At 45.9% G+C, this 72,089-nt stretch overlaps 1 protein-coding gene across 1 annotated transcript; it reads right to left on the reverse strand.

Moving 5' to 3' along the window:
* Positions 1–29,693: 29,693 nt before the first annotated feature.
* Positions 29,694–35,569, reverse strand: LOC122925607 (protein kinase C delta type-like). Its single transcript, XM_044276964.1, has 7 exons — positions 35,294–35,569; positions 34,287–34,378; positions 33,568–33,769; positions 32,268–32,387; positions 31,625–31,750; positions 30,662–30,878; positions 29,694–30,291 (listed from the first exon to the last, which is right to left on the reverse strand). The coding sequence occupies exons 1-6, from the start codon at positions 35,399–35,401 to the stop codon at positions 30,750–30,752; spliced, it is 777 nt and encodes a 258-aa protein (XP_044132899.1). The 5' UTR covers positions 35,402–35,569; the 3' UTR covers positions 29,694–30,291; positions 30,662–30,749.
* Positions 35,570–72,089: the final 36,520 nt, after the last annotated feature.

The raw sequence follows: 72,089 nt of genomic DNA on the forward strand, positions 1-72,089 counted from the left end.
TGCCAGGAACACGGCGGTGAACTCTTCCTCTGGGACGTCTCCCTTCATGGCCAATTATGGGTTCCAACCTGCCATGTTACCGGAGGTATTCTCTCCCCAGGATACTCCGGCTGTGGAGGATCACCTTTCCGTCCTACGTGCTTCTTGGGTACAGATCCAGAGGTCCCTTGAGGTCTCTGCGCAGCGCCAGAGACTCCAGGCTGATCGCAGACGAGCGCCCGCTCCTTCCTACCAGGTCGGAGACCGTGTATGGTTGTCCACCCGCAACCTCAACCTTCGAGTGCCCACTCCCAAGCTGGCGCCTCGCTTTGTTGGTCCCTTCCGAGTGCTTCGCAGGGTAAACCCGGTAGCCTATGCCCTTGCGCTTCCTCCTGGCATGCGGATCTCCAACGTGTTTCATGTCTCCCTGTTGAAGCCGTTGGTGTGTAATCGTTTCACTTCCTCGGTTCCTCGGCCCCGTCCGGTCCAAGTGGGCAATCGTGAGGAATATGAGGTGAGCAATATCCTGGACTCACGCCTGGTCCGCGGTCGGTTGCAGTTTTTGGTCCATTGGCGTGGTTATGGTCCAGAGGAGCGTTCCTGGGTTCCCTCCGCAGATGTCCATGCTCCTGCTTTGCTCCGAGCCTTCCACGCACGCTTCCCTCAGAAACCGTTCCTTACTCCGCGGAGGAGGGGCCCTTGAGGGGGAGGTACTGTCATGGTCTTACCTTCGTTTGACATGTGCTGGCGGCCATCTTGGTTTCTGGGTTTCTTGTAGCCTCCCACCCTGCGGCTTCTCCTTCCCACTGGGAGGAGCTGGATGCCCAGCTCATATATATAGAAGGTCTGTGGCTTCAGTTCCTTGCTTGGTCCTCCTGTGTTCACATGCTTCTAAGACTGCTGCTGCTTCTGGTTCCTGATCCTGGCCTCGTCTGACTACCCCGTTGGTTCCTGATCCTGGCTTCGTCTGACTACCCCGTTGGTTCCTGATCCTGGCTTCGTCTGACTACCCCGTTGGTTCCTGATCCTGGCTTCGTCTGACCACCCTCCTGGTTCCTGACCTCTGTCTACAAAAGACCCTGCTTCGGTTTAGCCATCCGTTTGGACTTTTGCTACGGCTTGATTTCCAATAAAGCCTTCTTATTTCCACTCATCTCTGTTGTACGTCTGGTTCATGGTTCCATGACACATTTCCTCTGAAGGGGGCGCATATCTGGCATAACTACTGTGAGGTGCCACATATCTAGTGTAACAATTGTGAGGAGGCACATATCTGGGCATAATTACTATGAAGAGGAACATCTAGGGTAACCACTGTGAGGGGGCACATAGTTGGCCATAACTACTGTGAAGGAGGCATATGTTGGCATAGCCACTGTGAACCACACTCTTTTGACAAAAACTGACTGTATGGCAGTAATGATCCGATTTGGCAGCCTTGGTAGGCAAGGTGTATGGTGGTTCTCACCTCACTATGACACAGTGCCTCCACCCAAATCTTGCTTGGAGTTCTATAGGATATCAGGAGGATCTTCCTCTTCTGCCAGGGGCCGACTTGGGAAACCCCTGCACAGCTCAGTACAGGAAAAGAAGGATAAATCTCAAGCACAGGAAATAAAATCTTGATACTTTATTGAAAAAATGATAAAAAAATCCATCTCCACAACTCCAAATCTCAATCATGGCATGTATGTTGTGTGAAGATGCCAGATATAAAATGTGGAAGTAAGGTGCACTGTGGACGAATCTCAGGCAAACACTAATTGTACATCGGGTGTGTTTATCCCAGAGTTGAACTTCTCTAGCTATGTCCAATTAACCCTCTTGTGGTACTTATAGAAATCCACAAAGGGCTATCATAGCACTATAAAAATCCAAAAAGGCGTCTTCATATAACCACAAAGTAAAAGTGATAATAGTGATAGTGATATCAGAAATACAAAATTTAAAAACAATAATAAACTAAAATGTTTCCATAATGGAAAAGCAAACTGTGACTATGTTATAGGCAAATGGCTATTTGCCGCATTTGTGTGAGGGGAGGCGGCTATTTGCCGCATTTGTGCGTCATTTCCGGGCGCCTGTACGCATGTGAGTATACGGTCTCTGCCTCTCATCAGCATCGATGTCTACATCCCAGCGTTCATGTCTTCCAGCGCTAAGATCGGGGCCTTGCGGCTTCATTCCTGGGCAGGGGGGGGAGGGATTGGCACGACACGCTGCAAGTTGTTACCTGCACGTCTCGGCTTCCATGTGTTCTGAGCCGCGCTCTGCTGCCTTAGGTTGTCCCAGCATGCCATCTGCTGGTCAGCGGTGTTACTACAGCTTACATTTGCCTGTCATGTCTTGATACATTCTGGTTATGGTTGTGTAGTATTACAGTGGTAAAAAAAAAAAAAGGGGAAAAAGGCGTGTTACAGAAAAATAGAGAACAATAATAAATTAAAGGGGTTAAAAATGATGAGGAGTGTTTTATATGTATATCCGGTATTGTTGCATCATAGGAAGGGGCAGTACATAGGCTATATTCAGTCCCATCAGGCTTATGTCTGGCTGCACAGGGACCTTGGTTGCATTGCTTTTCCTGATTCATGAATGTAAGTGACTTACTGTGGTCTTTCGTCTTCTCAGTCTGGCCGGCGGTGTGTCGGCTCCTTTAGGTTAGGGAGCACCACCGCACCGGAACGTTTCTGCCTGGCAGCATTGGCTCCCCACTCAGCAGTCTCTCAGGTTGCAGGAGTCAGCGCGACTCCGCTTTTGACACATTGTAATGTATTGCACGGGCCGCCGTGCTCGTAGTGAGGCAGGGGTGCATGCAAGGCTGTTTTGCTTCTGGTAGGCTCTTGATTCATCTGGTCTGCTGGAGCCTCCAGGCAGCAGGTGATAGTGGTTCAAAGAAAAAAAAGAAAAATTGGGTGTGGGTTGATAAAGAAAAAAAAAAAAGTGGCAGTTTAATATAAAAAAAAAGAAGAAAATAATAAAATCGTCTCCCCACACGGAAGACTCTCAGGTTGCAGGAGTCAGCGTGACTCCGCTCTCCACACATTGTAATGTATTGCATGGGCCGCCGTGCTCGTAGTGAGGCAGGGGCGCATGCAAGGCTGTTTTGCTTCTGGTAGGCTCTTGATTCACCTGGTCTGCTGCAGCCTCCAGGCAGCAGATTATAGTGGTTAAAAAAACAAAAAAAGGGCAGTTAAAAAAAACAAAAAAATTTAAATACAAGGGGTCTCTTTAAGGTTCTGCAGCGTGTGTCGCAAGTTGATTGCCCATAATCTTCTCTAGTGGGGTCATCTCAAGCAGTGCGTTACTTATCAATTATTGGTTCACAGACACGTTTAAGTCCTGTCACGACTACAGGCATCAATTTGATACGTCTGTCACGTCTACAGTCACGTTAAGTCCTGTGACGACCACAGGATACGGTCCTACACTTTATGCCTCGTTCGGGGCTTGCAAGGCTACTTAGATCAAATTCTATTCTGCTATGTACCCATCTTACCATATTCAGTCACTTCGGTGAAGGGGTGCTCCGCATGCTGGACGGCATCTCGTGTGCTGGTATGGCGGTTTTTGGCACATCGGTGGTCCGTGATACTGGAGAATGGCACAAACTGGTGTTGGGTATTCATCTTCTGCATTAATCATGTGTTTTAGGAGGATGTCTCAAGAATCATTGATGGGCGATACATCATCATCCCGTGGGAGCATGGTGTCACATTCCGCAAGAGACTCCACACCATCATTAATGTCATGGACTGTGCCCAAGTTGATGGCAGAGTTATCCAAAGGAGGCATTCCATTTCCAGCTTCTGCAAGGAAGGCGGAACTGTTCCATCTTCTGTCTTCAGTTCCGGAGGTCCAAAATCCACAGGTGGTGTCCATGGACACTATTCAGACCTCGCTCACGCAACTGCATGCGGCCATCAACTCCATGGCGTCATCAATGTTAAACTTTCAGGCCAGGCTAGGGTCAGTCAAGGCAGGCGATACAGCTGCCCGTTTGGTGTGCCACAGTCCGGCAGGTTCTTATAGCCTCCAGGGTAGTGTTGCAGGTGGGATAGATTCTGTACCCCCTATCACACCGTTCCACTTCGTTCCAGACAACATTCAACAGAAAATAATTGACGGCAAGGACGGCAAGGTCCTCAAATCTAAGAACATGAGGTTGAATAGAAACTCAGCATACCAGAGTTTGTCTTAGCCTTTAGTCTGTACAGGGATGTTGTCTTATCCTGTTAGGGTCCCATCCACATGCAGACTGGGTACAGTATGTTATCAATGGTCTTTACACAGGTTTCCACACAGGGCTATTGGCTCTTCTCTTTTTGCAGGTCTCTCCACAAGCAAACCGCGTACCATCACCAGTGCCCAGGCTCGACCAGCTAGTGATGGACTAACGGTTCATCTCGCCACCGCCAGGTCCCTTATGACTAAAGCTCTGTCCTGTAACACCCATAGGATATATAAGAAGGCATGGACCTCGTTCTGTAATTTTAAGAGATCCCATTCTTCAGCAGGAGTGGGAAACATCTCTTACCTACTGGCCTTTGCCGCATTTTTGGCCACTCTCACCACAAGCTGTCATTTAGCACTATTAAGTTATACCCGGCTGGGATTCAACATCATTTGTATCTACGGCATCCTAATCAACCCTCCTTGTTTTCAGCCCATCCAATTAGAATGCTACTGAAGGATATCCAGAAGGGGTCTGCTGCGGCCCGCCCTACACGACATTTACAGGGTCAATGTTCAAATTGCTTTCAGATAAACTACACAAAACCCTTTCAGTAAACACACTAGTTTATTGATCAAGACAACCATGTACCTTCTACGGCTTCCTCAGACCAGGCGAGTTCACCTGGGCTACAACATGCAAGATCTATCTGAGGAAGGATCAGCTGTCATGGGATGGGTCATGCTAAGTTCTTACTTTAACGTCCACAAAGACGGCCCGAGCGGGTCAGCTCACAGAGGTTAGATACTTCCCCACTGGTAATAAGTGGTGCCCAGTTATGGCAGTGTAGGATTGGACACGCTTTACCGAAACAACCACAGGGGATGCTCTTCTGCTAAAGCTGGGTTCTGCGCCTTTGAGTTGTCAGAACTTTCTCAAATTCATCTGAATATTATTAAGGAACGTTGGGGTCAGTCCCAGTTCCATCACAGGGCCTGCCTTTCGCACTTGTGCGGCTTCGCCGCCTCCAAGCACGTCTCAGTGCATGTTATTAAGAAGTTGGGCAGATGGCAGTCGGCTTGTTATGCACGATATATACCAAATCCGCAGTGTGAATGTTTAATGCTTTCAGGAATCTGGTATTGCAATTTTGTTAATAACACTATTGCCCTGAGCTATGTTTGTTATTTTTGGCCTCTTTAGCCTACCCTCCGTACAGCAGTCTCGGCATACCCCTACTGCTTAGCATAGTAGGTAGGTAGGTGTACTTATCTTGAGCCGACCCAAATACAAGTTATAGGCAAATGGCTATTTGCTGCATTTGTGTGAGGGGAGGTGGGGCTATACTGCTTATAAGCCGCAGCCTCCTCCTCACCTTACCGGCAGCTCGTTTCTGCCCCACCCTCCCAAGTCCCCTTTTATTCTAACTACCCAATGGGGTGGGCCCCTTTAGCCTACCCTCCATATAGCAGTCTCGGCATACCCCTACTGCTTAGCATAGTAGGTAGGTAGGTAGGCGTACTTATCTTGAGCCGACCCGAATGCAAATGTACATTTAGTAAATTACATTAGTCACCCACAAATACACATAGTACATCTAATTCACAGGCAACATGTGATAAGTCTTGTATAATTCTCATGATTACGGCACCTTTATGGAAAAACCTCAACATCGGAGGTCGCATCGACATTCATGACTATGAGTCAGACAAGGTATGCCCGTATTCACATTTGGCCCCAAAGCATGCACCAGAACTAGCTCATTTAGCTAAGCCCTGAGACTGAAGTACCCTAATAGGTGGAACTCCAGTGCAAAATGGGTGTTGTCCACATAATTAAAAACATAAGAACGATAATATACTAAAATAAACTCAAGATTATTTGTTAGGGGAGAATACAACAGTTATTGAATTGTACAATTGAATCGCTATTGTAGGTTATTTAGCATAACATTTATTATATAAAAATAAAAAGAGAAATATATACATAAAATATGTATTTAGAAAGCCTATTTGAAAATACAATATGGAGCTTCACCTATCTATTCCGAATATTTATGTGAATTGTCAGTGGATAGAGAACCTTTATCCATTGGACCCAGAGGGGTAAGCTACTAATCACATTACAGTGATTATATTTTAATAATGCACTTCTTTTTTAACATTTAGGCCAGCATGTGCGACAGTGTTACATTGGAATATCCAATATGCTTCTCGATAATGAATGCATATCACGTATATCGGCTCCTCTTGATGGACTTTTTATTTTTTTGAAACCCGTGATTTTGAAATCTGTAGTTTTTGTAAGAAATGTCTGGAGACATTTTTGATTTCTTTTGGGTTGGTTATGTCGTTAAGATGTGTTATTGAACATCGAATGGTGCAACCTATATAACCCATATTACATTTTTTGCAGAAGCTCATGTAAACCACATTTATGGTATTGCAATTACAGTATGTGACAAAAGTAAGTACACCCCTCACATTTTTGTAAATGATGGTGGTCACACACTCTCCTTTGGAAGACAAAGACTGTATGCACTTCCTAGCTATCTAGTCCTAACACTTAGCTTGCTATACCCTACTGTCTAGCAATTAACCCAGTCCGAACTTGCCTGGTTGCAGAAAACAGCGCACAGCATCCACTAAACCCACTGCCTTCTCTGCAGGGGTTACACTCCCCCCCTGGTGAGTCACAGCTAGTGTCCAAGCACGATGTGAAGACTCATTCTTTTGAAAATAATTTTCAGCTGAGCAATGTCAGTGAATTATGATGACACACGAATGGTAAAAACTGACACACGGACCAACCACAGATCCTTCACGGACAGCTTCACGGATGAAACACGTACGCATTTTTTCACGTATGTGACAGTGACACGGAAATGTGAACGAGGCCTTAGTAGTCTGGAACTCCCACTGCCACACGCGGGACGCCGGGGAGCACTCTCCGCTCATCGCTGTCTGGAATCAGTCGACATCCAGGACTGGACAGATAAGTTGTTAGTGCTGTGATACCTGCACACTAAAGGGATCCAGCACCATTGAATTTATAACATTGCAGAGACCTCGTTAATCTCTAGTGTTATTATTAGCACTGGGAGGTCTGCTACAATGTTTTGTGATATATTTTGTGACCTGAATCTTGGTTGAAACACTATTGCCGTTGGACTGGAGTTTCACTAGGGCATCTAATGCATGGGATTTTTTCCGGGTATTGGTCCGGACTGTGATATATGGATACATGAATAATAACTCTGATGTAATTCAGCCATGCACACTTAAGTATTTGTTCAACTTGACATCACCCTGTGCTGTGTGACTAAAAGGCTAATTGAATCATTCATGGTCTTTAGAGCCAACATTATGCTCTTTTTGACCTGCTTCACATACTATAATATATGCCTTGTGACTCCACCCTTGTGACTGGAGATATATACCTTGAACAAAAAGGAACTCCTGCAATTTGGTGTTTTTTGTTTTTTTCTGTCCCCTGATGAATCTGATATCATTGAGGAAACGCGTCGGGACACTCCAAACTTTTTGGGACACTCCAAACTTTTTGATGGTGTATATATGTGTATATCTATGACGTCCAGAACACGCCACTTTGTTTAATAGGACGAGAACATATATACAGAGACATATATACCTATATTGATTGATATGTGCGCGAATCAATTTTGAGTGTAGTGTCAAGGGTGCCCTACATTCATAGGACATCTAGATTGGACCCCACTCACTGCACATATTAAACCAGTCTTTATGTCCCCTTTGTAATCCATTTGGCCGTATACCAACAGGACTGTATTCTGTCTTTTGGGCAAAGCTGGGCAGTCCACATTTAGGGAGGGTGACAATAGGGTCAGAGTATTAGCCAGGTTTATTTTATTAGACTGAAAGGGCTACTTAGGGCTTCGTCCCAGCATTGTATCTTTCAATCTAAGTACCCCTCATCCTGTCTGTCACCAAAAAATAAATAAAAAAAATAAAAAATTTTTTTTGCTATCCCTACATACGGTCCTCTCCCATCTCCGCCATCTATTAGGAGAATAGTGTGACCAGTGGTTACAATAATTCTGTTTGTAATACTTAAGGGCCTATAATTTTATTTCAAACATCATATTAAATGTTAAGTTTTAACTTAAATAAGCTACCCACTAATGTTAATACAATTCTTTGGATCTAAAGGGTCTAGCATTTCAGATATTACCATAGTGTGACCGACTATAATCGGTTGTGTTATTATTAGTCTGGAACTTAATCAACGGACAAGAAGCTATTTATACACTCTCTCATCATGCAATGTATTACGTATTTTTTCCCTTGTACTATATTTGCTGTACCTGTGTATCCAGGACTTGGTCGCATAGTAAGTAAAAGACAATCCCCTTACGCCGTGTGCACGCTGCACTAATGCTAAAACAATGTGTGAGAAGACTCTGCAGGACTTCAGCTATCTACAACTGGTAACTTTGTTGAGCATTGCACCTGATACATTATCACATAAGATACTTCATCTTTCACAGCAATTTCAAGGCAATGCTTTTAGTTTTTATTGATCAGTTCCTTTCATAGCTAACATAGGTGTTGTGTAATGATGATGGTAACATAATAGCTTTCAAACAAGCTGCGGGGAAATTATTGCATCCTGCTGGCCTGTTTCAGTATAGATTTCACAAAACTTTAATCTTTTAATATGTTCCAATGAACCATTTGTATTTTATTTGAGGAGATTTTACACTTTATATATCCTCCTGAGGGTGGTTTTAAACGGCACAGTTTTTGTGGAATTTTTTTGTGCCGTTTTTTCGAGCCAATTCTAGAAGTGGAGCAGGAAACAAAAAGTGCATACTTCTGGCTTTGGCTTTGGCGATGGTGTTTTTACAAAAAACCATGGGCCAGATTTATCACTACTCTGACAGCTCACTCCACTTTCACATATGGCTAAATTCAGTTTTAGCCAAGTCAGATTTATGATTGGCCCTTTAAGACTGTAATAAATGTGGTTTGACAGTAGCAGTTTATCCTTCAGTAAGCAGCTTTACAAAATTTAAGTCGCATAGGATAAGCATGGTCCTCATTAGGAGTGATTTTGCGCATATTTTGTTCATACTTTTTAAATTGCCGCAATAGTAAATCTGTCTAGAGATTAATTTACATAAGAAAACACGCCCATTTTCAGAAAACTGGCGAGCATAGAGCAGAGCTAATAAAAGTCGCAAATTTTTGCACAGTTTAAGCGATTGCGCAAAAATGTGTGACTTTTTCACTCCATCATTCTGACTTGATAAATCTGGCTCAATGTGTGTAAAACTACCCTGACACATTTTTAAAGCCCCCTTTTACTGGTTGAGTAAACCTACTGTGCATAATATCTTATATAGGGAGACAGAGGCCATATGCGTATTAATTTTTCTAATTCTTTTTTATTTTTTATTAAATGCAAATTTTAAAAGGGTTGTCCAGTTTTTCAGTCTAATTAGAGGGGATCTGGCATCTCACTGAAGTCATTGAAGTCAATGGGAGCATTGCTGTAGTAGCAAGTTCCCACCACTACACTATTGATGGTGCTGTGTAGTTTTGGCGCAATTAAGCTATACAGAACAGCTGATTGTCGGCGGTGCGGGGTGATTGACTGCTGCTGATCAGCTATTTATGGCCTATCCTAAAGACGGGTCATCATTTTAAATTACTAGTCAATACATGAAATAATTTTTTTCTTTTTAATAAGAGTATACAAATGATAATTAAGAAATACAGTGCAGGGCTTCTTTCTTGCAGAAACAGCGGCCCATGGTTTGTGTCTGGTTTTGCAGTTCAGCTCCATTTAAGTAAATGAGGCCGAGCTGCAATACTTCGAGTCGTGTGCTCTAGGACTCAATAATGGATTGATTGTTCGGGGCGGTTTTAAAGGCGGGAATTACTAGTACCCGCCTCTAAAACCTCCCAGAACAGCTCTATACACCGCCCATTTGTGCCGGTGACATGAACGGGCTCTTAGCTAGGATAAAGTCTCTGCCTACCATACTGCTGTGAAGCCCAGAAGGTGAAGGGAGCATCGGAGCAAGGAAGTGCTCCAATGCTCCACTCCTAAATGGTAAAGGAGTGAAAGGGCGCTTATATTTGGGTTCAGTGGTCAGCATTACTCTTAATAAAATGTTAAACCATTGCGTTAATTCAGACCTGCTGGATAGCAGGTGTTTAACACATAGAGGACTTGCGCCCAGCACCCACTGATGGCCGAGCCCCTGCTGTATTCGCCAGCATCGGTGAAAACACAGATGCTGACACATTAACCCCTTCTATGCAGCGGTCAGCGATGGTTGCAGCATAGAAGTTGATTGTGGAGGATACAATTCCCCATCAGGAAAAGTATTACAATGGAGCAAAGCAGAATGCCTCTTAACCTCCCTGATGGTATTCCCGAGTGTGACTCAGGGTTAATTTTCGCTGCCAGGAGCGGTAACCCCGAGTGACGCTCGAGGTAACATTGCAGAGTCCCTTCACCTTCTGCCGGCGATCCGGCGATGTCCTCCGCTTGTGTTCTGCCAGATCTCTATACCTTGCGAAAAGTCTATACCGGAAGTGACGCAGCCGCACGGGAAGTGACGCGGCCGCACAGAGATCAGCTGGAGGAGGGTGTGCGTGGCGCTGCGCAAGCGCACATCCACTGGCTTAGGAAAGAATCGTTGCAGCGCTGAGATAGAAGTACTTTGTGCACCGTGCATGCGCACTTAGGGGTATAGAGATTTTTGCCCTTTGAGGAAGTGGGGAGGGGGTCTTGCGCTGATTGACTCATATGCCGACAGACAGCCTGGATGAGCCAATCAGTGCTGCAGCAGGCAGGGAGATGCCCTTGCAGAACGAGCAGAATGTTAACAGAAAATCAATCTTATGGACAATGAAAAGTCACAATCAAGCTTCTATTCTACTGCCAGGAGAGGCTAGAATTAAAAAGAAATAGCATTGTGTGTGTAGAATACAGACAGGCAGGTAAAGCTGTCAGCCAGGGAGTGAGAAGTGAGGAGCTGAGGATGGGTATGCCTCCTAGCACAACAGCTGCTGCTGCAGAACCTCAAAAACAGCTGCCTGCAAGTACATCTCTTTCGTTTATTTCCCCATTTTAACAGAAATACATTTTTTTTCTGGGGGGAGAGTGGTGGCAGAGGGGAAATAAACACAAAACTGTATAAGAAATGTTTTACTATTCAGACAATAGGTGTAGCATTTGAAATCTCAGTGAAAACACCTGAAATACTAGTCCAAACTCCGTGTCAGGCATCTTCACATTCAGTTCAGTTCAAATTAATTTTTATGATTTGAAGTTTTTAAAACTAGCATAATTGTGTCTCACAATACTCAGGGTAGTGAGAGCAAAAACTCCAGCAAAGAAGTGGTAAACTTGTTGAGTTTTATTAAGGAACGTGGCTGCACAGATCAAGTGTGACGTTTTGGTCACATACGGCCTTTTTCAAACTGGTGCCGCTAGAGGAAGGTGGAAGGACGTGCGCAACAAGGGAGATGCAATTGCACTGAAAGGAAAGCGCATGCAGGCTGGGAACCCAACTCCTGGCATCTAAGCACAGCAGACTGCCTACTCAGGGTAGTGGAGACTAACAGGCTAACATCTGTGGTGATATGACACAGTAGATAAAAACCTGTGTTGTTTCATCTCCCCATAACTCAAAATTATTATTTTTTTGGTTGAAGTTTTTAAAACCTTCATATGTGTGTCTTACACTACACAGGGTAGCAGATGATAATATCTGTGAGTGATAACACGATACAGTAGGCAAAAATCTGTGTTGTTCTTTCATCTCAACACAGTTCAAATTTAATTTTCTTCTGGGTTGAATTTTGATAGAACAGCATATACATGACTAACAATATGTAGGGCAGTGGATGATAACATCTGTGAGTTATAACTTAGTAGGCAAAAATCCCTATTCTTTCATCTCCACACAGTTCAAATTTATAGGGGTTTTCCAGGAGTTATATACTGTATCGCCATTGATCAGCTGTTTGAAACCTTCTTATAGCTCGCGACCTTCTCACAGTATTTGGTCAAGTGGCCTAAGGCTACTTTCACACTAGCATTTCTGCTGGATCCGGCAGGGTTCAGCAAAAATGCTTCAGTTAGGGTACTTTCACACTTGCGGCAGAGGATTCCGGCAGGCAGTTCCTGATGCAAACGGATGGCATTTGTCAGACGGATCCGGATGCGGATCCATCTGAAAAATGCATTGAAATACCGTATCCGTCTCTCTGGTGTCATCCGGAAAACCGCTGCTTTTTATGAACCTTTTTGTCCATGTTTTTATGGACTAACAGCTAATAAAGGATCTTTGGATGAAAATGCATCAACTTCTATTTGAAAACTATCCCGAGGATAGGTCATCAGTATGAACCCCTTAAGGACCCTTCCATATTTCACCTTTTTGAAAATCTGACATGTGTCACTTTATGTAGTGATAACTTTAAAACACTTTTACTTATCCAGGCCATTCTGAGATTGTTTTCTCATCACGTATTGTACTTCATGACAGTGGTAAAATTGATTAAAGAAAAATTAGAAAATTTCCAAATTTCAATTTCTCTACTTTACATTTACAGTAGAGTACATTTACTACTCTATTACTTTACATTCCCTATATGTCTATTTCATGTTTGGATCATTTTGTGAATGCCATTTTATTTTTTAGGGACATTACAAGGCTTAGAAGTTTAGAAGCAAATCTTGAAACTTTTCAGAAAATTTCTAAAACCCACTTTTTCAGGACCAGTTCAGGTGTGAAGTCACTTTGTGAGGCTTACATAATAGAAACCACCCAAAAATTACCCCATTTTACAAGCTACACCCCTCAAGGTATTCAAAACTGATTTTACAACCTTTGTTAACCCTTAAGGTGTTCCACAAGAATTAATAGAAAATAGAGCTAAAACAGCCAAACAAAACTCAATATATATGGCAATGATTCTGTAGTTTACAGAAACATCCTGTTACGACACTCACCGCCAGGTAGATGACGCTGCTGGTTAGTGAATAAGCCCCTTTCTCCAGGAATGCAGTTTTTAATCTAGCCGATCATCAAACCCCCGAATGGAGCATACGAACGTGGCAACTCCCGATCAGCAATTTAGTCGAACTCCTTCCACAGCTAGCAATATACGAAAGCGCTGTCCCAATAATAAATCCCTCCATAAACGAGACCAAGCTCCGTCTTGAAAGTCAAACAGGGAATGTTTTATTGAGGGCTACCCGCCCATTTTTATGCAGGTCCCCATCTGGTGGACACGCCCCTAGGGGACCAGAATGGAGACTGGGACACAGGACAGACATGCAGCACTACAGAGACAATACATCCCCACAATGCATTATGGTTTTCTCCTCTCTGCCCTGGCGACACCCGGGGAATAATCCAATTATCTCTCAAGACAGAGGAAAATCACCAATACACATGTGGGGACAACAGAACAGACATCACCATTTAAACACACAATGTCACAACCCTTTTCAATACACAGACATTTAGCATCCCACAATGGCACGAATTAGACCAGGAGTTCAAGTTGGTTCAAGTCCTTTGTGAACAATGAGGCCATTTAGGTTAACTAGCAGCACGCTCCTCTCCTGGGTGGCTGTCCGTTCAGTAGTTCCAATCGGTATGTGGGGAAACACACGAACAGGGGCATATGGACAGGAAATCCAGCGAAATTAAGGCAAACAGACGAACTAGCAATATAGGTCTATACAGATGGATCTGTCACACGGCTCCCCCCTTGTGGGACACTCCGGCAGACCCGGCTTGACCCTTTAGCGGGTCAACTTGGGGATGACCGGACTAGGAGGTAGCAAGAACGTCGGTTTGCCGGGACAATCCATCTGCATTCCCATTCTGCTTACCGGGTCGGTAGCTGATGGTGAAGTTATACGGTTGTAAAGCTAAACTCCACCGCAGCAGTCTCCCATTGTCTCCTGAGACCCGGTTAAGCCAGACAAGGGGATTGTGGTCCGTCACAAGGGAAAATTCCTGTCCATACAAATAAGGGCTCAACTTTTTCAATGCCCAGACCAGGGCCAAGCATTCCTTCTCCACTGCCGCATAACTCACTTCTTGGGGTAACAGCTTTCTACTGAGATATGCGACAGGGTGCTCTCCTCCATCTTCCCCGACCTGTCTCAGCACAGCCCCCAGTCCTTACATGGAAGCATCCGTATGGACGAGAAAACGTTTGTTAGGGACTGGGGCAGCCAGGACAGGGGCATTTACAAGAGCCTGTTTGAGTGCTTGAAACGCAGCTTCACAAGCCGGAGACCACAGGACCTGCTTAGGGAGATTTTTCTTGGTCAGGTCAGTCAGGGGCTTAGCAATAGTGCTGTAGTCTGGGACAAAGCGTCTGTAATACCCTGCTGTCCCTAGGAAGGCTAACACCTGGGTCTTAGTGATAGGTGTGGGCCAGTTAGCTACTGCCTCTATATTAGCCGGCTCCGGTCTCTGGCTCCCACACCCCACTCTGTGACCCAGGTATTGCACTTCAGCCATGCCTAGATGGCACTTCTCTGGCTTCAATGTCAGGCCAGCAGCCCGAATTTTGTCCAAAACTACCCCTACATGTACTAGGTGTTCCTCCCAGGACCCACTGTAGATCGCAATGTCATCCAGGTATGCACAAGCAAATTCCTGGAATCCATCGAGAAGTCTATCCACCATATGCTGAAAGGTAGCCGGGGCATTCTTCATCCCAAATGGCATGACCTTAAATTGGTACAAGCCAAATGGGGTGACGAAGGCTGACTTGGGGATAGCATCCTCGGCCAGGGGGATCTGCCAATAACCTTTGCACAGGTCTATCGTCGTCAGATAGCGTCCCCTGGCAATACGATCTAATAATTCGTCTACCCGGGGAATCGGGTAGGCGTCAGTGGTGGTCCGCTCGTTGAGCCGCCTGTAGTCTACACAGAACCGGGTGGTCCCATCTTTCTTAGGCACCAGGACTACAGGCGAAGCCCAAGGGCTATCGGAGTGTTCGATGACTCCAAGCTGGGTCATCTCCTGTATCTCCTTCCGCATTCCTTCTCGGACTGCTTCAGGGATACAGTACGGAGGCTGTCGCAGGGGGTTCTGTCCAGGGGTCTCTACCTTATGTACAGCTAGGGTAGTGTAGCCAGGCTCTTGGGAGAACGTTGCCTGCTTCTCCCACAGAAGCTGTCTTGCCTGTCCCTTCTCTGTGGGGCTTAATCTATCCCCTAGCTGTACAAGACTAGTAAGGTCAGTCTGGGAGTCCCCCTCTAACAAATCGGGTAAGGGTAAACTCTCTGTATCGTCTGCAGCAGGGGCACATACTGCAGCGACATCCTCCGGTCTCTCCTGATACTCCTTTAGCATGTTCACATGAAAGGATCGCTGGATCCTTTCATCTGAACAGCTGGCTATAAGGTAGGTAGTATCACACACCTGAGCTAACACCTTATACAGGCCCTGCCAAGATGCTTGCATCTTGTTTGCCTTCACAGGTTTGAGCACTAGCACTTTCTGCCCAAACTGGAAGACTTGCTGCCGGGCACCCCGATCGTACCATCTCTTCTGTCTCCCCTGGGCCACCTGGAGATTCTCTCTTACCATCAGGGACAGTTTCTCCATGCGGTCCCGGAGTTCCAGGACATACGGCACTATGGGGGTCCCTTCCTGCTCTGTCTCCCCCTCCGTTTCCACAAAATGTCTAAATGCAGCAAAAGGTACCTTTCTCCTTCCATTATTTTTATGGGGTACCTCTGCTGCTGCAGCTCCTCTTCCCTGGAGCGCCTGGTGAGCTGCTACTGCTGCTTGCACCTGGACCACAATATCTGCTGCAGGGTTGGGGCCAAGGTGTGCCAACCTTATCTGGACTGCCCGGTTAAATTGTACCTCCTCGGGTGTTAAATCCAGTATGCCAGGCACATTAGCTCTCTCCGTTCCCTGTGCTGCATCCATCTCCAATAATATAGAAATAATCTCTCTCTTCTTGAGATTACTCGCTGATCGTCCTCTGCGTTCCAGTATATCTTTAAGGGTAGCATGCCTTAATTCCTCATACTGCATTTCCACCCTGGGATTTGTAGGCTGCCTTCTGGGCGGTGGGACTCATCCCGTTGCTTGCCACCAATTGTTACGACACTCACCGCCAGGTAGATGACGCCGCTGGTTAGTGAATAAGCCCCTTTCTCCAGGAATGCAGTTTTTAATCTAGCCGATCATCAAACCCCCGAATGGAGCATACGAACGTGGCAACTCCCGATCAGCAATTCAGTCGAACTCCTTCCACAGCTAGCAATATACGAAAGCGCTGTCCCAATAATAAATCCCTCCATAAACAAGACCAAGCTCCGTCTTGAAAGTCAAACAGGGAATGTTTTATTGAGGGCTAACCGCCCATTTTTATGCAGGTCCCCATCTGGTGGACACGCCCCTAGGAGACCAGAATGGAGACTGGGACACAGGACAGACATGCAGCACTACAGAGACAATACATCCCCACAATGCATTATGGTTTTCTCCTCTCTGCCCTGGCAACACCCGGGGAATAATCCAATTATCTCTCAGGACAGAGGGAAATCACCAATACACATGTGGGGACAACAGAACAGACATCACCATTTAAACATACAATGTCACAACCCTTTTCAATACACAGACATTTAGCATCCCACAATGGCATGAATTAGACCAGGGGTTCAAGTTGGTTCAAGTCCTTTGTGAACAATGAGGCCATTTAGGTTAACTAGCAGCACGCTCCTCTCCTGGGTGGCCATCCGTTCAGTAGTTCCAATCGGTATGTGGGGAAACACACGAACAGGGGCATACGGGCAGGAAATCCAGCGAAATGAAGGCAAACAGACGAACCAGCAATATAGGTCTATACAGATGGATCTGTCACACATCCCATATGTGGTCATAAACTGCTGTACGGGCACACGGCAGGGCGCATAAGGAAAGAAACGCCATATGTTTTTTGGAAGGCATATTTTGCTGGACTGTTTTTTTGACACCATGTCCCATTTGAAGCCCTCTTGATGCACCCCTAGAGTAGAAAAGTGACCCCAGTTTAGAAACTACGGGATAGGGTGGCAGTTTTGTTGGTACTATTTTAGGGTACATATGATTTTTGGTTGCTCTATATTACACTTTTTATGAGGCAAGAAATAGCTTGGTTGAATTGTTTCCTCTTTTTCTGCACCTCAGTGGTGAAGTCGGGATAAAAGGAGATCCTTGTGTTTTCATAAGAGACGATTCCCTTTTTCCTTGCTGCAGCCAGGATCTCATCCCGATCCCTGCAATATAATACTTTCATAACGGCCTCGGTGGTGCCCCTGAGGGGAGGGGTCGCGTTGGAATTCTGTGGGCCCTTTCTATTACAAAGCACTGAGAGAGATGCAGTGGAGCCAGTGATGTTCTAATCAGATTTTCTGCGAAGGCTCGGCCCCTTCGGCTCTTTCCAGCAGGCCCAATATTCGGATATTATTTCACCTGTTGCAGTCAGGTTATCATGACCTCTGACAGTGTCTTCCACCTCTCCCACTCTGCGTTTCACTTCCGTTGTGCATGTTCTCATCTTGTCAATATCCTGACGCAGGAAGTTTATATCAATTTTCGCCGTTAGGGCAGCTTGACAGGACGCTATAGCCGACATGATTTTATCAGTTTGCGCCTGGTCAAACTCATCATTGCCCACAACCTCCTCCCCATCAGTTTGACTCATGGTGTCCATGAATATTTTGTTTGGGGGTTGAGGCGGCATTGGATGATTTTTCCGCCCCATATACTGGCCGACTAATAGCTTGTAGGACCAAGTTCGTCACTTTCTGTACAGGAGGGTGTCTTCCGAAATATCCGCAAAGTAGTTTGGCCCCCCCTGAACAGTCTCTGCTTAGACTACAACGCCAAGGTGCAGAACAGGCTGTGGGTGACACCCCGTACGTTGAAACCAGAGCTGGAGTGTACGAGCTCAGCTGGGCCCTTTTAAGTTAGGTAAACAGCTGCTTAATATATTTAGCCAGATCCACGATGACTGGGTGGATTTGGGTTCAATATACAGTTATTAAGTATATTTATGCTGAGTATACGGCCGCAGAATCCATTCAGGCCGAGTCTATGAAAACCGAGTGCAAAGTTGCCGAGTGCCTACAGTTGCTAAGTATATTTAGGCAGAGTACGGAATTGCTGGGTGTATGGAGGCTGCGTATACAGTTGCTAAGTATATTTAGCAGAGTACGGAGTTGCTGGGTGTATGGAGGCTGCGTGTACAGTTGCTAAGTATATTTAGGCAGAGTATACAGTTGTTGGGTGTATGGAGGCTGCGTATACAGTTGCTAAGTATATTTAGGCAGAGTACACAGTTGTTGGGTGTATGGAGGCTGCGTATACAGTTGCTAAGTATATTTAGGCAGAGTACACAGTTGCTGGATGTATGGAGGCTGCGTATACAGTTGCTAAGTATATTTAGGCAGAGTACTGAGTTGTTGGGTGTATGGAGGCTGCGTATACAGTTGCTAAGTATATTTAGGCAGAGTACACAGTTGTTGGGTGTATGGAGGCTGCGTATACAGTTGCTAAGTATATTTAGGCAGAGTATACAATTGCTGGGGGGAAACCTCAGGGGACCCTCCGATAGCAGGTGAAACAGTCCGGTGCACAAAATAGGATGTGGGAGACTCAGGATATGTCAGGATTGCGGGAGAGCTCTCGTCCACACGTCTGCACTCCATGACGGTTAGGCAACGCCCGCGGATGCCATTTCTAAATACCCAACTGCCGACTTATATTTACGCTGGGCAGTTTGGAAGGAGTTGAAACATTGTACAATCCTGGGAGTCCCCTTGTATCAGTAAGTGCTGTGTCCGGGGGGTTTAGTGTGGAGGTCTGGTAGACCAGGGGTGCAGAGCGTTTTTTGGTCTGAGGACCGCATTGTCACATCGCTCTATTTCAAGGGGCCGCAAAAAAAAAAAAAGAAAAGGGTGATCAGCACACATTTGCACTCCCTATTACACAAGCCAAGTGAATGGGGGGAATCATCACTACCACAGTCATTCTTCCCTCATTCAGTTCTATTGATTATCGGTAGCACATTCCTGATTACATAGGAGATGTGTTGACAATAATTGTACATTTTTCAAACTGATAAAATATGTAAATCAGCCGACAAATGAGTGATTCCTTACCTAATATGTATACAATTTTTTTTATTTAGTTTTACACAATGATTTCATTTTTAAAACCAAAAAAATGTTTTAGTGTCTCCATAGTCTAACACCCATAGTTTTTTTCAGTTTTTGTGCGATTATCTTAAGTAGGGTCTCATTTTTTGCGGGATGAGATAACGGTTTGATTGGCACTTTTTTGGGGTGCATATGACTTTTTGATCACTAGCTATAACACTTTTTGTGACGTAAGATGACAAAAAATTGCTTTTTTTACACTTTTTATTTTATTTTATTTTTTAAGGTGGTCACCTGAGGGGTTAGGTCATGTGATATTTTTATAGAGCCACGGACGCGGCAATACCCAATATGTATACTTTTTTTTTATTTATGTAAGTTTTACACAATGATTTAATTTCTGAAACAAAAAAAATAATGGTTTAGTTTAGTTTAGTTTCAGTTTTGGGGCAATTATCTTGGGTAGGGTATGATTTTTGCGGGATGATATGACCGTTTGATTGTTACAATTTTGGCGTACATGCAACTTTTTTGATCACTTTTATTACCTTTTTTAGGAAGTAAGGTGGGCAAAATTTCAATTTCATCAGTTTTGTATTTTTTTTATTTTATGACGTTCACCGCTCGGGTAAAGTAACATGACCGTTTTATAGATCAGGTCGTTACGGACCAAACATGTGTAGGGAATTTTTAATCAGTGATAAATGTGATTTTTACCCTTTTTTTCACTTTCTTTTACTTTTTTTTGACCCAGACCCACTTGGTTCCTACTATATAGTGTTTTGTACTGTATTTTACTTACACTTTGTCTGAACAGATCTATGCCTTTAGCACAGATCTGTTCAGGACCATGGACAGCAGGATGGCTGAGAAGGCGTCCTGCTGCCATGGGAACCTTCCCCGTCTGCTCAATTGTGGCCACAAAAAAAAAAAAGGGTGATCAGCACACATTTGCACTCCCTATTACACAAGCCAAGTGAATGGGGGGAATCATCACTACCACAGTCATTCTTCCCTCATTCAGTTCTATTGATTATCGGTAGCACATTCCTGATTACATAGGAGAAGTGTTGACAATAATTGTACATCTTTCAAACTGATAAAATATGTAAATCAGCCGACAAATGAGTGATTCATTACCTAATATATATACAATTTTTTTTATTTATGTTAAGCCTCATGCACACGACCGTTGTGTGCATCCGTGGCCGTTGTGCCGTTTTCCGTTTTTTTTCACGGACCCATTGACTTTAATTTGTATTAGTTAGACCCCAGACGGGCAGGAGTTTATTTTGTTTGGTCTATGTTTTTGTGGTGCTGGCAGCTCACAGTACCTAGTGAATTCTAACTGGGTTTGCCTGTAATTTGCTGGAGTGTCATAAATTAAAGCATCAATATGGACTTTAATCCTGTTGTCTGCAAAGGAATCTGTCACTGCCGCCCTGCTTGAGAGAGCAATCCCTTACAATTGGTGGAGGATGCTGGCAACAGCAAGTTGCTAAGGGCAACAGCATGGCAGTTTGATGCTTTAATGTCCTGGGTGAAAGCTGCTGCAGCTTTGCAAAGTTCATCAACTGCAATGGAGGAAATCCTGAAGCATCTGGTACAGACCCAGCAGCAGGAAACAAATCGTTTACAGGTGGAGCAGAATGCTGTATTGAGAGAGACTGTTATAGCTCTAGCCCAACGAGTTGCGGTAAGCCCCCCAGAGACTTTTAATGTGAGGATGGCTGTGCAGCAGACCTTGCAAAAGCTGACGCCCAATGATGACATTGAGGCCTACCTGACCCCTGACCGTGTTTGAGAGAGTGGCGGAGAGAGAGAGACTGCCAGTAGCAGAGTGTCAGAGGTCCCTGCGCCTTTTCTGTCCGGTGAACCACAAAAGGCCTACTATGACCTCAGGGAGCAGGATGTCTGAGACTATGCCAAGTTAAAAATAGAGGTCCTGGCATGGTTGGGCATTACGCCGGCTGTTCGTGCCTGAAGGGTCCACACGTGGAGCTACACCATGGACAAGCCTGCCCGATCTCAGATGTATGACCTCATCCATCTCGTACGGAAGTGGCTCGAACCCGAGTCTTCTACACTGACCCAGATCGTGGAGAAAGTAGTGGTGGATTACTATTTCAGAGCCCTACCTGCAGAGCTACAGCGCTGGGTTCGGACATGGAGACCCCAAAACTGCTGCCCAGCTCGTCAACCTGTTGGAAAGATTCCTTGCAACTTAGGACTACCTCTGTGATGTCCCTGCCGCACCAACACCTCTCTGGAGAATCAGACCCGTGTCATCTGTGGGTAAGAGAGTTACAGCTGTTGAGGGTGTATGGAAGGGTGCAAGAGGGAGCAGGGCAGTTTGGTCTTCCCACTGAGGAGAGCTTGGATGCTCCAGTGATGAAGGTGCCGTGAGTGGGGACACATTGCTGCCCATTGCCCTCTTACCTCAGAGCCCATGGAGTGTGGAGCTAGACGAAGACAGTCGCTGTATGTGGTGCCAGTTTGCGCGGCTTTACCAGGTCTAGAGACTGAGCCACAAATATGTACTCTGGTGGTAAACAACTCATCGGTCAGGGCTCTTTTGGACTCCGGTAGTCTGGTCACCTTGGTGTGTTCCAGCATCGTGGCTGGGAATTATGTGTCGGACAAAAGCATAAATGGGCTGTGCATCCACGGGGATGCCAAGTCTTAGTAAGGCTCGGGTTAAGCTGGTGACTCCGGTTAGGACTGTAACCTATGAAGTCTGGGCAGTCAAAAGACCTATGCATGATGTGATATTGGGCCAGGACTTCCTATTGTTTTGGAAGTTATGGGAGAAGAAAAACTCTTCTGCAGCCAGTGAAGACACTCCTGCAGAATCTGTGCCTTCCCCTTTAAATGGTTCAAGTGAAATGCATGTTGATGATGACACTTTTCCATTGCAGGTGTTAGCGGGGGAAGCTAAGAAGAGGAAGCTTCCCCATCTGGGCAAAATGTGTTGTTACTTAGAAGTGTCTCGAGGTAACTTTGTTACGGAGCAATTGAGAGACCCCACTCTCGTGAATGCTCAAGGAAATGTTACCGTGTTAGATGGTGTACCACAGGAACCAGAAGCTGACCAGAAATTTCCACATTTTGTCATGAAATGAAATCTACTGTATTAAGTTACCAATTGCAACAACCAAATTGTGGAGCAGCTTCTGGTACCAAAACCCTATTGACGTATGGTACTAGATCTCGCACATAACCACCTAATTTGGGGTTATTTGGCACTAGCAAAACACAACAGAGGGTACTACAAAGGTTTTACTGTCATGGAGTGTATGAGGAAGTAAGATTATACTGCGAGTCGTGCCCCTCCTGCCAGATAAATGCCCCGGACTCACATTTTCTTAGTCCTTTAGTGCCTCTTCCCATCACTGAGGTACCTTTTTAAAGAATTGCAATAGATTTGGTGGTTCCCATTGTTAGGTCAACTAGGGGACACCAGTATATCTTGGTTGTATTGTTTGCATTGGACTATGCCACTCGGTACCCGGAAACGGTGCCCCTATGAAACATGGTGTCTAAAAATATTTTCATGTTCTCCCGTGCAGGGGATCCCTAAAGAAACTCTCACAGACCAGGGTACACCCTTTATGTTAAAGGTCATGAAATAATTATGCAAATTGTTTAAAATCACCTGATATGTACATCCGTGTCTCACCCCAAGACAGACAGGTTGGTTCGAGAGATTCAACAAGACCCTGAAGCAGATGTTAAAAAAAGTGGTATAAAAGGATGGTCGGGACTGGGACTGCCTCCTACCCTACCTTATGTTTTCTATCAGAGTGGTGCCCCAGGCTTCTACAGGGTTTTCGCTGTTCGAGTCAGTATATGGCCGTCACTACGGTTGGGCGATATACCGGTATCACAGTATACCGCGGTATTAAAAAAAACTGCGATATGGTCATATCGCTGTTTCCTAAATACCACAGTATTTTGTGACATCATAAAAGTGGTCATGTGCGCTGACCACTTCTAAATCTGTGTCCGCGGCCGCCCGCCCCAGCATGAACAGATACTGGACATTTGCAGAGTACTTGTACTTGTGCAAATGTCCCCGATACCACTGTCGATACCTGCTGGCCACTTGTGGCGGCGCTCTCAGCAGTTCGGCGTGGGGGAAGGGATTCTGTGACTCGCATTCCCAGTGTGCCACCTGAGGGGTTAATTGGGCGGATCACAGCGTCTTCTCCTTCTCAGAGGATTATACTCGCATTATACTCGCGTGCGCCGTGGCCGCCGGGCGCTCCTTCTTCTCATAGGTCTGTGCAGCGCATTACTAATGCTATAAGCATTAGCAATGCGCTGCACAGACGAAAGAAGGAGCGCCCGGCGGCCACGGCGCATGTGAGTATAATGCTGCTCACTAACATACTGTCCTGGCTGCCATGGTAACCAATCGGAGCCCCAGCATTACACTGCTGGGACTCCGATCGGAACTGCCCACTGCCACCGATGATGGGGGGACGGATCCTGTGGCCACTGCCACCAATGATTAATACTACGGGGGGTTGAGTTACCAGAGGAGGCTGATAGGAGGGAGAGGCTGTGAGGCACATGAGAGGCTGATCAGAGGCTGGGGGGCACATGAGAGGCTGATCAGAGGCTGGAGGGCACATGAGAGGCTGGGGGGCTGATCAGAGGCTGGGGGGCACATGAGAGGCTGGGGGGCTTATCAGAGGCTGGGGGGCTGATCAGAGGCTGGGGGCTGTTTTTTGGACTTTTGGTTGGTCAATGGTCACAAAATAAATGTGTTATTTTTTTAATTGTTATAATTGGTAACGGTGAGTATTTAAATAAGAGTATAGGTACTCGTACTAGGTCTAAATGCAACACGCCAGGCCTGCAGGGTATTAGCGACAGTGAGGTCACGGTATGGGCAATCGAGGGTTACTCACTTTTCTGAGGAGAACCCTGGGCAGGCATGCAACAGTGAAAGAGAGGCAGACACTAGTTCCTCTGGGGCACACTCTGTAGATAGGGACCAGGCCTGATGGTATGTGAGGTGCCCTGGATGTTGTAGGTGTTTTGAGTGCCTTAGGTAAGGTCCCTTTAAGGATCGTGACGCCAGTGCCTGAAACAGTGGGACACCGGTTTGCAGGAGGATCAAATGAGTACACAGTTGGTGAACCAAACGTTGCTTTACTTGGTGAAAACAGTCCAACTTTGTACATGTAGTTACAGAAAATGATAATGCAGTCCTTTACAGTTCCAAATGCACAGCAGGTTTATGTCACAGCAGGTTTCAATCTTGCAAGATACTTGGAGGGTATATAGTTAATGCTTTGCAGTGCAATGCTGCTCTATCCCCACAGCTATTCTAGCTGGCTGGATCCCAAGGCCCGGATGCCTAATTGCTGGCTTAAATCCTTGGTATAAATTCCTTCCTCCAGTATTGGCACTTGCCTAGGTTACAATACCTTCTTTTCCTAGCTGTCTTCACTGCTGGATGGGAAAGGTGGCTGCAGGTTTCTCCCAGGAGGTGCTGTCCTACTACTGGGGTATCTCAACTGAGCTATCCTTAGCCTCAGGAGCTTCAGGCGGACTAGGTGACTCCTCTAGACCCCTGGAATACACTCGGTCTCCAAGCAGGCTGTACTCCTTCTAGCCTCCTGGTGCAGCTAGGAACCAGGACTATCTAGCTGCATGTCAGGAGGAGGCCCTCAGCATATCCTGGGCTGGTGCCTTCTCACTTCTGTCTCCAGAGACTCCTGACTATGACCTAACCCCTCCCTATCTGGGCCTGGACATTTATACTAGGGGCTCCCTATCTCCCTCTAGTGTCTGGAATGGAATGTTAATTACACCCAACTAGGCCTGATAAGCATATAACAGGGAAACTATTCCAATGCAAAAACACACAGAAAATACGTTACAATGCATGGATAAAGATAACCTCACTGTCCCTTGTGAGCAGAAGTAACACGTTACCCAATTGACCCTTGTGTAGTGCCCACTCCTACCTAGTGGGACACTACATAAAAAATTGGTATTGTGACATCCCTACTATAAACCACTCGTTCTGGTACAGAATTAACCCTGTAATGTTTTGGTTGTTACTAGAAGTCAATTGACTAGTTACAGATACCCGAAATGGGTATCAATTAACGTCAACTTGTGGCTGCCTGGCTGTCCCCATACAGTATAACGTCTCCTTGCGGCTGCCTGGCTGCCCCATACAGTGTAACGTCTCCTTGTGGCTGCCCCATACAGTGTAACATCTCCTTGTGGCTGCCCCCATACATTGTAACGTCTCCTTGTGGCTGCCCCATACAGTGTAACGTCTCCTTGTGGCTGCCCGCATACAGTGTAACGTCTCCTTGTGGCTGCCCCCATACAGGGTAACGTCTCCTTGTGGCTGCCCTCATACAGTGTAATGTCTCATTGTGGCTGCCCCATACAGTGTAATGTCTCCTTGTGGCTGCCCCATACAGTGTAATGTCTCCTTGTGGCTGCCCCATACAGTGTAAAGTCTCCTTGTGGCTGCCCCCATACAGTGTAATGTCTCCTTGTGGCTGCCCCATACAGTGCAACGTCTCTATGTGGCTGCTCCCATACAGTGTAACGTCTCCTTGTGGCTGCCCCCATACAGTGTAACATCTCCTTGTGGCTGCCCCATACAGTGTAACGTATCCTTGTGGCTTCCCCATACAGTGTAACGTCTCCTTGTGACTGCCCCATACAGTGTAACCTCTCCTTGTGACTGCCCCATACAGTGTAACGTCTCCTTGTGGCTGCCCCCATACAGTGTAACGTCTTCTTGTGGCTGCCCCATACAGTGTAACGTCTCCTTGTGGCTGCCCCATACAGTGTAACGTCTCCTTGTGGCTGCCCCATACAGTGTAACGTCTCCTTGTGGCTGCCCCATACAGTGTAACGTCTCCTTGTGGCTGTCCCCATACAGTGTAATGTCTCCTTGTGGCCCCAAGTATTTTTTTCTTCTAAATGGGCATTTATTGCGATATATATAGTTATCGTGATAAAGTTATTAATATCGTTATCGTGGGAATATTTTTGATATCGTCCAACCCTAGCCGTCACCCAAGGGATTTACTAGATGTGGTCAAAGAAACCTGGGAGACCGAGGCTACTCCCTATAAAAGCGTCACTGAACATGTTTCTCAAATGCAAGACCGGATAGTGACCGTGAGGCCCATAGTTAAAGAAACATAAAAACATAGACAGACCACTATTAGACCCCCAAACGCCCATATCAGACCAGACCCCCTTTAGACCACTAGACCCCCATTAAAGACTCCCATATTATACCTCAGAGAGACCCCTATTAGACTCCAGACCCCCATATCAGACCTCAGATAAGCCCTCCAGACTCCCATTACACCTCTCGGACCCCTATTAAACCTCCAGACCCCCATATCAGACCTCAGACCAGACTTCCATTAGACCTCTCAGACCCCCCATATCAGACCTCAGACCCCCATATCAGACCTCAGACCAGACCCCTATTAAACCTCGCAGACCTCCATTAGACTTTTCAAACCTCCATATCATACCTCAGATCAGACTCCAATTAGACCACTCAGACCCACCAGATCAGACCTAGGATCGGACTTTAAAATAAATAAACTTACCTCTCCTGCTCTGCAGCCACTCCCATAAGGTCATAGCGTGCTCTATACGTCCTGACACTGTAGGCAGCCAGGACATAGCAGCGTGAGCCCCGAGATGAGCAAGCGGGGAGGAAGGGTAATAAAGGTGCAATCCCTATAGCTATGCCAGTGACCAGGACTGTATGTTAAGGCTGAAGGTAGGGATGTTATGTACAGGGGACTGTATATTGGAGTGGGGTGGAGTGATGTTATTTACATGGGACTAAATGTTGAGGGGATGATGTTATTTCCATGGGACTGCATTTTGGAGGGGGCGGGAGAGATGGTGTGATGCTATTTACATGGGACTCTACGACGGAGGGGAATAATGTTATTTACATGGGACTGTATGGTGAGGGGATGAGGAATTGCAATTTCTGAGGGCACTAAAGGGAGGAATATAACTACAGGGAGCACTGCAGGGAGCATTTTAAATACAGGAGGCACTTCAGGACGAGGAGCATTTTAAATACAGGGGACATTATAGACGTTCTTATTACCACTGGGTCCTCTTTAGGAGTGACTTATAGATCGGCTTAATTTCTACTAAGAGCACTATGGGAGGCGATATTACTACTGAGGGGTCTGTAGAAAGCTTTATTTCCACTGGGGAAACAATAGGGGGGCCTTATTTTTACTGGTGCCTCTGTGACGGCCTTATTAATACTGGAAGGCTCTTCTACTAATAGAGGCACTCTTGAGGACCATTATCACTTTTAGGCTCCATTCACACGTCCGCAAAATGGGTCCGCATCCTTTCCGCAATTTTGCGGAAAGGGTGCGGACCCATTCATTCTCTATGGGGACGGAATGTGCTGTCCGCATCCACATTTGCGGATCCGCACTTCCGCATCAGTGCTTCCGTTTCCGCAAAAAAATAGAACATGTCCTATTCTTGTCCGCAATTGCGGACAAGAACAGGCATATTCTATTATGTCGGCAATGTGCGGTCCGCAAAATGCGGAAAGCACATTGCCGCTTTCCGTGTTTTGCGGATCCGTGTCTCCGTGTATCCGCAAAACACATTGCGGACGTGTGAATACAGCCTTAGGGGCACTGTAGGGGGCAGTATTACTAATGAGAGCATTCAAAAAGGGAATTACTATTGGTGGGACTTTGAGAAACACTATTACTGTTAGGGGCACTATTATTTCTTCAGGATAGTATTTGGGGTATTGGGGAGCACAGCGAGCAGCAGGATAACACTGTTGGGATTCGAGGTTGGGGGATGATGATAGAAAGGTGAGGAAGCTAAGATGTCTGTGTGTCACACTCTGCAGAGACGAGGAGTGGCTGAAAGAAGTTGTCCGGACTAAATGGAGAAGATGATGACAGGGAAGATCTACATAAGAGGAGACATCACCTTGGAGGCACTGGATGTGAGAGGTATGTGCTGCTGCAAAGCAAGTACAGTAAAATGTCTTTAGTACTAGACTGTGTGGGGAGGGGGGCCGGTAGTTGACTGAAGCTACTTTCACACCTGCGTTAGGTGCGGATCCGATCCGTTCAGAATGGATCTGTTTGCATTACCATGAACAAAAAAATAAAAATGCAAACGGATCAGTTTTGACTTACACTGAAAGTCAATGGGAGGCGGATCCGTTTTCAATTGCACCACATTGTGTCAGTGAAAACGGATCCGTCCCCATTGACTTACACTGTAAGTCAGAACGGATCCGGTTGGCTCTGCATCGCTGCAAGCAGCGTTTTGGTGTCCGCCTCCAGAGCGGAATGGAGGCTGAACGGATCCTTATCCATTCAGAATGCATTGGGGCAAAACTGATCCATTTTGGGCCGCTTGTGAGAGTCAAAAGCGGACCCAGAAACACCAGTGTGAAAGTAGCCTTACAGAATTGGACCATATGCATTGGGGTTTGGACCCCAGATCTTTTAAGACCATAGCAACCCGCCTGAACAGGACCCTATAGACTTCTTTTCGGGTACACAAACAGCTTGATGTTACACTGATTTGGTCATGAAAACGTTTTTCAACAGGACAACACCAGGCTGCAGGTTACTGTGAGTAGTATGTTTGGCCTAAATGTGCTTCAATGGACTGTAGTAACATTTCAGAGATGATTCCAGAAATTCTGGGTGGGGCTTATGCAAACCCCACCGAAAGTGGCCGTTCTGGACCTTGTTTGGGGGGCTGTTCTTTAATGCCCCAAATTTACCAAAACCATGCCTCCCAAGTGTACATCTTTTGGCGGAACAGTCACTCTTTTTGACCCAAGTCCCTCTTTGCTCCTTAAATGTCCCTCTTTTTGACCTGGGAAATAAATGTGCATTAATAAATGTGCACTAAATTGCTCCTTACTAAACTATCTGTAGTTTTCTACCTGTATATTAGACCTCAACTTCATTATTTCGTGCAATTTGGACCTTAAAGGAGTTTTCCAGGATTTTTTAATTGATGACCTAATTGATGTTTTATCTTCTCTTCCACTTTGTTCTTGTGTCTCCATTATGAAGAGACAGACGATTCTGTATGAATATTCTTCTTCTTCACCATGAACTTGTATGTTCTCTTTTTACTTACAGAAAGTAGAGTAGAAGCTTAAAATGTAATCATATGAGGAGACCAGTGAAATACAGCCCTGAGCAGCACATGGCTCATCAGTGGAAATAAAACCAGGCACACAACGATATAGGGGGAATAGAGAATTTTATTTCATTTATAATTTTATTAATGATGGGACAGATGATTTGGTGTAAATTCCAAATCAAAGTCAAGGATATGTTAGATTCATTGACTTTTATTGATTCAGGGGAAGGCGGAAAAAAACCCTGTAGGGGGAAAAATTCCTTCCCGACTCCGCTTAGGGCAGTCAGACTATTTCCCTGAATCAGATATTATTAATCCAGAGGAAGGCGAAAAAACCTCACTGAGCCTCAGCCATCAGCTTCAGATGAGGAAAAATTCCTTCCCGACTCCACGCATGGCAGTCAGATAGGTCCCAGAATCAATGACTAAATAATCTGTCCACAGAAGGTTGGCCAAATTGTACTTTTGATTAGGGGAATGGCTGAACTGGGGGAAGGGCAACTGTGTTGATCCATAGGAAGGCGATAAAAAAACCCTTTATGACATTTGCCAATCTGTCCTGATCTAAGGGGAAAAACACTCCTTTCCTGACTGCAAATATGGCAGTGGGAATATAGTCCCTGGATCAAATGCCCGTACACATACACAGTCATCCAGCGTTGATCTGTGAGCTATAGGACCAGTGTCCTCTCTCATCAAGTGTGTTCCAGATATTTTTCTTCCAGTGCTAATCGCAGGTCCAGTCTTCATATTTCTTCATGGTCTTCATGCTGTAGGATATATGACAGGATGTATCAGTACAGACACCACAAGATATGGTATAATATATAAAGACTGTATGCTACATGTCAAGATCATGGATTTACAAATAGAACATGTCCCATTATTGTCCATTTTGCGGACAATAATAAACATTTTTAAAGCAAGGTGGGACGTGCAGAATATGAAAATGCAGGACGCATACATCTGATAACCATATTTCGCACATCCATGGTTTGTGGACCACAAAACACATTCAGTTGTGTGCATGAGGCCTAATAGTCATAAAACTGAAGCTTCATATTTGGAACACTTTAAATCTTGACTTATTAGGAAATGTATACAACTATATAGGAATACCACTTATTTCCAGCTATATACCTGGGTCCATTCTTCTGTCCGTTCATCAATCTTCTCCAGGAGCTCAGGAGGACATCTTGCTCTGATGACATTAGAGCGGGTGGAGGGTTTACCAGGTGACAAATGAAAACCCTCTGAAAATGGCCTGATCTTTAGATGGTAAAGGTCCCTTCTCGGCTGCTGCTGCCTCCATTCTGTACAGGTAAAATTGCCTGGGACAGAGTTGAGGTATAGATGGCTATAAGCAAATAAATAGATGAAAATGAGGATATGATCATCACAAGCTGTCACAGACCTGATATGAAGCTTCTGGTGGTAGTATTATCACATATAATATGATCACCTTATGTACTCATCCTCCACCATAATAAGATATATTCTTTCTGGAGGAGTATAAAGCATCTTAAATGCCATATTAGGGTATTAGCCTACACTCCTTACAGAGGTCTACCTCTAACCAGCTCCATTCAACAAGTATTTGTTATAATTACAATCATGTCTTCTTTAAAGGCATGGACTAGTGAAATCAAAATTAGTAGATTAATAGAATAAGTACTTGGAGGTGTCAGATCTGCCTGAGCAGCTTTCCCTTCTGGTCCCTCTCTATGGCATGTATATACCCTACTATGACCTATGCACAGAAGATATCATCTTGAGAGAACGCCTTTAAAAGCTTCATAAAGAATATTTGAAAATCATGGAGGATATATATCTCAGAACAGGAACTCAAGCACGGTTCAGAACCTGACATTTTAATTGATTAGTGTTTGTCCTCCGCTACACCCTCATGTGGGTTGTGGTGCTCTTCTCCACTAAGTCATACATAAAAGCTCTGTATGGTGACATGCATTCTTGGATTTGGAGTTTAGTGGCCCAGTCACCCGCCTGCCAACATGTCCCCCAATCAAGCCCCTGACATTGAGAATCGTATATAGCATATAAAGTGTATGTAGAGAAGGGTAGAGCTTCTCTTTATTTACTTACTACAGGGATGTGTGGTGGGAGCATCCGAAGGGCTTCCACTGAGACCCAGTCAATATGCTGGAAGAAATGATGGCCTCGGATGTTCCCGTGGACTCCTAAGCGCTTGGCAGGATCTCTCAGGAGGAGCTGAAAATGAGGAATGTAATTATAACTTAGTCACTATTTTGACATCTGAGCACAAGGACCAATCAGACTCCAGAGCTTACATTTTCAAAGGATAGCTGGGAAATGAAATCTGCAATCTGATTGGTTTCTATGGGCGATTTCTCCACTTTTCTTTTGAACCAGTTTTGATATATTTTGCCTAATGTTTATTCTGTCTGGATACTGGACTCAGGCTGTAGTGTCAGCAATGGGAGATTTTAGAAATCTGTGGTGGACTAAATATGTAGACGTGTGTCCTCAGTACATTAACTACCGGGCTCTTAAACTCTTATTGCAGTTAACAAGAAGTGCTGGTTGTGTTTCGCTATCCTGCTAGCAGCACCTCTGAGGGGCGACCCTTCCCGAACACTACAGTGGTAAGTACTAGTGAAGGAGATCATGGTGCACTATGGGGTATTGTAGGGAGAGATGTCTTCTATCACAGGTTGTCATGTAACATTGTATACAGTACAGTAGTGTCATGTAGGAACATACTGACCTTTTTAATGATGTCTTTAGCGCCGGAGCGTCTTGTGCCCTGACTGGTAATCATTTCATTTAAGATGACACCAAATGAATACCAGTCCACTCCGACGCCATACTCCTCCTCAGCCAGCATCTGCCAGAAAGGAGAGAAGAGTGATACACGGCTTATACTATAAACCCGCACTGTAGGTGCTCAGGCTGTGTCACACAAGGTGTTTAGCTAAATGAGGACAAGATGTTCTGCCTCCATCCAGCTGCAGATAAACTGTAACCACAAGGTCATCTGCTGCTGTAGGGACAGACGTTGCCGTGTAGCCCTTATGTTTCTGATAAATGGCTTTCATATGAAGGTGACAGAAGGAACCTCACTGCTATAGGCTCAGTGTGACCGAATGCTACATGGTGGTCCATTCATTGGAACAGGCGCATTCTACTGCCATGTTACCTCAACTATTACACCTCATACACTCTGTAGAAGAATGCGTGAAAAATAAGTATTTGCAATAATACAGAAGTATTGCTGTTAATAGTACAGGAGTTCAAAGGATTGCTGGTTCAACTTCCCTTAGAGAACACTGTCAAAATCTTGACTCCAAAATTGCTGTTTTTATGTCACGGGGGCATGGTCAGCCACCCATAAAAAAAATATTCTCTTTTATGCCAGTTTTCTGGCGCAAGTGAAGCCAGAAATGTACAGATGATGGGAGCTGTGGTAGATTTCCGGTTAGGCGCATGCAATGGAGGAGCAACGTAGGGGATGTCAAGACCGATGCAAAAAGGCAAGGAAGAAAAATGCGGAAAGCATAATTGCCAAAATTGGTCTGGTCCGGAAAAGGGTAAGAGGAGGCATTCATTAATACATAATGAGAAAATAAGTGATTGATAATAGGAAGAATTACCATCATTAAAGGGATTTCTGGGTTCAGAATATTGATAATATTTCTTCAGAATAGGCCATAAGTATCAGAACAGTGGGGGTCTGACTCTCGACATCCCCACCTATCAGCTATATGAAGGGGCCATGACGCTACCTGCAGGATATTGCAGCCTTTTCCCGTTCATGTCAATGAGAAGAAGCTGCAGTAGCCTGCATCAAGTAGATGGCGTGCAGTAATCAATGAGGAGGCCGTAGAGTTCACACCATCAATGTGGACCCCTTCAGACAGGTAATAGGTGGGGGTGCCAAGAGTCGGACCACCACCAAACTGATGTTGATGGCCGATCCTGAGGATATGCGACCAATATTCCAAACCTGGAAAACCCCTTTAATACAAATGGAATGGCAGAAATGAGGAAAACTCCCTTTTTCTCACCTCAGGAGCCACATAGCCTTCTGTCCCAGCATATTCGGTGGCTGTGCGGTCTCCAAGCATGTTCTCAAGTGCGAGACCGAAATCTGTGATCTTAATATGGCCCGTCTCAGCCACCAGGATGTTCTCGGGCTTGAGGTCTCTGTGGACAATTCCCTTAGAATGGAGAAATTGGATGCCACACACAAGCTCAGCGGCATAGAATCTGTCAGAAAAGTAACTAAATCAATATAATGCGAGGATAGCACAGAAGACTGTTAGACATTCTTACCATTCACTAAAATAAGAGGCAAAATATATATCTTATCACTGTCAATGGAGGAGGCTGCATGGTGGCTTAAAATCCCTCACCCCATTAAGCAGCTCTGCTATTGGAGGAAACCAGTTGTAGTACAGATTCTAGGACCGGTTGCTTGTGACTATTGATGGCAATTCCGGGAGAACCCCTTTAGTTCCTGGGAATGTGACTAAGGCTTCTTCACATCACACAGGGGAGATCTGTTCTCCTGTATGTCTTTTAATATCAGATGGAGGATCACAGCCCAAGGAAGAGAGGAGACATTCCCTAACATTTCCTGAGGAACATTTCTTCAATCCTTCTTTGGTAGAGAAGAAACGGAGGAGCAGATCTCATCAGTGTGATGTACATAAGGCAGGACGCTGTATCTAATATTTCACTGCATTTTCGGACCGTTTAGCTGAGGTTTTGTATTCAGCCTTACCTTGCACTGGGGATGTCAAGCCGCCCCTTCATCCTCAGGAATTGATCAAAGTCCCCGCAGCTCATGTATTCCAGCCCAAGTAGAAAAAGCAACTGTGACATAAAAGACGCCATTACTGAACCATCAGATCACATTTACTGTACAGAATATAGCTAGTGGCTTTTGAAATCCTTGAAGGGATATTCAAGTTTCATTATGTAACAGTTATTCTTTGTGTATAGTGAAAGATTATACCGTTTTATGATCTTTCTGTATCAGATTGTCAGTTATTATGATCTCTGCTTGCAGTTATGAATAGAAACCTTCACTGCTTTCCTGTAGCTGCTATAAATCTGTCCTGGTCCTGTGATGGAGACATGGTGCTCAGCACTTTACTAGACACAGAACTGAAAACTGTTCTCTAATGATCCAAGTGTCCGTGTGTCCAGTACATGGCGAGGAGAAACAATGAAGGATCCTATTTAAGAGATCTTACAAACTGTGACGACTTGATGCAAAAAGTGCTGTATTTTTGGATTACAAAGGAACATTTTTCCCTTAGGCCCCATTCACAAGACCATTTTCTTTTTTCCAGACTGCAAACTGCGGATCTGCTAAACACGGACACGGGTCCTTCCTTGTACTTCTAATCCGTGCCATGCCCCAAAAGATAGGACACGTCCCCTCTTTAGCCGCATCTTGCGGATCGTGGACCATTTGAAGGCAGTGAGTATGCTCCTCGAAGCAGGGAGTACATAGTCGTTTAAGTTTTAATGGAGTTTTTAATGGAGCATTGGTCACACAGGCAAACCACCTCTTCATTCACATGGGGACTCAGTCACCCCTGTTCTTATCACTGGGGGCCCCTGCAATCCTACCAGACCCATTTGCTCTGACATGGATAGTCATCCTGTCAGGTGTTACAGTGAAAGGTCTTGGGTTCTCCAGCAAGTGCTGCTGGCCCCATTTTCTGCTGATTGGGGTACAAGTGGAGACATTTGATAAAAGTGAGGTTGTAAGTAGTGTACCTTGGTCTGAAATGCAAAGTCTGCGTGGACAAGGAAGGGGCTCCCAGATGCCAGCTGTAACACTCGGTGCTCCACCAACACATCCGCCTCATCACAGTCGGCAAGCATGGCTCTCTTGCTGATGATCTTCACAGCATACTTCTGATGGTTAGAAGTGTCCTCAGCCAAGACGACCTTTCCATAACTTCCCCGCCCGAGCACATGATGGAATTTTTAAACTCTCCCTGATGTTCTCGGAGATTGTGCTTCTAGAGCAGGTTGGCCGAACACCACTGTCCTCAACTGGGGGGGAAATAATAGAAAAACATGAGAAGGCATTTAAAGGGATATTCCCATCTGAGGCATTAATACCACATTGATTGTCTTGGCCCTTTCTTTTACTCTCATAGACCATTGTTGACAACAGTAATGAATCTTCGTAGCCGAATACAGAGCTTGGCCTTCTCCAGCAGTCCCATAGACTTGGATTGGTGATAGCTGGGGGACTATACTATTCTATTTAATAAAATCTAGCACCTTTTAAATAAATACAGACTCAGAACAGACTCCAAATAAATGCAGAAAACAGACCCCCTAAATAAATACAGACCCCAGACCAAGTGCCTTAACCCCTTAGGGGGGGTTGTCTCACGTCAGTAAATTGTATTTATCATGTAGAGAAAGTTAATGCAAGGCACTTACTAATGTATTGTGATTGTCCATATTGCCTCCATTGCTGGATCGACCATCTTGCAATCCAGTACAGGTGGCCATGCTTGCACACTAAAGAAAAAAGTGCTAGCCTATGCTCGCTCCTGCAGTCCCAGCCACCAAAATGGCCGGCACTTTTTCCTATCGTGTACAAGCATGGATTGCAGGATGGTCCTAACCCCTGGATACAAGCAGTTAACATCACAGCGTTCATTATGAAAACAGAAACATTTCTTTGCATCAACATTTTCTGACACCCACAGCTTTTTTAGACTTCAGAGCTGTATGAGGGCTTGTTTTTTTTTGCAGAGTTATCTGTATTTTTTATTGGTAGATTTTGTGGGTACATAGAACTTTTTGGTCACTCTTTATCTAATTGTTTTGGAGTGGCACAAGGTGACCCAAAATGGCGAATTGGGTGTTTTTATTTTTTCTTGTTACAACATTCACCTTGTTTTAAAAATATTTTGATATTTTATTACTCCAGACATTTTCTGACGCAGCGATGTCGATTATGTTTATTTATTTATTTATTTATATATTTTAAATATAAAATTGAGAATGGGGGAAACCCAATTTTTTTTTTTTTACATTTTCAGGTTTTTTTAAAACATTTTTACAATGTAATTTTTAGCCCCCCTGGGGTAATTGGACATGTGATCTTCTGATCCCTCGTCCCATAGACTGTAATAGAAAACGATTGCAGTCTACAGGATTTTCACAGTCTGACAGTTAGGCCCTGTCTTGAGCATGCAGCGAATGCCCGTGGGAACCAGTGTAGAGGATGGGAGTGGTAGTTGCCCTGATGAGGTTTTGTGTTGTCACGGTGTCCTACCTCAGGTTGTCGCTTCTTGGGGTCTGTTGGAGTGAAAGTAATTGTACTGAAGAATGAGCCCAGAGTGAAAATGTTGAACCTGAGATACATACAGCAGCAGCAGGCTTTAGTGCAATTCTTCCAAGCCACCAGCTGAGGAGGTACAGTGCAGGTTGGATGGCTGCACTTAGATAGGACTGGCATGGCCACTTGTACTGGATTGCAGGCAGCTAGCCGTGACAGTCCTGGGAACTTTCACAAGGTCCCAGGCTGTCATGAAAACTGACTGGAGACCCTACATTCGTGTATCCTCATGGATGCCATGGTTGCAATTGACAGCACTATTTGAGGGGTTAAATGACAAGGATCGGCATTAGGGATGAGCGAATCGACTTCGGATGAAACAAAGTATCACTTGCATATCACGTACATGATTTTTCCATAAGGGGTTAAAAGGTTGTCCCATAATTACATATCATTATTTTATAGAAAAAATTTATTATAAAAAATGAATCCTATGTGCCATTTACATGCTGAATAATCCAGTGAAGAGTTCTGACATTTACTTGTACAGTACGGCGCCACCTGGTGTTTAATGTGCACCTACTGAGCTGAGCGCTGCTGGTCACAGGTCAGTCCCTCCCCTCATTGCCGGGTCTCTTCACAGTGCTCCTCTCTGGTCACTGCAGAGCGGCTACAAGACATGGCTTCCCGGTGTCCACTGCAGAGGAGCTAATAGGAAGGCTTCTTCCATGCAGAAAGCTATTTCTATCGGCTGTTGTGCCATGAACACAGGATCACTGTGCAGAGACCTGGCTCTGGGAGAGTGAGCATGTGTGACCAGCAGCTCAGTAGATGGACGCGCACGTTGCTGTACTGTGAACACCAGTTGGTACTATACTATGTAAGTAATCGTCATACCTCTTCACTGTATTATATTCTAATGGTATGTGAGAGCCAAATGTGCTTAATTGTGTATGATCTATAAATGAATATGACAAGTAATGGTGGACCAACCCCTTTAACCCCTCCTGACATGTGACATACATATACCATATGACACATTTTGCAGGGGAGTATATAGGGCAGACTCCATACACAGTGGGTGTCAAATATTTTATAAAACGTTTCATAACAGTAAAAATATATATTTTAAACTTTTATCATATGAAATGCAAACAATAGCAATATATCCATAACTGGTATCACCATATCTGTAAACTTCCAACCTATTAAAATATCCCATAAAGTGAAAACATAAAAAATACACAATGTGAGAATTGCTGCTTTTTGGTCACTTTAACTCCCAAACAATGGAATAAAAAGTGGTCAAAAAGTTGTATGTTTGGTATCAAAGTCTTCAGTCTTATATAGGAGAACAGACCTGTCCCTGAAATGTACTGCACTTATATATAACAGATCTGTCCTGTAATATACTGCACTTATATAGGAGAGCAGACCTGTCCTGTAATATACTACACTTATATAGGAGAGCAGACCTGTCCTGTAATATACTGCACTTATATAGGAGAGCAGACCTGTCCTGTAATATACTGCACTTATATAGGAGAGCAGACCTGTCCTGTAATGTACTGCACTTATATAGGAGAACAGACATGTCCTGTAATATACTGCACTTATATAGGAGAACAGACCTGTCCTGTAATATACTGCACTAATATAGGAGAGCAGACCTGTCCTGTAATATACTGCACTAATATAGGAGAACAGACCTGTCCTGTAATGTACTGCACTTATATAGGAGAACAGACCTGTCCTGTAAAATACTGCACTTATATAGGAGAACAGACCTGTCCTGTAATATACTGCACTAATATAGGAGAGCAGACCTGTCCCTGTAATATACTGCACTTATATAGGAGACCAGACCTGTCCTGTAATATACTGTACTTATATAGAAGAACAGACCTGTCCTGTAATATACTGCACTTATATAGGAGAACAGACCTGTCCTGTACCATACTGCACTTATATAGGAGAACAGACCTGTCCTGTTATATACTGCACTTAAATTGGAGAACAGACCTGTCTCAGTAATATATTGCACTTATATTGGAGAACAGACCTGTCCCAGTAATATACTGCCACTTATATAGGAGAACAGACCTGTCCTGTAATATACTGCACTTATACAGGAGAGCAGACCTGTCCCAGTAATATACTGCACTTATATAGGAGAGCAGACCTGTCCTGTAATATACTGCACATATATAGGAGAACAGACCTGTCCCAGTAATATACTGCACTTATATAGGAGAGCAGACCTCTCCTGTACTATACTGCACTTATATAGGAGAACAGACCTGTCCTGTAATATACTGCACTTATATAGGAGAACAGACCTGTCCTGTAATATACTGCACTTATATAGGAGAGCAGACCTGTCCTGTAATATACTGCACTTATATAGGAGAACAGACCTGTCCCAGTAATATACTGCACTTATATAGGAGAGCAGACCTCTCCTGTACTATACTGCACTTATATAGGAGAACAGACCTGTCCTGTACCATACTGCACTTATATAGGAGAACAGACCTGTCCCAGTAATATACTGCCAAGACATGGCTTCCCGGTGTCCACTGCAGAGGAGCTAATAGGAAGGCTTCTTCCATGCAGAAAGCTATTTCTATTGGCTGTTGTGCCATGAACACAGGATCACTGTGCAGAGACCTGGCTCTGGGAGAGTGAGCATGTGTGACCAGCAGCTCAGTAGATGGACGCGCACGTTGCTGTACTGTGAACACCAGTTGGTACTATACTATGTAAGTAATCGTCATACCTCTTCACTGTATTATATTCTAATGGTATGTGAGAGCCAAATGTGCTTAATTGTGTATGATCTATAAATGAATATGACAAGTAATGGTGGACCAACCCCTTTAACCCCTCCTGACATGTGACATACATATACCATATGACACATTTTGCAGGGGAGTATATAGGGCAGACTCCATACACAGTGGGTGTCAAATATTTTATAAAACGTTTCATAACAGTAAAAATATATATTTTAAACTTTTATCATATGAAATGCAAACAATAGCAATATATCCATAACTGGTTTTACCATATCTGTAAACTTCCAACCTATTAAAATATCCCATAAAGTGAAAACATAAAAAATACACAATGTGAGAATTGCTGCTTTTTGGTCACTTTAACTCCCAAACAATGGAATAAAAAGTGGTCAAAAAGTTGTATGTTTGGTATCAAAGTCTTCAGTCTTATATAGGAGAACAGACCTGTCCCTGAAATGTACTGCACTTATATATAACAGATCTGTCCTGTAATATACTGCACTTATATAGGAGAGCAGACCTGTCCTGTAATATACTACACTTATATAGGAGAGCAGACCTGTCCTGTAATATACTGCACTTATATAGGAGAGCAGACCTGTCCTGTAATATACTGCACTTATATAGGAGAGCAGACCTGTCCTGTAATGTACTGCACTTATATAGGAGAACAGACATGTCCTGTAATATACTGCACTTATATAGGAGAACAGACCTGTCCTGTAATATACTGCACTAATATAGGAGAGCAGACCTGTCCTGTAATATACTGCACTAATATAGGAGAACAGACCTGTCCTGTAATGTACTGCACTTATATAGGAGAACAGACCTGTCCTGTAATATACTGCACTTATATAGGAGAACAGACCTGTCCTGTAATATACTGCACTAATATAGGAGAGCAGACCTGTCCCTGTAATATACTGCACTTATATAGGAGACCAGACCTGTCCTGTAATATACTGTACTTATATAGAAGAACAGACCTGTCCCAGTAATATACTGCACTTATATAGGAGAACAGACCTGTCCTGTACCATACTGCACTTATATAGGAGAACAGACCTGTCCTGTTATATACTGCACTTAAATTGGAGAACAGACCTGTCTCAGTAATATATTGCACTTATATTGGAGAACAGACCTGTCCCAGTAATATACTGCCACTTATATAGGAGAACAGACCTGTCCTGTAATATACTGCACTTATACAGGAGAGCAGACCTGCCCCTGTAATATACTGCACTTATATAGGAGAGCAGACCTGTCCTGTAATATACTGCACATATATAGGAGAACAGACCTGTCCCAGTAATATACTGCACTTATATAGGAGAGCAGACCTCTCCTGTACTATACTGCACTTATATAGGAGAACACACCTGTCCCAGTAATATACTGCACTTATATAGGAGAACAGACCTGTCCTGTACTATACTGCACTTATATAGGAGAACAGACCTGTCCCAGTAATATACTGCCACTTATATAGGAGATCAGATCTGTCCTGTAATATACTGCACTTATACAGGAGAGCAGACCTGTCCCAGTAATATACTGCGCCTATATAGGAGAGCAGACCTGTCCTGTACTATTCTGCACTTATATAGGAGAACAGACCTGTTCCAGTAATATACTGCACTTATATTGGAGAACAGATCTGTCCCAGTAATATACTGCCACTTATACAGGAGAGCAGACCTGTCCTGTAATATACTGCACTTATATAGGAGAGCAGACCTGTTCTGTAATATACTGCACTTATATAGGAGAACAGACATGTCCCAGTAATATACTGCACTTATATAGGAGTACAGACCTGTCCCTGTAATATGCTGCACTTATATAGAAGAGCAGACCTGTCCTGTAATATATTGCACATATATAGGAGAACAGACCTGTCCTGTAATATACTGCACTTATATAGGAGAACAGACCTGTCCCAGTAATATACTGCACTTATATAGGAGAGCAGACCTCTCCTGTACTATACTGCACTTATATAGGAGAACAGACCTGTCCTGTACCATACTGCACTTATATAGGAGAACAGACCTGTCCCAGTAATATACTGCACTTATATTGGAGAACAGACCTGTCCCAGTAATATACTGCACTTATATAGGAGAACAGACCTGTCCCAGTAATATACTGCACTAATATTGGAGAACAGACCTGTCCCAGTAATATACTGCACTTATATTGGAGAACAGACCTGTCCCAGTAATATACTGCCACTTATATAGGAGAACAGACCTGTCCTGTAATATACTGCACTTATATAGGAGAGTACACCTGTCCCAGTAATATACTGCACTTATATTGGAGAACAGACCTGTCCCAGTAATATACTGCACTTATATAGGAGAACAGACCTGTCCCAGTAATATACTGCACTAATATTGGAGAACAGACCTGTCCCAGTAATATACTGCACTTATATTGGAGAACAGACCTGTCCCAGTAATATACTGCCACGTATATAGGAGAACAGACCTGTCCTGTAATATACTGCACTTATATAGGAGAGTAGACCTGTCCTGTAATATACTGCACGTATGTAGGAGAGCAGACCTGTCCTGTAATATACTGCACTTATATAGGAGAGCACACCTGTCCCTGTAATATACTGCACTTATATAGGAGAGCAGACCTGTCCTGTAATATACTGCACTTATATAGGAGAGCAGACCTGTCCTTGTAATATACTGCACTTATATAGGAGAGCAGACCTGTCCTTGTAATATACTGCACTTATATAGGAGAACAGAATGGTCCTGTAATATAATGCACCCCCCTCGCAGCTTTCCTGGCCCTGGTCCCGTCTGCAGCAGCTGTCTTCTCCTCTGTGTGGTCCTGGTATCTTCTGTCTGCTTCAGGAAATCACTGGTTTGAGGACCGTATTTTTCACCCTATAAGACGCACCGGCCCATATGACGCACCTAGGTTTTGGAGGAAAAAATATTTTCCATTACACCTCAGGTTAGACCAGCAATCAGACCCCCAATGTTAATCAGACCTCAGATCAGCCCCCCATGTCAATCATCAGTCTCTCTGTCAGCCATCATGCCCCCGTGTCAGCCATCATGCCCCCGTGTCAGCCATCATGCCCCCATGTCAGCCATTAGCCCCCCATGTCAGCAATCAGTCCCCCATGTCAGCCATCAGCTCCCATTCATCAGCCCCCCATGTCAGCCATCATGCCCCCCATGTCAGCCATAAGCCCCCATCCATCAGACCCCCATTGTCAGCCATTATGCCTCCATGTCAGCCATCATGCCCCCCCCCATGTCAGCCATCATGCCCCACCCATGTCAGCCATCTGCACATCAAAATAAAAAATAAAAAAACCTTAACTATCCTGCTCCTGGACGCCGCCACTCCTCACCACCAGCTCTCTCTCTCTCTCTTCTTACTGGTTCTTGGCTGTCAGCTGTGAAGGCTGCGCACAGTGAGGTCACATGGTGCGCAGCCCTGCACAGTAGACAGCCAAGCAGTCCTCCGGAAGGATCGATGAGTGCGATCCTTGACAGCTTCCCGGTCCTCCGGTACTAATGAAGCGCTTCCAAAATGGAAGTGCTTCATTAGTATTTGCCCCATAAGACTCAGGGGCATTTTTCCCCCACTTTGGGGGTGGGGGGACTGCGTCTTATGAGGCGTTTCATTCCCCCCCGTCTCTGCACCCTAAGGCAGCCGCTTGGTCTACCTTATTATAGCGCCAGGCCTGATTGATAGGGATACAGCTACATCAGAGTCAGGTTCCTGATGGGTTTGTCCCTATTGGGGCAGGTGCTCTGTATCTGCTAGGTAGGCACTAACAGGGCCCTCTCTCCTAATCTTGTATAGGATCTTGTATCCCTTATGTTTTCTGGGACAATTACGCATCCCTCCATAACTCAGGGTAAGGAGGATGCACCATACGCACATTCGATCTCCAACCAGGAAAGATACACTGTAATGGATCACCTGGCACCCCAACTGAGTACCTCCGTTGCTGGATGCTCCTAGCGTTTCCTGAGGTCTCCAAGCACTCTGGCAGACACCACCATCACCGAACCGAAGAAGCAGATGAATCCTCTTCAAACATATGAATGCTGTAGACAGTGGAATAGGAAACCATACGAATAGGTTTATGCTCCTAGCAGTCAAACTGGAACAGCATACCATAAATCCTCCCCCAATGATGAGACGACACTTCACCTTGAGGGTAAAACAGGAACTGACGTGCTGGCACACCCAGCCTGGTTTTTATTACAGTTTTGCAAATACAGGACAGATACAACACATCCCCACAATGCATCATGGTTTCCTCCTCTCTGTTCCGGAGACAACCAATGGAAATCCAATTATCTCTCAGGACAAAAGGGAGATCGCCCCCCATGTCAGCCATCATGCCCCCCATGTCAGCCATCATGCCCCCCATGTCAGCCATAAGCCCCCATCCATCAGACCCCCATTGTCAGCCATTATGCCTCCATGTCAGCCATCATGCCCCCCCCCATGTCAGCCATCATGCCCCACCCATGTCAGCCATCTGCACATCAAAATAAAAAATAAAAAAACCTTAACTATCCTGCTCCTGGACGCCGCCACTCCTCACCACCAGCTCTCTCTCTCTCTCTTCTTACTGGTTCTTGGCTGTCAGCTGTGAAGGCTGCGCACAGTGAGGTCACATGGTGCGCAGCCCTGCACAGTAGACAGCCAAGCAGTCCTCCGGAAGGATCGATGAGTGCGATCCTTGACAGCTTCCCGGTCCTCCGGTACTAATGAAGCGCTTCCAAAATGGAAGTGCTTCATTAGTATTTGCCCCATAAGACTCAGGGGCATTTTTCCCCCACTTTGGGGGTGGGGGGACTGCGTCTTATGAGGCGTTTCATTCCCCCCCGTCTCTGCACCCTAAGGCAGCCGCTTGGTCTACCTTATTATAGCGCCAGGCCTGATTGATAGGGATACAGCTACATCAGAGTCAGGTTCCTGATGGGTTTGTCCCTATTGGGGCAGGTGCTCTGTATCTGCTAGGTAGGCACTAACAGGGCCCTCTCTCCTAATCTTGTATAGGATCTTGTATCCCTTATGTTTTCTGGGACAATTACGCATCCCTCCATAACTCAGGGTAAGGAGGATGCACCATACGCACATTCGATCTCCAACCAGGAAAGATACACTGTAATGGATCACCTGGCACCCCAACTGAGTACCTCCGTTGCTGGATGCTCCTAGCGTTTCCTGAGGTCTCCAAGCACTCTGGCAGACACCACCATCACCGAACCGAAGAAGCAGATGAATCCTCTTCAAACATATGAATGCTGTAGACAGTGGAATAGGAAACCATACGAATAGGTTTATGCTCCTAGCAGTCAAACTGGAACAGCATACCATAAATCCTCCCCCAATGATGAGACGACACTTCACCTTGAGGGTAAAACAGGAACTGACGTGCTGGCACACCCAGCCTGGTTTTTATTACAGTTTTGCAAATACAGGACAGATACAACACATCCCCACAATGCATCATGGTTTCCTCCTCTCTGTTCCGGAGACAACCAATGGAAATCCAATTATCTCTCAGGACAAAAGGGAGATCGCCAATACACATGTGGAGACAACAGGACAGACATCACCATTTAAACACACAATGGGACAATAGAAACCCACCCACACAAAATCCTCCCCTCTGCCGATGATGATTATTGAACACACTGGCGAATATAATTATCAAAGGCAGAGAAATACAGTTTTATAAAACATATCACAGGTACCCCAAAACATGCAATAACCCCATATATCCTCGGAACCGGGGGATCTGGGTGAACCACATATCCAAAATTCACCCACATCCGTTCAATAGTTTGGAAGATACAGTTGCACTGAAAATATACAAGTTATACAGAAAATAGTCACTAATAAATGTGTCCCCTGTTTGGTAGTTTCAAACTACTGAATGATGTCTCTGTGCACCAAATACAGGCAAGATAGCACCGTGTGGAAAAGTCAGAACAGTGTCTGTGAGTTAAAATGGCCGCTATCTATTGTTCTCACCATGTGCTCCATCCAAGCAAGTAAGGCAAATGATGCAATCCAGGGACAAAGGGCTCCGTCCCAAGTGCCTTAAGACCCAATAACTTAAGGGACCATAATCCCAGGGCAAGAGGCTAGCACGCAGCCCCCTCCAAAAGCTCATGGCAAACTCTGGCAAAAAGGTGAGTTTGCTACATTTCTCCCCTTTACCAAAAAGACTATCCAGACTCCAGACCTTCAATCGGTCTGGGGTTCTGATAGTCGGCCGGCCTTTCTCACCCAGTGTAGCTGTCCCAGTGTCCTCCTGCCACATGTGCTCAGTTATAAATCCATAGTCTGGTGGAAAGGTACCCAGGGCGCCCTCTCCCCCAGTTGGACAAAGCTGTTGCTGGAGGGAAAGGGTAATAGGCTCCTCTCTCTGCGACACCCTCCCTTGTTGTAGGGGAAAACAGACTGCCTCTCCTTCCAATACATTGTCCTGTTGTTGTAGACCAGGACAGACTGTCCATATCCCCAGTGGTGTAGGTGCAGAGACTACGGTCCCATCTGCACTGTTGTGGGGCTTACTGTCTCCCCTTGGTGTGCTAGGCAAACCGCTGGGGCTACTTGGGGAACAGCGGCCAGCGGTGTTCTGCACTGATGCCAGCACTTCTGCTGGGGTGAGGGAGGTGCAAGCCAGCCCTGTAACAAGGGGGTCGGTGGAGCAGAGGCTAGCGGCGCTCTGCCCGGATGCCAGCTCTTCTGCTGGAGGAACTGGAGTACAGTCCTGCTGGGTAGTAAGGGGACAAGTAGGGCAGAGGCCAGCGGCGCTCTGCCCAGATGCCAGCTCTTCTGCTGGGAGGGGGCCAAAGGGGGCTAACGACTCCTCTACTGACCCCAGTACCTGGTTTGGAGTTGGCTGTGGAGGGGAGGGGTTGCTTACCTCCTCCTCCTGGTACTGCTGCTGTTGGGGAGAGAGACCGACTGTCTCCCCTCCCTGTAAAGCACTCTGCCGCTGTGGAGTGAGACCGGCTGTCTCCACTCCCTGTAAAGCACTCTGCCGCTGGGAAGGAAGGACGACACACTTCTCTCCCTGTATTACCCCCATCTGGAGTTGGAGATCTGGGCCGGCTGCCCAGTATCCCTGTAGGGCCGGTAGAGAGATCTCGGTCCCATCTCCACCTGCCATCTGTGGGTCTTCCCAGGACCAGTCTGTGAGGTCCCTCATTTCTGGGGCTGGTTGGGGAGTAGGAGGTACCGGATGCAGGTCTCCTAAAGATGGGCTTAGTTGTTGGGGAGGGAGAACGAAACTCAACGCTCCCAATGGTGTACAGTCCATAAGCCCCATCAGGTTAGAGACAGGCGGTGTCACTGGATCATATAAGTCCGCATAATTCTGTTTGATCTCCCACTGCTCTGGTGGTACTTGCAGGGTATAGGGCGACCGACTGGAGCTGACCAGGTGCTGGTAATCCTGCTCCAGTTCCCATTCCTGGACAGCCAGTTCAATCAGGTCTGGCCTTAGGTCTTCGGCCATAGGGAAATCCAGCACGGCCTCTCTGTAGTCAAATATGTCCCAAAGCCGTGACTCTGCCGCACTCCCAAATTCCGGTTCTGCAAAGGCCCCCCATAATAAGCCAGGGCCATTATAATCCTTGCCCTCGGGTTTGTCAAATTTGGCCATTCCGGGAACCCGCTGAACCGCGTACCAACGTAGCGCTTGGTATGCATCATCGAGACCCAGTTCCCTCCATGCCAGTGAATTAAGTTGCATCACCAATTCCTCCTGGGCCGGTTCTCCCAGCATAGGTATCCGTAGGGCCACTCTGGCTTGTAACCGCTGCTCCTTGCTGGGAAGACGCTCACCTCGCCAACGCTGGACACCTTCTAGGGTTTCTTCCCACATCTCTTGTCGGGCGCTCTCTCTGCAGTCCAACCTGGTTGCCTCTCCTATTGGCTTGACCAGTGGTGCCAAGAGGTTTTGTAACCTCCGGTTACATTCCTTTTCTACCTCGAGCGTTGTCCAGGGACTCGCTGGTTCTATGCCGCTCCATAATAATTCCTGTGTCTCCAGGGTGTTGTTCCTCTCACACCAGGACGCCATCCCACTGCTTGCCACCAATGCAACGGATCACCTGGCACCCCGACTGAGTACCTCCGTTGCTGGATGCTCCTAGCATTTCCTGAGGTCTCCAAGCACTCTGGCAGACACCACCATCACCGAACCGAAGAAGCAGATGAATCCTCTTCAAACATATGAATGCTGTAGACAGTGGAATAGGAAACCATACGAATAGGTTTATGCTCCTAGCAGTCAAACTGGAACAGCATACCATAAATCCTCCCCCAATGATGAGACGACACTTCACCTTGAGGGTAAAACAGGAACTGATGTGCTGGCACACCCAGCCTGGTTTTTATTACAGTTTTGCAAATACAGGACAGATACAACACATCCCCACAATGCATCATGGTTTCCTCCTCTCTGTCCCAGAGACAACCGATGGAAATCCAATTATCTCTCAGGACAAAAGGGAGATCGCCAATACACATGTGGAGACAACAGGACAGACATCACCATTTAAACACACAATGGGACAATAGAAACCCACCCACACAAAATCCTCCCCTCTGCCGATGATGATTATTGAACACACTGGCGAATATAATTATCAAAGGCAGAGAAATACAGTTTTATAAAACATATCACAGGTACCCCAAAACATGCAATAACCCCATAACCAATATATCCTCGGAACCGGGGGATCTGGGTGAACCACATATCCAAAATTCACCCACATCCGTTCAATAGTTTGGAAGATACAGTTGCACTGAAAATATACAAGTTATACAGAAAATAGTCACTAATAAATGTGTCCCCTGTTTGGTAGTTTCAAACTACTGAATGATGTCTCTGTGCACCAAATACAGGCAAGATAGCACCGTGTGGAAAAGTCAGAACAGTGTCTGTGAGTTAAAATGGCCGCTATCTATTGTTCTCACCATGTGCTCCATCCAAGCAAGTAAGGCAAATGATGCAATCCAGGGACAAAGGGCTCCGTCCCAAGTGCCTTAAGACCCAATAACTTAAGGGACCATAATCCCAGGGCAAGAGGCGAGCACGCAGCCCCCTCCAAAAGCTCATGGCAAACTCTGGCAAAAAGGTGAGTATGCTACATACACCATGACTGCACGTTGATGGACATCCTCCTCTGGTATCCACCAAAGAGTACATCAGATGTAGAAGGCCAGTCGTGGATTTAAAGTCTTTTGTCTTTCCAATCTCACCACTATATGAGTAAAATACAAGTGAACATATTTTTAGGACTTACTGTATTATCCTTTTGTTTTTTAAATCTAAGTAAAAATTACTTGTCTTGCTTCTCTACTTAATTAGGTATGATGAAATTGTGCAGCACTGTAACAATTTAATAAGTGATATTTTGTTAAATTGGTTATATAGATAGATTTTAGCCCTACCCTACCAGGCAGTATGTATGGTCTAATAGGGTTGATTCTGGTGATAGAGCCTCTTTAACCTCTTATGGACACAGGGCGTACCTGTGTATTTCCGATCACCACTGTTCGGCGGGCAGTCTTAGGAACGGTCTGCCTGCTGAAATCATTCAGAAGGCATCCTGTGACAATGCCAAGGGGGCATACCGGCGATCGCTGCTAACCGCAGGTCAATTCAGACCTGCAGTTTGCAGCATTTCCAGGTTATTCAGGTCTCCGGTGACCCGGAATAGGAGGGTGATCAGTGGTGTAATACACCACCAATCACCCTCCGTAGATCCTGTGAGGTGGCAGTGACTGAGGATGAGGGTGAGGATCGCCTGTGATTGGTTGGAGGGACTGACCTGGAGATAACGTCCTGGAGCTCCACTCTCCCCGCCCACAGACTTCCGTGTGAGTAAGGAGAGAGGAGCCCCGTGTTGGTCCATCTGCATCCCACACGATCCGCCGCCATCCGTGGCCCCTGAGACCCCATAAAGTGCCATCTGGCATATAAACATTTAAGGAGAGGTTAGGCAGGGGTATTAAAAAAAAAAAGTTATTTTTTGTGTGCAGCACGGCCCCCATCCCCCCAGGGATGCTGCAGCTTGCTCCCCCCCCCCCCCACATATTTTAGGGCGCAAGCGCATTTCTTTTCTTTTTGTAGGTGCGCTGACTGTGGCCGACACTGTAAAAGAGCACCTGGCCACTGTTAGCGCATCGCCCACCCCACCGCTGATCAGCTTGGTACAGCTGATCAGCGAGTTTTTGGGCTGTGAGCAATTTTTCGGGGATTCTGTTAGGTTAGGGTGGGTTAGGTTAGGGTGGGTTAGGGTAGGGTATATATAAAAACACACCCTCCCCCCCCCACACTAAATAACGTTTTACACACACACGCACTCCCCTTTAGTGTTCTAAGATGGCCCGCCGGATGTTCTCGGCCGAGGAGGCATACGCCCAGCTGCTCTCCGACTCCAAGAGCCCCAGTGAGGACGAGGATGACCCCACTTTCCTGTTGTCATCCTCGTTCTCCTCATCATCTAGTGATGATGATGAGCCCCAAGGCGATGGAGACGCCGCCAGGCGGAGCCAGGAGCCCCCCCCATGCCAGGAACCCTGTGGCCCACACTAGTATGACCAGCCCTGGGGCTCGTACAAGTTTTCCAGCCCACCAGGCAAGTTCACCTGAGCCCTCTACCGGTGAACTTGGCTGGAGTACCCCAGAGGATTTTGAGCCCTTGATTCCTGACTTTGTTGGCCAACCAGGAATCCAGATTCGCACAGTAGGCTTCACTGAATATGCCATTTTTGTGAATCTGATGGGGGAGCAAACAAACTTGTTCGCCCAACAGTTTATAGCCTAATTTCTCCCGAGTCAGAAAATACCTCAGATGTGGATGTAGAGTGATCTGCGGGTGAACTACACGGCTCCGAAGATAAAGAGCGCTATTGGGATTTTGGACAACCAAAATCCCAATGGCGCTCCTTCTCTTCTGAGCCATGTAGTTCGCCCGCAGAGCACTTTACGTCCACATATGTGGTATGTCCTTACTCGGGAGAAAATGGGGAATTTTGGGGCGCTTTTTCTCCTATTACCCCTTGTAAAAATGAAATAAAAGGGGCTACAAGAACATGTTAGTGTAAAAAAAGGAGATTTTGAATTTTCTCCTCCACTTTGCAGCTATTCCTGTGAAGACTGGAGAAATAAATTAAAATGGGGGAAGGGGATTATAAATGTAGTACTCCATGGAAGTGTGGTACTCCCTGAAGCAACCATCAATACAGAGGCCTGGATGATCGGGGCACGTGTCACACTGAGTGGTGGTGTCCTTCTGTTACCCCCTCCTGTTACACACGCTGCACTTTTTGGGGGGACCTTCCCTTCTTTCCAGTATGGGGGAAAAACACCTGGAAAGTGTTGGCCAGGGACGATCCGGGCGCCTCCAGTTCCCGAGGTACTGCGGCCTGCACTTTCCCGGTCAGAAAAGATTAGGGCCTTGAGGACTGCCTCATAGAACTGCAGGAATTTCCCTGTGTTGCCAGCACTCCGGGACAGCACAAAAGAGTTGTACAAGGCAACCTGCACCAAGTAGACCGCAACTTCTTTGTACCATGCTCGGGTTTTGCGCATGGCGATCTGAGCAAAGCTCTATAACACCCCCTGTGCTCTGCACACACACCCCTTCCCCATTGACTGACAGGGCTAGACAGCAGGCTGACGTCACAGCACCAAGGGGATACTGCACATGCAGCCGTCAGCGCTGACCGCGGCAGTGCAAGGGTTAATTAGCCGGCATCAGTGTTTTCACCGATGCCGGTGCATACAGCAGAGGTTCAACTATTAGTGCCTGCCGGACCCCTGCAGCTGATCGGGAGGGAGTAGCTCCTGTGCCGCCCGATCAGAGCGCTGTACTTGTATGGCGCTGGGATTTGTGACCGTGTTTTCAGCGACATACATGTACAGCGCTGGTATCCTATGGGTTAATGACATATTATTTATTATAGTATATGCTAATAAAGAAAAAAACATATGTCTTTCTAGGGACTTCAACATACAAAGCCATTAATGTAACCTCCAAGCTATAACATTACCACATGGTTTTTCTATACTTAGAAGCTATTGCGATCTGTATGATAATATATTGTGTCTGTGGATAAACCAGTAATATGTATGTAACGGATCACCTGGCACCCCGACTGAGTACCTCCGTTGCTAGATGCTCCTAGCGTTTCCTGAGGTCTCCAAGCACTCTGGCAGACACCACCATCACCGAACCAAAGCAGCATATAAGTCCTCTTCAAGCATATGAATGCTGTAGACAGTTGAATAGGAAACCATACGAATAGGTTTACACTCCTAGCAGTCAAACTGGGACAGCATGCAATAAATCCTCCCCCAAGAATGAGACGACACTTCATCTTGAGGGTTAAACAGGAACTGACTTTATTTAGACATAGCACACCTACTTTAACCGCTTGCCGCCACGCTAACGCCGAAAGGCGTCATCGCGGCGGCTCTCCCAGGTCACACTAACGCCAATAGGCGTCATCTCGCGAGACGCGAGATTTCCTGTGAACGCACGCACACAGGCGCGCGCGCTCACAGGAACGGAAGGTAAGCGAGTGGATCTCCAGCATGCCAGCGGCGATCGTTCGCTGGCAGGCTGGAGATCCGAATTTTTTAACCCCTAACAGGTATATTAGACGCTGTTTTCATAACAGCGTCTAATATACCTCCTACCTGGTCCTCTGGTGGTCCCTTTTGTTAGGATCGACCACCAGAGGACTCAGGTAGGTCAGTACAGTCGCACCAAACACCACACTACACTACACTACACCCCCCCCCCCGTCACTTATTAACCCCTTATAAACCCCTGATCACCCATGATCACCCCATATAAACTCCCTGATCACCCCCCTGTCATTGATCACCGCCCTGTCATTGATCACCCCCCTGTCAGGCTCCGTTCAGACGTCCGTATGATTTTTACGGATCCACGGATACATGGATCGGATCCGCAAAAAGCATACGGACGTCTGAATGGAGCCTTACAGGGGGGTGATCAATGACAGGCGGGTGATCACCCATATACACTCCCTGATCACCCCCCTGTCATTGATCACTCCCCTGTAAGGCTCCATTCAGACGTCCGCATGATTTTTACGGATCCATGGATACATGGATCGGATCCGCAAAACACATGCGGACGTCTAAATGGAGCCTTACAGGGGGTGATCAATGACAGGCGGGTGATCACCCATATACACTCCCTGATCACCCCCCTGTCATTGATAACCCCCCTGTAAGGCTCCATTCAGACGTCCGCATGCGTTTTGTGGATCCGATCCATGTATCCATGGATCCGTAAAAAATCATGCGGATGTCTGAATGGAGCCTTACAGGGGGGGTGATCAGTGACAGGGGGGTGATTACCCTGATCACCCCTGTCATTGATAACCCCCCTGTAAGGCTCCATTCAGACATCCGCATGCGTTTTGTGGATCCGATCCATGTATCCATGGATCCGTAAAAAATCATACGGACGTCTGAATGGAGCCTTACAGGGGGGTGATCAATGACAGGCGGGTGATCACCCATATACACTCCCTGATCACCCCCCTGTCATTGATAACCCCCCTGTAAGGCTCCATTCAGACGTCCGCATGCGTTTTGTGGATCCGATCCATGTATCCATGGATCCGTAAAAAATCATGCGGATGTCTGAATGGAGCCTTACAGGGAGGGTGATCAGTGACAGGGGGGTGATCACCCTGATCACCCCCTGTCATTGATAACCCCCCTGTAAGGCTCCATTCAGACGTCAGCATGCGTTTTGTGGATCCGATCCATGTATCCATGGATCCGTAAAAAATCATGCGGATGTCTGAATGGAGCCTTACAGGGGGGGTGATCAGTGACAGGGGGGTGATTACCCTGATCACCCCCTGTCATTGATAACCCCCCTGTAAGGCTCCATTCAGACGTCCGCATGCGTTTTGTGGATCCGATCCATGTATCCATGGATCCGTAAAAAATCATGCGGATGTCTGAATGGAGCCTTACAGGGGGGGTGATCAGTGACAGGGGGGTGATCACCCTGATTACCCTGATCACCCCCTGTCATTGATAACCCCCCTGTAAGGCTCCATTCAGACGTCCGCATGCGTTTTGTGGATCCGATACATGTATCCATGGATCCGTAAAAAATCATGCGGATGTCTGAATGGAGCCTTACAGGGGGGGTGATCAGTGACAGGGGGGTGATTACCCTGATCACCCCCTGTCATTGATAACCCCCCTGTAAGGCTCCATTCAGACGTCCGCATGCGTTCTGTGGATCCGATACATGTATCCATGGATCCGTAAAAAATCATGCGGATGTCTGAATGGAGCCTTACAGGGGGGGTGATCAGTGACAGGGGGGTGATCACCCTGATTACCCTGATCACCCCCTGTCATTGATAACCCCCCTGTAAGGCTCCATTCAGACCTCCGCATGCGTTCTGTGGATCCGATACATGTATCCATGGATCCGTAAAAAATAATGCGGATGTCTGAATGGAGCCTTACAGGGGGGGGTGATCAATGACAGGGGGGTGATCAGGGAGTCTATATGGGTGATCACCCCCCTGTCATTGATCACCCCCCTGTCATTGATCACCCCCCCTTCCCTGGTAAGGCTCCATTCAGACATTTTTTTTGGCACAAGTTAGCGGAAAGTTTTTGTTTGTTTTTGTTTTTTCTTATTAAGTCTCATATTCCACTAACTTGTGTCAAAAAATAAAATCTCACATGGACGCACCATACCCCTCACGGAATCCAAATGCGTAAACATTTTTAGACATTTATATTCCAGACTTCTTCTCACGCTTTAGGGCCCCTAAAAAGCCAGGGCATGATAAATACCCCACATGTGACCCCATTTCGGAAAGAAGACACCCCAAGGTATTCCGTGAGGGGCATATTGAGTCCATGAAAGATTGAAATTTTTGTCCTAAGTTAGCGGAAAGTGAGACTTTGTGAGAAAAAAACAGAAAAAAATCAATATCCGCTAACTTATGCAAAAAAAATAAAAATTCTAGGAACTCGCCATGCCCCTCATTGAATACCTTGGGGTGTCTTCTTTCCAAAGTGGGGTCACATGTGGGGTATTTATACTGCCCTGGCTTTTTAGGGGCCCGAAAGTGTGAGAAGAAGTCTGGGATCCAAATGTCTAAAAATGCCCTCCTAAAAGGAATTTGGGCCCCTTTGCGCATCTAGGCTGCAAAAAAGTGTCACACATGTGGTATCGCCGTACTCAGGAGAAGTTGGGGAATGTGTTTTGGGGTGTCATTTTACATATACCCATGCTGGGTGAGAAAAATATCTTGGTCAAATGCCAACTTTGTATAAAAAAATGGGAAAAGTTGTCTTTTGCCAAGATATTTCTCTCACCCAGCATGGGTATATGTAAAATGACACCCCAAAACACATTGCCCAACTTCTCCTGAGTACGGCGATACCAGATGTGTGACACTTTTTTGCAGCCAAGGTGGGCAAAGGGGCACATATTCCAAAGTGCACCTTTCGGATTTCACCGGCCATTTTTTACACATTTTGATTGCAAGGTACTTCTTACACATTTGGGCCCCTAAATTGCCAGGGCAGTATAACTACGCCACAAGTGACCCCATTTTGGAAAGAAGACACCCCAAGGTATTCCGTGAGGGGCACGGCGAGTTCCTAGAATTTTTTATTTTTTGTCACAAGTTAGCGGAAAATGATGATTTTTCTTTTTTTTTCTTTTTTCCTTACAAAGTCTCATATTCCACTAACTTGCGACAAAAAATAAAAAATTCTAGGAACTCGCCATGCCCCTCACGGAATACCTTGGGGTGTCTTCTTTCCAAAATGGGGTCACTTGTGGCGTAGTTATACTGCCCTGGCAATTTAGGGGCCCAAATGTGTGAGAAGAACTTTGCAATCAAAATGTGTAAAAAATGCCCTGCAAAATCCGAAAGGTGCACTTTGGAATATGTGCCCCTTTGCCCACCTTGGCAGCAAAAAAGTGTGACACATCTGGTATCGCCGTACTCAGGAGAAGTTGGGGAATGTGTTTTGGGGTGTCATTTTACATATACCCATGCTGGGTGAGAAAAATATCTTGGCAAAAGACAACTTTTCCCATTTTTTTATACAAAGTTGGCATTTGACCAAGATATTTCTCTCACCCAGCATGGGTATATGTAAAATGACACCCCAAAACACATTCCCCAACTTCTCCTGAGTACGGCGATACCAGATGTGTCACACTTTTTTGCTGCCAAGGTGGGCAAAGGGGCACATATTCCAAAGTGCACCTTTTGGATTTCACCGGTCATTTTTTACACATTTTGATTGCAAAGTTCTTCTCACACATTTGGGCCCCTAAATTACCAGGGCAGTATAACTACCCCACAAGTGACCCCATTTTGGAAAGAAGACACCCCAAGGTATTCCGTGAGGGGCATGGCAAGTTTTTAGAATTTTTTATTTTTTGTCGCAAGTTAGTGGAATATGAGACTTTGTAAGAAAAAATAAAAAAAATAAAATCATCATCATTTTCCGCTAACTTGTGACAAAAAATAAAAAGTTCTATGAACTCACTATGCCCATCAGCGAATACCTTAGGGTGTCTACTTTCCGAAATGGGGTCATTTGTGGGGGTTTTCTACTGTTTGGGCATTGTAGAACCTCAGGAAACATGACAGGTGCCCAGAAAGTCAGAGCTGTTTCAAAAAGCGGAAATTCACATTTTTGTACCATAGTTTGTAAATGCTATAACTTTTGCCCAAACATTTTTTTTTTATCAAAGACATGTAGAACAATAAATTTGGCGAAAAATGTATATATGGATGTCGTTTTTTTTGCAAAATTTTACAGCTGAAAGTGAAAAATGTCATTTTTTTGCAAAAAAATCGTTAAATTTCGATTAATAACAAAAAAAGTAAAAATGTCAGCGGCAATGAAATACCACCAAATGAAAGCTCTATTAGTGAGAAGAAAAGGAGGTAAAATTCATTTGGGTGGTAAGTTGCATGACCGAGCAATAAACCGCTAAAGTTGTGGAGTGCCGATTTGTAAAAAAGGGCCTGGTCACTAGGGGGTATAAACCTGTGGTCCTTAAGTGGTTAACCCCCCCCCAACAGCCTCATTTGCATACAATAGGGCACATGGAGGGCTATGGTACAAGGAAGGGTGGGGCCCGACAATAGCAAGGGCTGATGGGAGATTTGAGGGGGGACAGGAAAAGGGGGAGGAGAAGAGGCACAGAACAGCAATGCCTTTAACATCACAGCAAGAGCAAGATACACAGCCCACAATACATTGCAACACAATCCAACCGAACCCATAACAACATACACAATATTCAAGACAGCCCGAATGCAATCTGCTACACAGTCTCAAAGGCCATTGTTCCCAAAAGTCACATGTCCACGGATGGTCCCCAAAGGGCCAGCAGCAGCAACACAAAACACCACATGCCCAAATTGCATTCAAATGTACAAATTTACCAGGGGCCATAGTCAGCAGGTAGGAGGCAGGTAGCCAGTCCTCTCCAATGCCCAGTGGCGAGGCGGGTTCCGCCACAATGTATATCAGCTTTCTGAGCAGATCTCAGTCTGGTGAAGCTATAGCACACTGGGTGTATAATACACATATATACAGTAGATATGTAAAATCCAGGATACAGCTCTGTATACAGGGTCCCCTTTACTATAGTGCTGCCCATGTACTCCTAATAAAATAAAAAAAAGGACTGCTTACATCACACAGCACTGGAATTTGTCTCTGATCTAGAGCTCAATAAAATATAAAATATTAATTTTATTAAAAGGCCTGTAAGGGTTTGAACCCATGAACACAACATGCAGAGCAAGTGTCTTATCACTGAGCTATAGCTTTAGACACCAAATGTGGTGATTTTTTCGATCTATGAGATGTAGTATAGCAAAAAAACACAGTAAACCTAAGATCCTTTGTGACACTGACAACTGAAGGAAGTGAGATATGAGCGTCACACATCATTTAAATTTGCCTCTTATCTAGGGCATAATAAAATATAAACACTTTTTAGAGGCTTAAAGGGGCTTTGAACTCAGCAAGCCTGAACATGGGGTAACAGCATTACCTCTGAGCTACCAGCTTGCCTTGGATGAACTGTGATTTTTGTTCATCTATGTGATGTAGCATACAGAGCCACAGTAAACCTAAAATCCTTGGTCAGGTGTCAGGGTCAGGTGTCAGGGTCAGGTGTCACATTGGCATTATTTTGATACTTGACTATGATATCTGACCATGTCCTAAAAGGAACACTGTACATTTGGAATTTCTTTAATTCTTAAATGATCCTGAGGGTTATGGAACACAAAAGTCAAGTGAAAGACCCCAAAAAATGTCATCAGCACTGAGCCGGAGGATCCAATTGGCTGTCCGTCAAGACACTGGACGATTAGGGATGAGCGAACTCGAACTGTATAGTTCGGGTTCGTACCGAATTTTGGGGTGTCCGTGACACGGACCCGAACCCGGACATTTTCGTAAAAGTCCGGGTTCGGGTTCGGTGTTCGTCGCTTTCTTCGCGCTTTTGTGACGCTTTCTTGGCGCTTTTTGAAAGGCTGCAAAGCAGCCAATCAACAAGCGTCATACTACTTGCCCCAAGAGGCCATCACAGCCATGCCTACTATTGGCATGGCTGTGATTGGCCAGAGCACCATGTGACCCAGCCTCTATTTAAGCTGGAGTCACATAGCGCCGCCCGTCACTCTGCTCTGATTAGCGTAGGGAGAGGTTGCGGCTGCGACAGTAGGGCGAGATTAGGCAGATTAACTCCTCCAAAGGACTTGATTAACTGATCGATCTGCAGCTGTGGATCATTGAGCTGCTGATCCTCAATTGCTCACTGTTTTTAGGCTGCCCAGACCGTTTGTCAGTCACATTTTTCTGGGGTGATCGGCGGCCATTTTGTGTCTTGTGGTGCGCCAGCACAAGCTGCGACCAAGTGCATTTAACCCTCAATGGTGTGGTTGTTTTTTGGCTAAAGCCTACATCAGGGTGAAGCTGTCACACCAAGTGCATTTAACCAGCAATAGTCTGTTCATTTTTTGGCCATATACAAAATCAGGGGCAAGCTGCGCCTGTCACCAAGTGCATTTAACCCTCAATGGTGTGGTTGTTTTTTGGCTAAAGCCTACATCAGGGTGAAGCTGTCACACCAAGTGCATTTAACCAGCAATAGTCTGTTCATTTTTTGGCCATATACTAAATCAGGGGCAAGCTGCGCCTGTCACCAAGTGCATTTAACCCTCAATGGTGTGGTTGTTTTTTGGCTAAAGCCTACATCAGGGTGAAGCTGTCACACCAAGTGCATTTAACCAGCAATAGTCTGTTTATTTTTTGGCCATATCCCAGTCTAATTCTGTCACTAAATCCATACCGGTCACCCAGCGCCTAAATACTAGGCCTCAAATTTATATCCCGCTAAATCTGTCCTTAGTGCTGTAGCTGGGCGAGTTATTTAGTGTCCGTTCAAGCACATTTCTTGTTCTGGGTTGAAATACAATTCCCAATTTAGCAATTTCATAATTTAGTGGTTTCTGCTATATCAGAGCTATTTGAAATCTATCCCTAAAAGGGTATATAATATTCAAGGTGCACATTGGGTCATTCAGAATAACTTCACACACACCCGCTACTGTGTATTTCCAAGTCTAATTCTGGCACTAAACCCATACCTGTCACCCAGCGCCTAAATACTAGGCCTCAAATTTATATCCAGCTAAATCTGTCCCTAGTGCTGTAGCTGGGCGAGTTATTTAGTGTCCGTTCAAGCACATTTCTTGTTCTGGGTTGAAATACAATTCCCAATTTAGCAATTTCATAATTTAGTGGTTTCTGCTATATCAGAGCTATTTGAAATCTATCCCTAAAAGGGTATATAATATTCAAGGTGCACATTGGGTCATTCAGAATAACTTCACACACACCCGCTACTGTGTATTTCCAAGTCTAATTCTGGCACTAAACCCATACCTGTCACCCAGCGCCTAAATACTAGGCCTCAAATTTATATCCCGCTAAATCTGTCCTTAGTGCTGTAGCTGGGCGAGTTATTTAGTGTCCGTTCAAGCACATTTCTTGTTCTGGGTTGAAATACAATTCCCAATTTAGCAATTTCATAATTTAGTGGTTTCTGCTATATCAGAGCTATTTGAAATCTATCCCTAAAAGGGTATATAATATTCAAGGTGCACATTGGGTCATTCAGAATAACTTCACACACACCCACTACTGTGTATTTCCAAGTCTAATTCTGGCACTAAACCCATACCTGTCACCCAGCGCCTAAATACTAGGCCTCAAATTTATATCCCGCTAAATCTGTCCTTAGTGCTGTAGCTGGGCGAGTTATTTAGTGTCCGTTCAAGCACATTTCTTGTTCTGGGTTGAAATACAATTCCCAATTTAGCAATTTCATAATTTAGTGGTTTCTGCTATATCAGAGCTATTTGAAATCTATCCCTAAAAGGGTATATAATATTCAAGGTGCACATTGGGTCATTCAGAATAACTTCACACACACCCGCTACTGTGTATTTCCAAGTCTAATTCTGGCACTAAACCCATACCTGTCACCCAGCGCCTAAATACTAGGCCTCAAATTTATATCCCGCTAAATCTGTCCTTAGTGCTGTAGCTGGGCGAGTTATTTAGTGTCCGTTCAAGCACATTTCTTGTTCTGGGTTGAAATACAATTCCCAATTTAGCAATTTCATAATTTAGTGGTTTCTGCTATATCAGAGCTATTTGAAATCTATCCCTAAAAGGGTATATAATATTCAAGGTGCACATTGGGTCATTCAGAATAACTTCACACACACCCGCTACTGTGTATTTCCAAGTCTAATTCTGGCACTAAACCCATACCTGTCACCCAGCGCCTAAATACTAGGCCTCAAATTTATATCCCGCTAAATCTGTCCTTAGTGCTGTAGCTGGGCGAGTTATTTAGTGTCCGTTCAAGCACATTTCTTGTTCTGGGTTGAAATACAATTCCCAATTTAGCAATTTCATAATTTAGTGGTTTCTGCTATATCAGAGCTATTTGAAATCTATCCCTAAAAGGGTATATAATATTCAAGGTGCACATTGGGTCATTCAGAATAACTTCACACACACCCGCTACTGTGTATTTCCAAGTCTAATTCTGGCACTAAACCCATACCTGTCACCCAGCGCCTAAATACTAGGCCTCAAATTTATATCCCGCTAAATCTGTCCTTAGTGCTGTAGCTGGGCGAGTTATTTAGTGTCCGTTCAAGCACATTTCTTGTTCTGGGTTGAAATACAATTCCCAATTTAGCAATTTCATAATTTAGTGGTTTCTGCTATATCAGAGCTATTTGAAATCTATCCCTAAAAGGGTATATAATATTCAAGGTGCACATTGGGTCATTCAGAATAACTTCACACACACCCGCTACTGTGTATTTCCAAGTCTAATTCTGGCACTAAACCCATACCTGTCACCCAGCGCCTAAATACTAGGCCTCAAATTTATATCCCGCTAAATCTGTCCTTAGTGCTGTAGCTGGGCGAGTTATTTAGTGTCCGTTCAAGCACATTTCTTGTTCTGGGTTGAAATACAATTCCCAATTTAGCAATTTCATAATTTAGTGGTTTCTGCTATATCAGAGCTATTTGAAATCTATCCCTAAAAGGGTATATAATATTCAAGGTGCACATTGGGTCATTCAGAATAACTTCACACACACCCGCTACTGTGTATTTCCAAGTCTAATTCTGGCACTAAACCCATACCTGTCACCCAGCGCCTAAATACTAGGCCTCAAATTTATATCCCGCTAAATCTGTCCCTAGTGCTGTAGCTGGGCGAGTTATTTAGTGTCCGTTCAAGCACATTTCTTGTTCTGGGTTGAAATACAATTCCCAATTTAGCAATTTCATAATTTAGTGGTTTCTGCTATATCAGAGCTATTTGAAATCTATCCCTAAAAGGGTATATAATATTCAAGGTGCACATAGGGTCATTCAGAATAACTTCACACACCCGCTACTGTGCATTTCCAAATCTAATTCTGTCACTAAACCCATACCTGTCACCCAGCGCCTAAATACTAGGCCTCAAATTTATATCCCGCTAAATCTCTCGTTACCGCTGTCCTGTTGTGGCTGGGAAAGTTATTTAGTGTCCGTCAAAGCACATTTTTTGTTCTGGGTTGAAATACAATTCCCAATTTAGCAATTTCATAATTTAGTCGTTTCTGCTATATCAGAGCTATTTAAAATCTATCCCTAAAAGGGTAGATCATATTGAAGGTGCACATAGGGTCATTCAGAATAACTTCACACACACGCTTCTGTGCATTTCCAAGTCTAATTCTGTCACTAAATCCATACCGGTCACCCAGCGCCTAAATACTAGGCCTCAAATTTATATCCCGCTGAATTTGAATACAATACATTGGGCCAAATAATATATTTGTTGTTGTGGTGAACCATAACAATGAGAAAAACATCTAGTAAGGGACGCGGACGTGGACATGGTCGTGGTGGTGTTAGTGGACCCTCTGGTGCTGGGAGAGGACGTGGCCGTTCTGCCACATCCACACGTCCTAGTGTACCAACTACCTCAGGTCCCAGTAGCCGCCAGAATTTACAGCGATATATGGTGGGGCCCAATGCCGTTCTAAGGATGGTAAGGCCTGAGCAGGTACAGGCATTAGTCAATTGGGTGGCCGACAGTGGATCCAGCACGTTCACATTATCTCCCACCCAGTCTTCTGCAGAAAGCGCACAGATGGCGCCTGAAAACCAACCCCATCAGTCTGTCACATCACCCCCATGCATACCAGGGAAACTGTCTCAGCCTCAAGTTATGCAGCAGTCTCTTATGCTGTTTGAAGACTCCGCTGGCAGGGTTTCCCAAGGGCATCCACCTAGCCCTTCCCCAGCGGTGAAAGACATAGAATGCACTGACGCACAACCACTTATGTTTCCTGATGATGAGGACATGGGAATACCACAGCATGTCTCTGATGATGACGAAACACAGGTGCCAACTGCTGCGTCTTTCTGCAGTGTGCAGACTGAACAGGAGGTCAGGGATCAAGACTGGGTGGAAGACGATGCAGGGGACGATGAGGTCCTAGACCCCACATGGAATGAAGGTCGTGCCACTGACTTTCACAGTTCGGAGGAAGAGGCAGTGGTGAGACCGAGCCAACAGCGTAGCAAAAGAGGGAGCAGTGGGCAAAAGCAGAACACCCGCCGCCAAGAGACTCCGCCTGCTACTGACCGCCGCCATCTGGGACCGAGCACCCCAAAGGCAGCTTCAAGGAGTTCCCTGGCATGGCACTTCTTCAAACAATGTGCTGACGACAAGACCCGAGTGGTTTGCACGCTGTGCCATCAGAGCCTGAAGCGAGGCATTAACGTTCTGAACCTGAGCACAACCTGCATGACCAGGCACCTGCATGCAAAGCATGAACTGCAGTGGAGTAAACACCTTAAAACCAAGGAAGTCACTCAGGCTCCCCCTGCTACCTCTTCTGCTGCTGCCGCCTCGGCCTATTCTGCTGCTGCCGCCTCGGCCTCTTCCTCCGCCTCTGGAGGAACGTTGGCACCTGCCGCCCAGCAAACAGGGGATGTACCACCAACACCACCACCACCACCTCCGTCACCAAGCGTCTCAACCATGTCACACGCCAGCGTTCAGCTCTCCATCTCACAAACATTTGATAGAAAGCGTAAATTCCCACCTAGCCACCCTCGATCCCTGGCCCTGAATGCCAGCATTTCTAAACTACTGGCCTATGAAATGCTGTCATTTAGGCTGGTGGACACAGACAGCTTCAAACAGCTCATGTCGCTTGCTGTCCCACAGTATGTTGTTCCCAGCCGGCACTACTTCTCCAAGAGAGCCGTGCCTTCCCTGCACAACCAAGTATCCGATAAAATCAAGTGTGCACTGCGCAACGCCATCTGTGGCAAGGTCCACCTAACCACAGATACGTGGACCAGTAAGCACGGCCAGGGACGCTATATCTCCCTAACTGCACACTGGGTAAATGTAGTGGCAGCTGGGCCCCAGGCGGAGAGCTGTTTGGCGCACGTCCTTCCGCCGCCAAGGATCGCAGGGCAACATTCTTTGCCTCCTGTTGCCACCTCCTCCTTCTCGGCTTCCTCCTCCTCTTCTTCCACCTGCTCATCCAGTCAGCCACACACCTTCACCACCAACTTCAGCACAGCCCGGGGTAAACGTCAGCAGGCCATTCTGAAACTCATATGTTTGGGGGACAGGCCCCACACCGCACAGGAGTTGTGGCGGGGTATAGAACAACAGACCGACGAGTGGTTGCTGCCGGTGAGCCTCAAGCCCGGCCTGGTGGTGTGTGATAATGGGCGAAATCTCGTTGCAGCTCTGGGACTAGCCAATTTGACGCACATCCCTTGCTTGGCGCATGTGCTGAATTTGGTGGTGCAGAAGTTCATTCACAACTACCCCGACATGTCAGAGCTGCTGCATAAAGTGCGGGCCGTCTGTTCGCGCTTCCGGCGTTCACATCCTGCTGCTGCTCGCCTGTCTGCGCTACAGCGTAACTTCGGCCTTCCCGCTCACCGCCTCATATGCGACGTGCCCACCAGGTGGAACTCCACCTTGCACATGCTGGACAGACTGTGCGAGCAGCAGCAGGCCATAGTGGAGTTTCAGCTGCAGCACGCACGGGTCAGTCGCACTACAGAACAGCACCACTTCACCACCAATGACTGGGCCTCCATGCGAGACCTGTGTGCCCTGTTGCGCTGTTTCGAGTACTCCACCAACATGGCCAGTGGCGATGACACCGTTATCAGCGTTACAATACCACTTCTATGTCTCCTTGAGAAAACACTTAGGGCGATGATGGAAGAGGAGGTGGCCCAGGAGGAGGAGGAGGAGGAGGAGGAAGAGGGGTCATTTTTAGCACTTTCAGGCCAGTCTCTTCGAAGTGACTCAGAGGGAGGTTTTTGGCAACAGCAGAGGCCAGGTACAAATGTGGCCAGCCAGGGCCCACTACTGGAGGACGAGGAGGACGAGGATGAGGAGGAGGTGGAGGAGGATGAGGATGAAGCATGGTCACAGCGGGGTGGCACCCAACGCAGCTCGGGTCCATCACTGGTGCGTGGCTGGGGGGAAAGGCAGGACGATGACGATACGCCTCCCACAGAGGACAGCTTGTCCTTACCCCTGGGCAGCCTGGCACACATGAGCGACTACATGCTGCAGTGCCTGCGCAACGACAGCAGAGTTGCCCACATTTTAACCTGTGCGGACTACTGGGTTGCCACCCTGCTGGATCCACGCTACAAAGACAATGTGCCCACCTTACTTCCTGCACTGGAGCGTGATAGGAAGATGCGCGAGTACAAGCGCACGTTGGTAGACGCGCTACTGAGAGCATTCCCAAATGTCACAGGGGAACAAGTGGAAGCCCAAGGCCAAGGCAGAGGAGGAGCAAGAGGTCGCCAAGGCAGCTGTGTCACGGCCAGCTCCTCTGAGGGCAGGGTTAGCATGGCAGAGATGTGGAAAACTTTTGTCAACACGCCACAGCTAACTGCACCACCACCTGATACGCAACGTGTTAGCAGGAGGCAACATTTCACTAACATGGTGGAACAGTACGTGTGCACACCCCTCCACGTACTGACTGATGGTTCGGCCCCATTCAACTTCTGGGTCTCTAAATTGTCCACGTGGCCAGAGCTAGCCTTTTATGCCTTGGAGGTGCTGGCCTGCCCGGCAGCCAGCGTTTTGTCTGAACGTGTATTCAGCACGGCAGGGGGCGTCATTACAGACAAACGCAGCCGCCTGTCTACAGCCAATGTGGACAAGCTGACGTTCATAAAAATGAACCAGGCATGGATCCCACAGGACCTGTCCGTCCCTTGTCCAGATTAGACATTAACTACCTCCCCATAACCATATATTATTGGACTCCAGGGCACTTCCTCATTCAATCCTATTTTTATTTTCATTTTACCATTATATTGCGAGGCTACCCAAAGTTGAATGAACCTCTCCTCTGCCTGTGTGCTAGGCCTAAATATATGCCAATGGACTGTTGCAGTGGTGGCTGACGTGAAGCCTCATTCTCTGCTATGACATGCAGACTGATTCTCTGCTGACATGAAGACAGATTCTCTGTTACGGGACCTCCCTCCTCTGCCTGGGTGCTGGGCCTAAATATATGCCAATGGACTGTTGCAGTGGTGGCTGACATGAAGCCTGATTCTCTGCTATGACATGCAGACTAATTCTCTGCTGACATGAAGCCAGATTGTCTGTTACGGGACCTCTCTCCTCTGCCTGGGTGCTGGGCCTAAATTTATGACAATGGACTGTTGCAGTGGTGGCTGACGTGAAGCCTGATTCTCTGCTATGACATGCAGACTGATTCTCTGCTGACATGAAGCCAGATTGTCTGTTACGGGACCTCTCTGCTCTGCCTGTGTGCTAGGCCTAAATATATGCCAATGGACTGTTGCAGTGGTGGCTGACGTGAAGCCTCATTCTCTGCTATGACATGCAGACTGATTCTCTGCTGACATGAAGCCAGATTGTCTGTTACGGGACCTCTCTGCTCTGCCTGTGTGCTAGGCCTAAATATATGCCAATGGACTGTTGCAGTGGTGGCTGACGTGAAGCCTGATTCTCTGCTATGACATGCAGACTGATTCTCTGCTGACATGAAGCCAGATTGTCTGTTACGGGACCTCTCTGCTCTGCCTGTGTGCTAGGCCTAAATATATGCCAATGGACTGTTGCAGTGGTGGGTGACGTGAAGCCTCATTCTCTGCTATGACATGCAGACTGATTCTCTGCTGACATGAAGACAGATTCTCTGTTACGGGACCTCCCTCCTCTGCCTGGGTGCTGGGCCTAAATATATGCCAATGGACTGTTGCAGTGGTGGCTGACATGAAGCCTGATTCTCTGCTATGACATGCAGACTAATTCTCTGCTGACATGAAGCCAGATTGTCTGTTACGGGACCTCTCTCCTCTGCCTGGGTGCTGGGCCTAAATTTATGACAATGGACTGTTGCAGTGGTGGCTGACGTGAAGCCTGATTCTCTGCTATGACATGCAGACTGATTCTCTGCTGACATGAAGCCAGATTGTCTGTTACGGGACCTCTCTGCTCTGCCTGTGTGCTAGGCCTAAATATATGCCAATGGACTGTTGCAGTGGTGGCTGACGTGAAGCCTCATTCTCTGCTATGACATGCAGACTGATTCTCTGCTGACATGAAGCCAGATTGTCTGTTACGGGACCTCTCTGCTCTGCCTGTGTGCTAGGCCTAAATATATGCCAATGGACTGTTGCAGTGGTGGGTGACGTGAAGCCTCATTCTCTGCTATGACATGCAGACTGATTCTCTGCTGACATGAAGCCAGATTCTCTGTTACGGGACCTCTCTCCTCTGCCTGTGTGTGTGCTGGGCCTAAATATATGCCAATGGACTGTTGCAGTGGTGGCTGACGTGAAGCCTGATTCTCTGCTATGACATGCAGACTGATTCTCTGCTGACATGAAGCCAGATTGTCTGTTACGGGACCTCTCTCCTCTGCCTGTGTGTGTGCTGGGCCTAAATATATGCCAATGGACTGTTGCAGTGGTGGCTGACGTGAAGCCTCATTCTCTGCTATGACATGCAGACTAATTCTCTGCTGACATGAAGACAGATTCTCTGTTACGGGACCTCTCTCCTCTGCCTGGGTGCCGGGGCCTAAATATCTGAGAATGGACTGTTCCAGTGGTGGGTGACGGGAAGCCAGATTCTCTGCTATGGAACCTCTCTCCAATTGATTTTGGTTAATTTTTATTTATTTAATTTTTATTTTAATTCATTTCCCTATCCACATTTGTTTGCAGGGGATTTACCTACATGTTGCTGCCTTTTGCAGCCCTCTAGCTCTTTCCTGGGCTGTTTTACAGCCTTTTTAGTGCCGAAAAGTTCGGGTCCCCATTGACTTCAATGGGGTTCGGGTTCGGGACGAAGTTCGGATCGGGTTCGGATCCCGAACCCGAACATTTCCGGGATGTTCAGCCGAACTTCTCGAACCCGAACATCCAGGTGTTCGCTCAACTCTATGGACGATCCTTAAACCAAATTAAAGCCCTTACTGGTGCTGACTGCAGCCCCATAATCATCAGACGGCATCTGAGACGGAAGGGCTTCAAAAACAAAAAACGTCTTCAAAGACCTCGTCTCCTTGAACGCCACAGAACTGCTTGTTTGGACTTTGCAAGAGAGCACCAAACATGGGACATTCAAAGGTGGAAGAAAGTTGTATTCTCCGATGAGAAAAAATTTAACCTTGATGGTCCTGATGGTTTCCAACGTTACTGGCATGACAAGCAGATTCCACGTGAGATGTTTTCTACGTGCTACAGTGGAGGGGCGCCATAATGGTCTGGGGTGCTTTTTCCTTCAGTGGAACAATGCAGCTTAAGGAAGTGCAGGGGCGTCAAACGGCCGCTGGCTATGTCCAGATGTTGCAGAGAGCATTCCTCATGACTGAAGGCCCTCGTCTGTGTGGTAACGACTGGGTTTTTCAACAGGACAACAGTACACAATGCCCGCAGGACAAGGGACTTCTTCCAGGAGAATAACATCACTCTTTTGGCCCATCCTCCGTGTTCCCCTGATCTAAATCCAGAACCTTTGGGGATGGATGGCAAGGGAAGGATGGCAAGGGAAGTTTACAAAAATGGACAACAGTTCCAGACAGTAGATGGCCTTCGTGCGGCCATCTTCACCACTTGGAGAAATGTTCCCACTCACCTCATGGAAACAGATTTTTGAAGTGATTAACAATAACGGCGGAGCTACTCATTGCTGAGTTCATGTTTGGAAGTTGGATTTCAGTTTTGGGGGTTTATTTTTTTTGGGGAGGTGTGGTCCTAAACTTTTGATCAGCTGAAAAACAGCCTGTTTCAGTTTATTTGTTGTTTTCATTAAATTGAATGCTCAAAAAATGCTTTGTCTCACTCCCATTTCTTCTTGTTGCATGTTGAAGCTCTACTTGGAACCTCGTTAAGATCCAGCCATGCTAAATATGATTTTTTGCATTTTTCGAGTGGTCTTAAACTTTTGATCAGGACTGTATATGCTTATATATTAGGCTACTTTCACACTTGTGCTTTTAATGGGGTTGTCCAGGCTTTTTCATATTGATGACCGACACCCAGCACCCCTGCCGATCAGCTGTTTGAGGAGGAAGATGGCACGTGCGCACTGTACTGCCGAATCTCAATAACAGAAATCAACATAAGTGTGAATGTAACCTTATGTACAATTATGCAGTTCTGCATACTTAGGCACAATACTATAATAACATTCTATTATAGTATACTATACTATATTCACTTTCAAGATACTTTTTGATTTATATTCTTTAGATAAATATCAAAACACTACTTTTTTGTGTCACTACACCATTGCTGCCTTTAGTGCACAAAGCCTGCACTAACAGCAGAAATCTATTTGGGTGTAGATTGTAGAGAGATCCAAGTTCCAAGATGGCGCTGGGTGTAGTAGGCGATGCGTGACAAAGTAGGCTGAGGATGCTGTGGGCGGACAGCAGAGTGGATCGGGTGTTGAACAGGCACTGGGCGGTGATCTTGCTGTTGGAGTAGGTGTATTTTCAATAAAGAATGAGGGAGCTGATGAAGCAACATCGCTTCCTGACATCGCAGGAGCCAGAAATAAGCATTGCTTGTATACAAAGATGAGCGATGCTTTTATCTACAATGTGGAAAAAACAGTATCCTTTAACTTCTATGCCGCATATGTATTATGTTCCATATTATGATTTGTACATTTTTGGTTGTGGATATCCCCTTTAGGCCTCATGCACACGACCATTGTGTGCATCCGTGGCCGTTGTGCCGTTTTCCGTTTTTTTTCACGGACCCATTGACTTTCAATGGGTCCGTGGAAAAATCGGAAAATGCACCGTTTGGCAGCCGCATCCGTGAGCCGTGTTTCCTGGCCGTGAAAAAAATATGACCTGTCCTATTTTTTTCACGGCCAACGGTTCACGGGCCCATTCAAGTCAATGGGTCCGTGAAAGAACACGGATGCACACAAGATTGGCATCCGTGTCCGTGATCCGTGGCCGTAGGTTTTAGTTTCATACAGACGGATCCGAAGATCCGTCTGCATAAAAGCTTTTTCAGAGCCAGTGTGCGCGCGCCCCCCCAACCCCCCCCTCCCTCCCTCTATTGTTTTAATACATTGGGGCCAGTGTGCGCACCCCCCCAACCCCCCCCCCCCTCTATTGTAATAATAGCATTGGGGCCAGTGTGCGCACACCCCCCCCCCCCCCCCCGATCATCGGTGGCAGCGGAGTAGAAGATTTTCATACTTACCTGGCTGCTGGCTGCTGCGATGTCTGCGTCCGGCCGGGAGCTCCTCCTACTGGTAAGTGACAGCAATGCGCCGCACAGACCTGTCACTTACCAGTAGGAGGAGCTCCCGGCCGGACACAGAGATCGCAGCAGCCAGCAGCCAGGTAAGTATGAATCTTCTACTCCGCTGGCACCGATGATCGGGGGGGGGGGGGCACACTGGCCCCAATGCTATTATTACAATAGAGGGAGGGAGGGGGGGGTTGGGGGGGCGCGCACACTGGCCCCAATGCTATTATTACAATAGAGGGAGGGGGGGGGGGGTTGGGGGGGCGCGCACACTGGCCCCAATGCTATTATTACAATAGAGGGAGGGAGGGAGGGGGGTGCGCACACTGGCCACCAACGAGTTAACAACAGGGGAGGGGGGGCCCACTGGCCACCAATGAGTTAAAAACAGGGGGGGGGGTCTGCCCCCTGCTGCCTGGCAGCACCTGCCAGGCAGCAGGGGACAGTCATGTACACAGTTTTTTTGTATATTCTAACCTGAAGCGTCTCCATCACCATGGGAACGCCTCTGTGTTAGAATATACTGTCGGAAATGAGTTTCACGATGTAGCTCATATCCGACAGTATATTCTAACATAGAGGCGTTCCCATGGTGATGGGGACGCTACAAGTTAAAATATACCATCGGATTGGAGAAAACTCCAATCCGATGGTATAACAGAACTCCAGACTTTACATTGAAAGTCAAGGGGACGGATCCGTTTGAAATGGCACCATATTGTGTCAACATCAAACGGATCCGTCCCCATTGACTTGCATTGTAATTCAGGACGGATCCGTTTGGCTCCGCACGGCCAGGCGGACACCAAAATGACTTTTTTTTCATGTCCGTGGATCCTCCAAAAATCAAGGAAGACCCACGGACGGAAAAACGGTCACGGATCACGGACCCACGGACCCCGTTTTTGCGGGCCGTGAAAAAAAACTGTCGTGTGCATGAGGCCTTAACAAAATCTTCACTTCAATGAAGGCTAATAACATCATTTTATTACATACAAGAATATATATTGTGATATAATGTCCGTATTTCGCAATTATTAAATACAAAGGATAAAGAACTTACACCAATTGAGTAGGTATCATCTGGTGACAAATCAGCTGGTGAAACCCTTTTCACAGTGTAGGCCAGGCGTACTCAGGAAACCAAGGTGATTCTACATGGGGTGTACCTCTGTAGGTGAGCTTCTTCTCTAGCCACGCGTTGAAAAGTCCTAGCTTTTATATAATTAAAAAAAGGGTTAAGCAACCTAATGTTGCAACTAGCACAGATACATTGTAAAGGTCAGTTCATTGCACCCTGGAGTGGCCTGCTCCCAGATAAGTTGGAGTCAAAAACTATCACTAGACACAGCTGGCTATACGCCCAGATAATGCCCATTCTTGTTCACAGCACACAAGGTTATATATTATACAAAATAGATGACTTACAGAACATAGCATTATAAGTTAGCATTATTATTCAGATGTGAATACAAAAATGCTAGCTGTACACTTGTCTGACCTTGTTCAAGGAACAAAAGATTATACATAACACAAACATGAATACTTAATGCAATGATTGCTTTAAGGGTCATCTAATATGAAATGAATCCTGAATACAAAATGTCTAAATTATCAGATTTAATCATTCACTTATTAAATATGGCCAGCTTCGACAAAATGTTTTGGGGCCAGTTGTTCCACTTTATTTGTCCTAATTGCCAACTTGTGTTCTATTATCTTATTTTTCATGGGTTATGTTGTTTCAGCCACATAGTAAAAACCGTATGGGAAGTCAACAAATTCACTAACAAGCAAAAGGGTAACAATGTTTAGAATTTTTGACTTTCAGGCTCCATATCTCACCATTCACTACAGCTGAAAAGATAGACTGCCATAATTTTATAGACCATCATCTAGGCCAGGAATGCCCAACCTGCGACCCTCCAGCTGTTGCAAAACTACAACTCCTAGCATTCCTGGACAGCC

This window comes from Bufo gargarizans, chromosome 2 (genome assembly GCF_014858855.1).
Source record: "Bufo gargarizans isolate SCDJY-AF-19 chromosome 2, ASM1485885v1, whole genome shotgun sequence".
Lineage (NCBI taxonomy): Eukaryota > Metazoa > Chordata > Amphibia > Anura > Bufonidae > Bufo > Bufo gargarizans.

Coding starts and splice junctions, on each gene's coding strand:
- LOC122925607 (XM_044276964.1), bottom strand. CDS start 35,401: ATGCTTGCCGACTGTGATGAGGCGGATGTGTTGGTGGAGCACCGAGTG. Junction 32,388..33,567: donor AAGGCTATGTGGCTCCTGAG/GTGAGAAAAAGG, acceptor CCTTTCTGGCAG/ATGCTGGCTGAGGAGGAGTA. Junction 31,751..32,267: donor CTAAAGACATCATTAAAAAG/GTCAGTATGTTC, acceptor CCTCATTTTCAG/CTCCTCCTGAGAGATCCTGC.